A 72,089-nucleotide genomic window follows, 5' to 3' on the forward strand; every position below is an offset into this window, starting at 1 on the left:
GCTATTGAATGACCTGATACTTAAATGGAACACAACCTGCAGAAGGTAGTTCTTTTCTCCTTTTTACCTTATACCAAGATGGTATTTAGTCAAATGTATTTCCTTTAAATACACATTTTTTTTTTCTAATTTTGGGGGCCAGTGGAATCAAACCACAGGACAACTAATTATGATGTCCATGCACCTGGATAACTGCAACTGCCCTCTAAGTAGTTTATCTCTAGTTCTCTCAACACTGACTACATTGTCAGTTTAACTTCCTTGGTTATTACATTTTGTGAGTGTGAGTGTGTGTATAAAAATGTGAAGAGCTCAACCTTGTTCCTCAGATGCCATTCACTGTCTTTTGTTTTTATTGTTTTGTTTTGAGACAGGATCTATTCCTTCCCTGGAACTTATCCATTATGCAGCTTGGCTGGCCAATGAGCCTCAGAGATTCCCATCTCCGCCTCCCTGATGCTGGGATTACAAGCACTAGGAGTTTCATGTGGAATCTAAGGAACAAACTCAGTTCACGCTTGCATGTCAAACACTGATGGGCTATTGTCTTCAGCTCTGGACACTTGCTTTCTGGTATTTAGAATACAAGTTCTTTGTTGTCCTCAATTTTAAATACATCATGACCTACCAAATAGGAGTTCTACCACATCTATTAAACTCAATTTCCTGTTTTTCTTTAGTCCAGTAAGACTATTTATTTCCTTTTATACATAGTATTTTTTCTTTCTCATATAGTATCTTTATCATATCAAGTCCATGTCAGGTCATAAAAAAGTATCTGGTACAAAAACAAAAACTCTAGATTTTTAAAGTATATATGAATTATACAAATGAATTGCATTATGACATTTTCATCTGTGGCTATAGTGTGCTTTGATCATAGTCTCTCTCTCTCTCTCTCTCTCTCTCTCTCTCTCTCTCTCTCTCTCTCTCTCACACACACACACACACACACACACACACACACCTAATTATCCTGTCTTGAAAAACTCTAACTTTTAAAAAATGGATTTCTATTCATGACTATTTAGTTTCATATGTATTCAAAGAATGTCATATAACTGTAAAACTACATTTTAAACTAGAATTCCTTTTCATCTTTTAACCAGTTACTGAAGGTTTAGATTTTTTAAAAGTATATAGTCTGGGTCTGGATAGATGGTACAGAGGTTAAGAGCACTGGCTGCTTTTCCAGAGGACCTGGGTTCAATTCCCAGCACTCACACAGAGGCTCACAACCATCTGTAACTCCAGTCCCAGGGAAACTTGGCACCTTCTTCTGACTTTTGCAGGCACCAGACATAGTATACATAGTGACATATGTCAGCAAACATTCATACAAAATAAATAAGTAGATGTTTTGAAACATATAGTCTAATGTAGTCTTAAAGTCTATCATTAGTTAGATCAGCCTCCTGAAGTCTTTGGAAAGGCTTAATTCAATAAGCTGTGACATGCTGTGAATATTCTGAAGAAGTTAGACAGACCTTCACTCTAACTTTGTTTTGCATGTTGAGAATGATGATTCCACATGCACGCATCAAGATATAGCAAGAAACAATTTTCTGCTCATATAACAAGGATTTCTGGGGGTTGGGGTTTGGAGTGCAAGCTTGAGATGTCTTGAAAATGGCTTTAGAAAAGCATGAGTTTTAAATAATGACTAGGAGTGAGGGTTACCATTAAAGGTTTTTTGAACTTCCTGTTGGCAGCAAGAAGAAACCAAGCGAGTTTTCTCTGCAGTTTGATCACATGTAGGGAAAAAGTGAAGGCTTAAAAATCTGTAAGCATCCCAGCACTCGGGAGGCAGAGCCAGGCGGATCTCTGTGAGTTCGAGGCCAGCCTGGGCTACCAAGTGAGTTCCAGGAAAGGCGCAAAGCTACACAGAGAAACCCTGTCTCGAAAAACCTAAAAAAAAAAAAAAAAAAAAAAAAAAAAAAAAAAAAAAATCTGTAAGCAATTACACATCAAAACACAGTCACACTCTTTATTACTTCACAACTCAATTTAAAGGCACACAGAGAGATATTTAAGCAATGTATATCATTTCATCAAATTTAAATATCTTAATTTAATCTATGTCTAATTGAAAAATATCGAACATAAAATACAAACATGAAATACAAATATGAAACAAAGTATAAATACAAAAACTAAAAATGTTAATATGAAATGTTCCTTGTTGAAGATGGAAAACAAAAATTTTTTTATTCTTCAAAAAAGGTTTAATCAAAACCAGGACAACCAGAGATATAACAATACAATTTTCAGATATTAGTCTTTCTTTCACTTCTCACTTTCTTTAAGACATAGTAACATAATTAACAAAATTAGAATTTTACTGTTGTTGCATTTAGAAGAGAATAACATAAACCTTTACTGTCACTGACATGAATTTTTAAAAAATTACTATCAGAATTCCATTCTGCATCCTGCAATAATGAAGCCTAAATAAAACCCAGTGATTCCAAGACTTTTAATTGCTAAAGTATGAATTCTGCACAGCTACCATTACAAGGTCTTCTGATCGTTTGAAGGCATTTTTGTTATTATCAAAATAACTAAAATACTCCAGACTAAAACTCAAATTCCAGAGAGAAATGGACTTAATATTATACAAAAATTAATGAAAAAGTATTGACGTCTCTAAGATAGAAGGACTGTCTGATATGGCTTACAAAGTCAAAGTAAAAATCAAAATAAATAATGATTAACTAATGTCACAAATAAAAATGAAACATTCAGTACTTAAATAACTTCAATCAAGTAACTCAACTGTAGTAACCAATTACTACTTTAATTGACAAAAATGTATCTTCAGGCATTCAGTGATAATACAGATTTTTTCTAGATTATTATAGAGCAATAATAGTTCAAAAATAATAATTCAAAAAAACATAAATTGGGTTTTATTTTGTGAGGATGAAAAATCTTTTGAAGAGGAAGGCATTGTATTTTGATCCTGTTCAAAAGAAAATGGAAAACTAAAGTCATCTTTTCCAGCTCCAAATGTATGAGTTGAAGAGTCTGAGGGAAAAGAAAATGGGAAGGTATCTTCTCCTTCTGATTTCCCAAATAAGTTTCCTGAAGAATATAAATATTAAAATATCATTGTATTCATGTTATATGAAACTTAAATCTACTAGAGTACAGAGTACTGTACACAAAAATAGATGAACATTAAATCACTTACCTAACAGATATTTAAAATGTATTCTTCATATACACAAAGCATTGCCTTTGGTACTATGGAAAGGTACACTCCAACTTAAGCCCTACTTACAAATACTTTGAACTCAAGTGTGCAAAGAACTTGTATACATAGCAGGAAGTAGGGTAAGACATTTCAAGTAGAGAGAATAGCACATAGACCCAGAAACAGGTGTGCATAGGAAATAGTAGCGTAACATAAATCCATTCAACTTAGCAGGATGCTGAATAAAATAACAAAGATATATTAAACAAGAATTAATGAAGATTGAGTTTGCAAAGACTACTGAATGTCTCACTAATGTAGACTTAAATAGATAACGGGAAAATATTAAGTATTTCTGAGCAAAGATATAACTTAAACTGCTTTATTAGGTTACTTTGGAAAACATGAATAGAATGGGTGGAAAGGAACATCTAGAAATAGTGTAACTAAAAGGGGAAAATACATTATCCAGCTATTAATTATTGAGTAATTACAAAATATGCTTATAGCAGTGTTCAAAATCTTTGACAAATCTGTGAAGTTTTCCACCGTTTTGAAAGAAAATTTATAAATCAACTTCACGTGTAGATTTGCTTTATGTCAATTCTCATTCATTATTCATTATTTAAAACCGAAAGCTGAAATATTTTTCAATATCTTTAAAACCAACTATTACTCAACAATTTAAAATCTACAGCAACACAAAGGCTTATTTGAAACAAGTGGCATAAAGCAACCAATATCAAATGAGCTCACCAGCAGGATGAACTGATTAGCAGATGTTTGTGATCCCCTACTCCCCTTTTTTTATTTTGTTCTTTACTAATTTCATTTCATAAGACTTAGACAAGAATATACAAACTCAGAAAAAAATAAAGCCTTGAATTTCTCTTCACATAAATGAGTTTTACTTTCTTTTTAAGAAGTTCCTATGAAGTTTTATAAAATTCCTAAGCATTCTATAAATGAAAGTCTATCACTGGGTAAGGCAGTATTTTAGGTGCTCTGAGAAATTCAAAGGTAAATATAAAACAAGTCCTTGCCTTCAAAGTTCCAAAGGATGTTTTATATGTATTCATAAATACTTAGTGATATTATATAGAATATAAACATTATTTTAAAAAGAAGAGGTTCAGAAAAATAGAGATTCTTTTGGGGGGATGGAAGGTAAAAGTTGAAATAGAGGTTTTATGGAAGAGAAGTTAGTCTTTAAAGATAAAGATGGAAGTTGGAGGTTGTAAGAAACAAGCAGGTAAAAATGTCTGGGTATATTTGAGATATGCTGAACTCCTCAGTCTGATCAAAGCACAGGTAATTTAAAAAGAGCTTCAGTGTTATATTGAGGAAGATGATAAATAAATGACAGTCAAGTTTTAGCAACCACCAGTTTCCACTTGAATTATTTTAATCATGCTAATTATTTAATGCATGCTAATCATCTCCCTGTATTTACCCTTGTTTTTATACAGTGTTTTCTCCACACAGCAACCCACAGTAATCCTTAAAACAAAACAGAAACCAACCAAACAAAAACCTGTCAGAGCATTTCAGTCATTTGCTCAAAACCCTGCAGTAGCTTCTTCCTGTTTCACTGAGAAGAAATTCCAAAGATTTCAGCGACTGAAAGGTTGCACATGATCTGTCCCTTCTCACACTTCTGCTTTACTGTGCTGCACTAGTCCCCTTTCTCTCTCCTGCTCTTCACTGAACACCCAATCCCGTTACCATGTCAACACCTTTTCACTCCTGGCCTAGAATACTTTTTAAGCACCTACTACCTCCGCCTCCTCAGGTCTGTGCTCGAATGTCTTTCACTGATGTGTTCCTGAATGCCCTGTGGCACAGCAACCACTTTCCCAAAGCAGGAATTTCCTGGTCGTCTTATTCTGGTTCATTTTCCTTCCTCGTATTTATGATCAACAATAAGGTTTAACTCAAGTCAGGGCTGAATCAGGCCCACATAGAAAGATGACTTGAGAGTTTTACTTCTCATAATACCATTTTTTTAAGAAAACACAGGATTGCTGGGCACTGGTGGCTCACGCTTTTAATCCCAGCACTCAGGGAGGCAGAGGCAGGCAGATCTCTCAGTTTGAGGCCAGCCTGGTCTACAGAATGAGTTCCAGGACAGCCACGGCAGTTACACAGTGAAACCCTGTCTCAAACAAAAACAAACGATTAAAAGGGACTAAATATGATAACCATTGTAAGATACCCATAATGTTTGATAATTGAGAAGTCAGTAGTACAGGAGGAAACAGCGTTGGCAAGTTGTGAAAGACGTTTCCGTGCTGAAAGAATGGAGAAGGAAGAGTGGAATGGTCAGGAGGATGGGAAAGGAGAACAGATCAGTTACGGACTGCTTTCTGTGTGAGGAGATTGCAGCACTGTCTCCTTAGTTAACACTGAGGGCCTAAAAGATCAACTGGAGATAAACCAAGTACCACAGAGGAGAATTAACATGTTTTATATGTAGAAAACTTCAAATCACTTACCAATTTCTTGTTGTGATGAAGAAGGATTTAGGTTTTCTTCAGAGTAATGTTCATTAAACTGGAAAATATTTCCATTAACTATTACTTGTGAAATCAAAAGAACAGTTTATATAGTAGCATTTATATTTGACACTAGAGTCTGGACTTTTTTAGCATATAATATTAGAATAGACATGACAGTAACTTTCTACATAGATATCACAAAACTTAAAAAAATCTCTTTCTTTGGGCTCGGGATGTAGCTCAGTGGTAGAATCCTTGCTAAGCATACTGAGGTTCTTGGGTCAATCTCTTAGCACCAGATGGATATCATTTACTTATATTAAAACAAGGATTGGTCTGGAGGGTGTGACTCAGTGGTAGAGTGCTTGTCTATAGCATTCCTGAGGCCTAGGGTTGGGTTCCCAGCACTGTAACAAATAAATAAATGAAGCCTTTAATAACTTGATTATAGCAATATATAAAATATTTACACTTAGAGAATCATCCTAATATTTCTTCTGAATATTTTATGGTTAGTATTTTTTAAATTTAAAACTTAAACTGTTAAGTTTTATTGGTGTAATGTATAAGTCCTTAATTTATTCTTACAACTAATGGTCCCACCTTTATCACATTCTAAATTATTTTGTTTCAAGACTTTCTAGCCTATACCACTGACTATTGGATCAATCCTTATTCCTTTATCATACCATTTTGGTTACATGTAAGTTTACACAGTTTTATGCATTTAGTTATGTGTGTATATGTGTAGGGGCACATGAGCCATGCTATATATGTGGAGGTCAGAGAACAACTTGTGGGATCAGTTCTCTCCTTCCACCATATGGGTCCCAGGTAAAAAATCATGAGGCTTGAACCCATTCTTGAGCCATTTTACCCACTGTTTTAATGTGTAGAATGAGTTATATATATTCTCTTAATTTCTAATAGAGGTAAGTGATCTTTTTTCTTTCCTTTTGACAATCTAGCTAGGAGTTGGTCAGTCCTCTTAATCATTTTCAAAGAATCAACTTTGGCTTTCTAATTTTCTGGGTTTTTTTTCCTAGCTCATTGATTTCTAGTGTTTCTTATTTCTTCATTCACTTTGGATTTGCTTTGGTTTGTTGTTCTTTTTATATCTTTTCAAAAGAAAACCAATGATCATTAATTTTAGACTGTTCTTTTCTATTAATATTTGTTTTATTAACTAAATTATCTAACTACCATCTTTGTTCTGGCTGTGTTATCATTCTACAATTTTGAAATGCTGAATTTTCATAGTATGTAATTCCAAAATCTTTTCTGATACCTCTCATGACTATTTTCTTGCCTCACAGCCTCAAAGTTTAGGATTTTTCTAGGTATCTTATTAAGTTCCAACTTAATTGCACTGTGGTCAGAGAACACACTCTGATTCCAATACTTCTATATTTATCAAGATTCATTTAATGAACCAAAATACAGCCTATCTTGTAATTATACCATCAGTGACTGAAAACTTAAGAGTTGTTGGATATGGTGTTCATCAAGATCAGCGAGACCAAAGAGACTGATTATAGCATTCAGATCTTACAAGACACGTTTACTATGTTATCTAATTTTAACAACTGTTGAGAAAAGGGAGTATATTGAGAAAAGGGAGTATAAAACACACATAGTTAGGTATCTATTTACCTCTTATGTAAATCTGACTAATTATCCAATTAACTCATTAATTTCATTTCTTGCAATTGAACCCACAGCATTGTAAACACTAGGCAAACACTCCACCACTAAGCTCAATATATAGCTTTATATTACATGTTTTAAAGCTGTCCCTAGACATAAACCATATTTGTGAGTGGTGTATCTTCCTTATGAGTTGAACTTTTTATTTTTATAAATTATCTCTCATTTCTAGCAATGTCTTTATCATGAAGGGTACCCCAAGTGATCATGCAGCCTTCTTAGACTTAGAATTTTTATAAAATATAATTTCACACCTATTAATTTTCAACCTATCATCAGCTTTATATTGGAACAGGCATGTGTGTGTCTCTCTCTCTCTGTCTTTTTTTTTTTGTTTTTGTTTTTGTTTTTGAGAGAGGGTTTCTCTGTGTAGCCCTGGCTGTCCTGGAACTCATTTCCTGGCCCAGGCTAGCCTCCATCTCAGAGATCTGCCTGCCTCTGCTTCTGAGTGCTGGGATTAAAGGCTTGTGCCAACACCACTGCCTTTATGCTTTCTTACTCAATTTCTTCTTTATTGTCTGTCTTCTTCTGGGCTAAATACTTGTTTAGAATTTCATTCTATTACCAGTTTTACTTTTGAGCATTCTCTTGATAATTCATCATGATTTGTCCTAAGAAATGTATTAATTGGAGGGTCTCCTTCCCCAACTCACCACAACAAAACAAAATGAAACAAAAATTAAAAATACAGTTTTCCGGGATTTCTTTTTGTTGCTGTTGGTTTGTTTTTATTTTTAGAGACACGGTTTTTCTGTGCACCCTTGGATGTCCTGGAAACTCACTCTGTAGACCAGGCTGGCCTCAACTCAGAGATTCACCTGCCTTGGTCTCCCAAGTGCCAGGATTAAGGTGTGTGCCACCACTGCCCAGCTAATTTTCTAAGATTTCAATTATACTAAGATTAGATTACATTTAAATTACACTGAAAGGAAATAAATTTCCATAATGTTCCCTTCCTATGTAAATACCTCATGTATTTATGCTTTCAATAATTTTTCAGTGGTTTTATAGTTTTCTTTATGCAAAATGTATATGCTTCCTGCTGAAGTTATACATATTTAAATTCATGTTACTATTGTAAAAAACAATTTAGTTCTTGTGGTCTGTTTTTTTCATGTCTAGACATTCCTTTTACAAATTGCTTATGAAATAAGTGTATAAATAACAACAAAAGCTAAACATATTAAATACTATAAAATGTATAATACCATATCTTCTATCAATAAATTTGTAATTTTTTCAATTTAATATATTGTAACAAAAACTTAAGCCACATAAAATGCTAGGTATGATTATTTAAATGAGCAATAGCAAGAAAATATTTACATTTGTACAACATAGCATTAGTGAGTGGTACTTTTGAAAATCCTCTATGTGTATAAATTCATTTAATATTCATAAACTCTATGGCAGCCACTGTCATTATTTCTATTGTATAGATAAGGAATTTGAATTATTCTCACCAATTTCATACTCTACATGTCCAAGTACTGAACAAGTTAATATTGAGTTTAATTGCTAAATTCAGAAGTAAACAATTTATAGTGATTTGCATCACTGAAAAGTAGCAACACTGGTACAAGTTCTTCAGGTCTTTTAAAATTAATGAATGAAGTGTTGCCATATACATACATAACTGAAAACACTAATATAACACAATAGCATTATGAATTAAATGAGAATATGTAGTTTATTTTTACACTTAAAATATGTAACACATTAGTTATAAAACCAAATTCATTTTAATCTGCCTTTAACTACAATTGAGATCATCCCTATCTTAAGGTTTTTCTTTTATTTGATTTGGGTGCTGGAAATCAAGCTCAGGACCTCATGAACAGTAGGCAAGCACTCTACCACTATGTGAGCCATATCCCAGGCAGAGATTTTCTAGATTTACTTTTATTTCTGTGTATTCCTGTGTAGATGTATGTGTGCCGTGTATGTACAGACGCCCTTGGAGGCTGGAAGAGGCTGTTGGCTCCCCTGGAACTGGAGTTTCAGGAGGTTGTGAATCCTGACATAGGTGCTAGAAACTGAACTCGGGTCCTCTGAAGGGCAGCAAGTGATCTGAACTGCTGAATCATCTCTCTGGCCTCAAGATTTTCTTTTAATAAATAAATATGAATCTGGCTTGTCTGAAGTTAAGAATGAAAAAGCAGTAGGGAATTTTTCTATACTCTCAATACTCAGAACGTTTTTCCATGCTGGAGGTGTCCCCCAGCCTCAAGGACACTAGTCAAGCACTATCCCACTGAGTTATATCTATAGCATTTTTAAAAAAGTTGCCTCTGTAAATATTCTGTCCCAAGAAAGCTTGGTACTAAAGGACTAAAACTGCCTAAAGCTCCGATGTACAGTTTTTAGAAATAAATCACACTACCTGATCTGATGAGATTTCTGAATCAGATACAGAAGAATCAAATAAATTTAGTCCAGGTGATCTAGAAGAATAACTCATAAGAAATGAGAATCCAGGAGAATCCTTTTGTTTTTGCCCTTCAGGTCCTACATTTCTAGTTCTGTTACAGAAAGATTTAAAAAAATCATCAAAATGTTAAAAATGTATTAGTAAACAATGCAGACTGGGAATCACTATAAGCAATGGCATACAGGTAAGAATTTGTAAACAAAGGTTGGAGGTGGGTTTCAAAGTGACAAACTTATGGAGAAAGGATGGTTTGAGTAGGGAATATAAAAATCAATCTGGGGGTAATAACTGTCAATTCTTACCAAGAAATGTTGTCAGCACTATTCTAGATATTTACATACATGTAATTTACTTCTGCAACAATCCATCAAAACAAAGTATTGCTGTTATCACTTTTCATTTTACAGCAAGTAATTTTGAAGTTTAGAAATGTTAAGTGATTTGCTTAAAAAAATAGTGAGTGCCTAAGTTGAAATTTAGATGCAGCCATTCACATTCAAAATGTAAGCTCTCATCTCTGACACTGTCTTCAAGATCTTGAAAACTAGACATGAGACACATTTTAATGAGAAGTCAGACATCACAGAATGTTAGATAAGAGAAGATAAACTATAATGACCTGGAAAAATAATTAAACAAGACAGTATAAAATACAGATCCAGAAAGGTCTAAGTTTAAAATCTCAACTTTAAGCCAGGTGGTGGTGGTTCATGCCTTTGATTCCTGGCTGTCCTTGAACTCATTCTGTAGAACAGGCTGGCCACCAACTCAGATCTGCCTGCCTCTGACTTCCAAGTGCTGGGATTAGAGGTGTGGAATGTACCTCTGGTCAGTGTTTACTTAGCATGAGTGAGGCCTTAGGTTCACTCCCCAGCATCCCCAACCATATAAATAAATCAATGTATAGTTATATATTATATATAAGTCTGACAATACTGCCACAGCAATCTCTATGATCATAATTGAATCACATACCTTTACAGACCATAATTTTCTCACCCACAGAGTTTTAGCATATAATACAACACTCATTCACAATTTTAGGATTTGATGGTAAGTTCTGTTTTGAGTACATTTTGCTTGAGTCAAATGCATGACACTCATACATAAAATTCTTACTAACAATTTAAGACACATGAGTAGAACACAGGTGAGTAATACCTGATGAAGCACAATCCGACTTAGGTCTAAGAGGGACTTAGGGTTCCATGTTAAGGGACAGTCTGAACAGAAGCCAAAGGCTAAATTCAGCATTGCTTTCTTGGCTGCAAACCCTCAATCAGCGTTTCCAAGGCTGTATATTTATATTAGAGACACTTAGTCTTAAGAAAATGGGAACTCATGCTTCAGACATGACATAATGGAAACTGACTTGAAGCATTACTCAATAAGTAGTCCACAACTCCTTTATGTATCAGTAGTTCTTGAGCTTGACACTAAAATTTTTCCACGTATTTATCCTTTGTAAAATCTGAAACCTACATACTGTCACAGTGGCTACTCAGTATCTGTATCCTCTTCACTTTACCATCAAACCCCAAACAAACAAACTAAAAACAGGGAGTAGAGTCTATGACACAACAACGGTAGAACACTAATAGCTGTACAAATAGGTAGATGGGTACATGGTCTCTCCCTTGTTTTTATGACTGAAATACTAAAATCTTTTCAAGTTCTAACTAAGTAGGTATTTTACTACTCCTATAAATTACTTATATAACTCAATGTATAAATAATTCAATTAGAATTATTAATAAAAATCCTACATTTCAAAGAAGGGGCTTTTAGGGAACTGTATTTTCTCCACAGATTCAGGTGTCTTCATAGTTTCCGGAGTTCTTGGAAATAAAGAAGTTTCAGGAGTTTGTGGGAAATTCTCAGTCCTTTCTTCTTCACCACTATTATTTTCTATTGGCTTTCCAAAGTGTTCTATGTACACGGCCTGCAGATGGAAGGTAACACACCACTTTCACAATGACTGTTACTACTTAATAAAAAACACTCATATAATGCATAAGGTAGGATGCACATTAGCCTGTTATCACTAAAGTAAGAACTGGTGAAGTAACATATATACTCAAAAAATAGAAAAATAAAAAAATATAAAAGTTATTTTGTCAGTAAAGTCTTTTCTTTCCAGCCCCATCTCTCTTACCTCTACATGAAAAGAGTAAATGATAACCAAAACATACTGAAATTGATGGGAAATACTGAGGAGTGGTTTTTCTTTTAAATTTCCACATTATACTCTGCTAACTCCTTGAAAAGGAAATTTATTTTTAAGCAATTTTTGTTTATTGCTTTATGCTATAATCTGGATCTGTGTTGAAAGCTTAAGCCCCAGCATGGTATTACTGGGAGGTAGGATCTGAGAGTTCTTTTTCTTTTTTTTAAAGATTTATTTATTATGTATACAGTGCTCTGCTGCATGTACCCCTGTAGGCCAGAAGAGGGCACCAGATCTCATTATAGATGGTTGTGATCCAACATGTGGTTGCTAGGAATTGAATCAGGACCTCTGGAAGAGCTGCCAGTGTTCTTAACCTCTGAGCCATCTCTCCAGGCCCCAGATCTGAGAGTTCTTTAGATCATGGTGGGTGGCATGCTCTGAAAGGGACTGTGAGACCTCTTCAAAAAAATTCCTGGCCATAGATGAGGGCTTGACTCTATTATGTACTCTGTCATGATATGTGTATGATAGTGGCCGAAACAATGGGACCAACTACTCATGAGCTCTTAGACTACAAACTGTAATAAACCTGTCCTCATAAGTTATCCAAGGTAACTGTGTTTTAATGTGAATATTAACAGACAATTGCCTACTTGGTTTTTTTTTTAAATTTTTTGCCATTCTAATTTTATGCTACTTTATCACTAAAGATTGAGAACCTGAATACTAACTTTTTTTAATCTCATTTTTGTACAAACACACACACACACACACACACACACACACACACACACACACGCACACACGAGAGAGAGAGAGAGAGAGAGAGAGAGAGAGAGAGAGAGAGAGAATGAGAATTATCATATATGATTATACCAAATCCTATTACAGAAACAATATGGGTCTGTGTAAAAAAAATTATAATTGCTCATTACCTGTATTTCCTTTACAGTAGATTACTACTTCATCATTTCTCATTTTAATCCTTGGTACCTTAGTCTGCATCTGTCATCATTAAAGCTTTCCACTACACTATATCATCAAGATACTTTCATGGTAACCACTGGTCTTGAATTGCCATAACAAATCATTCAATCATGTCAAAATTATTTTCTTCAATCATGAATTGGTTTCTATCTCAATATGTATCATCACTTATGAGTAACAATTTCTTGGTATTTGCTCATATAAATTTTTGTGTATTCTTTTTTTAATCTGGAAAATAAATTTCTAACTTCCTAGAACCTGACTTCCAAGCTAATAAATAATCTTAATTGTAATAAATCTAAAATTTAAATGGTCACAGAATATCTTTTAAATTAGGATGCTATGCTTAAAAACTAAAAACCTAAGATTTGACTTACCTGTGGAGTACTTTTTGATTCTCTTAGTTGTCTTCCTGTCTCTTTATTTCCACACTCAGCATCTATTTGTTATACAAGAATGAACTACTTCATTTATGCAATTTCATTATGAAATTAAACAATTTACTCGTCTGCTTTAAAATGTCATGCTACATTATACATATATCTTATGTCTTTCTTTTGTTTAGCATATGTGTGTACAATTCTCCATATCACTGCATGTAGACATAGTTTTCTTATTACTAGTACAAATATTCCATATATTGATGCATTCTACAACAAATGGCATTTTTTATGTGCATTCCATATTTATATTTCTCTAAATATATCTAAGGTATAATTATGAGACAAAGAGTATGCGTATCTCCCAATATCATGTGTCAAACTTTTCCAAAATGACTGTATCAACTTTGGCTGTGATAACTAGCCATTGTAAAAATCATGAGGTCTCAGAAAATGAGTACTATCTTAGTGGTTTCAATATACAGTGATCTATTAATTACGGTTCATATCACTAGCTTATGAGAGTCCCTACTGTTCAACACTCTTATGAATATGAATATGAATATGGGTAGACTTTTTAGATTTGCTAATCTGGTAGATGTGTAACAGTATTTCACTGTAGCATTACACTTCCATGATTTGCTAATCATCATTTCATGTTCATCTGCCAGAAAAGTTTCTTTTGAAGTATCAATTCACATATTTCTATTTTCTAAGTTTTAAATTTTTTATCTTTGCATGTCTGTGTAAATATTCACATGCACATGAGAGTGTGTGTGCGCACATGTGGAAGTCAGAAGACAGTGTTGACTGTCAATCACTGCCTTTAATCTTGCTTGAGACAGGCTTTCTTGTTTGTGGCTACACATGCCAGGCTATCGGGCCTACAAATTTCCAGGGACTGTCCTGTCACCACCTTCCAGCTAACCACAGCACCACTGAAATCACAGACACATGCATCCAGTTTTCTTCGAGTTCTAGGGATCCAAACTGAGGGCCTCACCTCACACTTGCACACCAGTGCTTCCTTTACCTACTAAGCCACCTGAGCCTCAATCCTGACATACTCTAATTAATTGTCTGCTTTTATCTGTTTGGTTTGTAAAAGTCCTTTATACTTTGTGGAACTACTCTCTGGGCAGTTTTATGTATTACAAATATATCCTTTGGCTTCATGACTCATTTTCTTCCTTTTTATTGTATCCCTTTTTTAGATTTTAGATTTTATTTTTATTTTACAGTGCACACAAGAGGTCAGGAGAGGGTGTTGGATCCTCTGGAACTGAGTTATAGATGGCTATCAGTGGCCATATGGGTGCTGGGAACCAAACTCAGATCTCCTCTGCAAGAGCAACAAGTTCTCTTAACCTCTGAACTATCTCTACAGCCTCCTTTTTATTGTATCTTTGGATAAACAGTTTTTTATTTTAATGTAACAAATGAACAGTTCTTTATTAATTAAGCTCTTAATTATTCTTTAAGAAATCTTTTTCTTGAGACTGGAAAGATGGCTTAGTGGTTAAGAGTGAGTACTACTCTTACAGAGGACTTGAATTTGGTTCCCAGTACAGGGCAGCTCACAACTGCCTGTAACTATAGCTCCAGAGGATCCAACACCTTCTTCTGGCCTCTGTGAGCACCTGCACTCATGTGCACACATCTACACTCTGACACACACATATACATAATTAAAAATAAAAGGTAAATAAATCTTTAACGATTGGAAATGCCTTTCTTGAAGTCACGATTGAATCTACCTATCTTCTGTAAGCTTTGTACCTTTTGCCTCTTGCATTTAAATCACAACTATTACTTTTACCACATATTAATTTTCTCAAATTATAGGTTTAGGGACTGTTGGGAGTCTTTTTCTCTAAAATAATTACATGTCTTCTTGAGTATGAAGCCTCATTACACATGCTTAACACAGGTAGGACTGTGCCAATTATATCTATATTTCCCAACATCTCTTTGTCAAAGGTGCATTGTTCTTAAAGGATTAGCTATTCCTTCTTGTCTAATGCAATCAGCTTAGCTTATGAAGAGGATTATAAACAGCTGGAGCAGATCACAAGCACAGGAATGGCTAATGGTTTTTTTCTCTTAAAAGAAAGCAAAGAGAGTATTTAGCTGTCTAGGATGCACATGTTGTTTCAGTTGAACCATATAAGAGAAGTGAGAAAAATAGGCTGACAGAATATGACTATTCAGAAAATATATGCATCTACAAATATTTTAGAGATTTATTTTTATTTATATTTATGAGTATGTATCTAAGTGAATGTATGCCATATGTGTGCCAGCCTAAGGAAACCAGAAGAGGCCAACGATCCCCTGGAACTGGAATTACAGGTGGTTTTAAGTTGTCATTGTGGGTACCAGGAACTGAACTTGAGTCCTCTGGAAGAACTGATGTACCCCTCTTAACCACCGAGCCATTTCTCCACCCCCAATTGACAAAATTGTATAGTGTCAAAATGACTCATTGTAAAACTTCAAAAAAGTAAAAAAGTGATGATTTCTATATAAGCATGATACAGGGAATAGTGTTACTCATTAATAGGTTACTAAAAGCCAGGTGGTGGTGGCTCATGCCTTTAATCCCAGCACCCGGGAGGCAGAGGCAGGCAGATCTCTGTGAGTTCGAGGCCAGCCTGGGCTACCAAGTGAGTCCCAGGAAAGGCGCAAAGCTACACAGAGAAACCCTGTCTCGAAAAACCAAAAAAAAAAAAAAAAAGGTTACTAAAATATATATGTACATGCATAAGGTATACAATATACAAACATATAATCATACGTGTATACTTTTGTAACTACACATCCATGCATATACACCCATATATAGATATTGGGAAAAGATAAATACTCTCCATTGTATGCTACAGTTCTAGCAGTTAAGTTGATCTTGGAGAAATAAACTGTATATATATATATATATATATATATATATATATATATATATCCTGTGACCTTTCTATGATGTTCAGCCCAAAGCAGCAAAAATTAATATAAAATATAGAAGATATTATTTACAGTAGCAAAAAAACCTGGAAACAAGAAGATATTCAATGTGTGAGAATAGCTGAAATCCACTATTCAATGGAATAGTATGTAGTCATTACAAATAAAATTAATGTTATGAAGAATAACCTCATGTCATCTTTTGTTTGTAAAGACTGTATATTGTTGAGTAGGGAAATGGGATATAAATTACATATATTGTATAATTCAAATTTTGGGGGATAGAGAACAAAATATACCTGTGTATTAAAAAAAGACAAGACTATACATCAGGATGTATTATGTCAGTTATGTCTGGTTAGTGATATTTTGTTTCCTTTATATTTTTCTGTTTTCCAAATTTTCTACAAGGCAATGTATCCATTTTATTTTCTGATTAAAATATATTTTTTAAAAGATGTATTATGTATACAGTGTTCTGTCTGCATATATGCCTGCAGGCCAAAAGAGGGCGCCAGATCTCATTACAGATGGTTGTGAGCCACCATGTGGTTGCTGGGAATTGAACTTAGGACCTCTGGAAGAACAGTCAGTGCTTTTAACCTCTGAGCCATCTCTCTAGCCCTAAAATATATATATATTTATATTGGTTTTTCAAGACAGGGTTTCTCTGTGTAGCTTTGCGCCTTTCCTGGATCTCGCTCTGTAGACCAGGCTGGCCTTGAACTCATAAAGATCCGCCTGGCTCTGCCTCCCAAGTGCTAGGATTAAAGGCATGCACCACCACCGCCTGGCCTAAAATATATTCTTAAACCACATACGTATCTATTAATCAGAGACGAAAACATTCAGATAATTTATTTAATATAAAAACTGGCAAATTCTGTTGTTTAAGAAAAATATAAACAGGAAATACCTATATGTCCTTTTTCAATCCATTGACTGTAATTTGATTGATTCAATCTAAAATGCAACAAATATAATTTTTATTATTTCAGAGTCAATATTTTCAAGTTACCTCAGAGACTATAATGTTTCTTTTCCTTGAGAGAGGCAGTTCTAGGAACTGAAAGCAGACAAATACACTAGCACTGAACCATACCCCAACCCTTTGGGCATTTTCTTATTTTTAAAAATTACCTGAATTGCATAAAACCTTGTGAATTTTTAACAGCTGTAACATGTGAACATTTTGAACTACTATCCATATCAGAGTAATTAAATATCTGAAAGAAAAAATTAAGCATTAGATTTCCTATATAAATAATAATCATGTATCATAGCTACATTGAGGCCTCTAATTACATTAGTATTTCATTCTCATAATCATCACCATTATCAATATCTACAACTACATACATGAATTGAAATAACTACATAGGAAACATAAAGGCATATATACTGAGAAACAAAAAGGTTTAGGATTCTTAAATAATTTGATGTTTTTGACAAGTATGCTAACTATTTGTGGGCTTTCCACACTTAAAGTAGACTTTTAAAATTTATCCATATTCATTAATTAAATATTAGAATATTATTGTTTTCTTTATTGACTACTCCATTTCTATGTCCTTTTAAAAACATTTATGAGGTGATACAAATGTTCTGGGATCAGTGGTGACAGTTGTACAACCTGTATGCTAAAAATCATTGAACTCAAACTTTTAAATAATAAATTTTATGGATGTGAATTATGCTTCAAAGAAACACATTTTACTTTGTAAGCAAAAAGCGAATTAATTTTTTTGATGGCTGGCAGTCTTTGTAGGATCCTCTTATGGTTCTTTAAAAATCTCTCTCAGCTGGGCCGTGGTGGTGTATGCCTTTAATCCCACCACTCAGGAGGCAGAGGCAGGTAGATCTCTTGAGTTCAAGGCCAGCCTGGTCTACAGTGCGAGTTCCAGGACAGCCAAGGCTACACAGAGAACCTTGTCTCAAAAAACCAAATAATAATAATAAAAAAGAGGGAGGAGAAGGAGAAGTCAGTAGCACCAAGGCTGAGCAGTCTGACACACTCCTGAAAGCTTTGCTGGAGTTCCCCTGAGAACCCGATTCTAGGTCTGCATGCTGAGAGGAATAAGGGAGAAGGATAACAATCGCTATTAGAGATTGCACTTGTTCACCTGGGAGACTATACACCTGTGTTTTCCTTTATTTACTTTTCAGCCTGTTTATAACTTATATTGCCTTACAGAAATATCCATCTTACCCTAAATTTAGTGGTAAAAAGTCTTACATAGCATTCTCTCAGTATTTTTAAAAAATTATCTTCCACATTTAGGATGATCTTCTGTTTATCCAGAAGATAAACAAACTTATCTTTCCTTTTGTCTTGACTATTTTAGGGGGAGGAGGGTTAAACTGCTGGCATCTTATTGATAGTTAAAGTATGTTAGCTTTGATCAGATTTATCAACCCAACCTTTTAATATCACTAATTTTTGCTTTTCTGTTCACTAATCTTTATTGTGAGCATTTTGAAGTAGAAATACTTGATATTTAAATTTTTTCACTTTCTAATGTTTGTTTTTAATATACATCTTGCTCTGAGAACCAGTCTGTTTCATGTTTTAAAGTATTTTGTTAAATCTTATAAATTCTATTTTGATTTCTTCTATAATTCCCCTAAATAATTTGAAAGTATGTAAATTTCTTTTCCCTTGGCGGCCTAGCTTTCCCAGGAAGGGGCTCTTTTTCTTTCCCTCCTGAGACAGGGTCTTACTATGTAGCCCTGGCTGCCCTAGGACTTGCTATGTAAACCAGGCTGACCTCAAACTCACAAAGACCTGTTTGCCTCTGTTTCTTTTGAGTGTTGCAATTAAAAATTATCTACCACTACAGTGAAATGGTTCTTTTTGTTTGACTTCTATCTTTCATTATGACAAGACAGCAATTATTAACCAATTATTTAGAATTAGTTAAGTGGTGTGTGTGTGTGTGTGTGTGTGTGTGTGTATGTGTGTGTGTGTGTGTGTGTGTATGTGTGTGTGTGCGCTAGAGAGAGAGAGAAAATTGAGTTTGAGACCAGTCTACACTATATCTCAAGACCCCATCTCTCTCTCTGTTTCTCTCCATATATGTGTGTGTGTGTGTGTATGTATGTATGTATGTATGTATGTATGTATGTATGTATGTATTTGGGGGGAGTAGGGAAACGGCTTTTGGTAAGTGCACTTGGAGGACCTGGGTTTGAATTCTCAGCACTCACATAAAAGTTGGGCATGGGAGGATGAGACAGGCAGGTCCCAGGAGCTCAATGGCCAGTTAAGTTTATTTGAACCATCAAGCTTCAGATTCAGTGAGAGACCTTGTCTCAATGGAATAAAGCAGAGAGTGAGAAACACCCCACTGCTGTGGTTCACAGGCCTTATTGTTAGGTAGGAATATTATTTGCTTTTCTCCGTTGCCAGCTTAAATATCATCTTTGAATACTAAGAGAACTTGTTTTCAGCAGGGAGACACCCAGGCCAGACCCAGCTCAATCCTTCCAAGTCCTGTATGGAAATGCATGGTGTCTTCAGCAACAGGGTCTTGAACCTTTAAGCTCCAGGAGTCAACCAAGAGCAACAGCAACAACCTATTTCACTCTAGGAGTCACATTTTTTTCTCTTTGTAAATTCATGTCACCAGGCCTGGTTGTGCACGACTTTGATCCCAGCACTTAGGAAGTAGAGGCAGTCAGATCTGTATGAGTTCAAGGCCAGCCTGACCTACAAAGAGAGTTTCAGGATAGCAGGGGCTGTTACACAGAGAAACCCTGTCTCAAAATAACCAAGAAAAAAATGTTAACTGTCTCTGATATTTTTTTAGTGACAGAAATCCCTATGAAACAGTGCTGTTGGTACAGCCTGTGCAATCAGTACTGTAACGAAGGGTTTAGCAGATATTTCTCAAAAGTTCTGGTCTACTAACTATCAGGCCTGGTATTTTTAAAAAATATTTTATATGATATTTAGTCACAAGGGGGAAGTTTATATTGAATGCCGTACTGAAACTCTTGAACATTTTAGACCATGAGGTAATAGCAGTGGCTAACTTATTTTGTACATGCATGTATACACAAGCACACACATACATCCTTGTATCCTACCTACATTTATTATCTCATTCAATGTAAACATTTATGCTATTAAAAACAGAAAGGCATACCTGTGAGTCATTTTCTTGTCTCAAATCACTACTAGCAAACTTTGACTGACTGACTGAATTTTCTTCTTTTTTATCTAGATTAAATATATTACTTCAAATTAATTCTGAAGACAAAACCAATCATGATCTCAAACTCATTGCCTCCTATATGCTAAGCTCACACTCTGCCACTGAACTACATACCCAGCCCCAGCCCTCATCTCTCTAACGTTTAATCACAATTTATACTTTGGCAAATCAAGTTTATAAGAGTATTTAGCTTAAAATATGAAATTACTTCAAACCTTTCATTCACTTCTACATACTAGTTATTACAATAATCATGAATGTGAAATGACAAAATGGACATGTGACAAAACTATTCTCTTAAAATTGATTACTAAAGGCAGAGTAGTGACATTAATGAAGAAAAAATTAAAACAGTGTAGTCAAAGTAATACAATGTGATTACTCCGCAGACCCTTGAATGAAGCCTGACTTCAACATTTCAGCGACTAGCACTAGATCACAACAGCTATCCCTTTACTGTAGAGCTGGTCATCCTCTTCTGACATTCCTGCTACCAGACTATGACACTTGGAAAAAAACATTACACAAATGATTTCTTTCTCAAAAATGAAAAAGAAAAGCTATGTGTACAAGTCATATCCTGTTTGCACTCAGAAGACTTAAAATGGAACTTTCCCAGGCCTACAGGTCTTCAGTATTGTTTATCACTGCTTACACCAAGTGATAACTAAAATAATGTTATTTCCTCGCTGTCAAGAAAAAACGAGGTTTCTGAATGATAAATTCTGTACCTGTAACTCTTGGTTCTGAAGAATGCATCTTTATTCGTCTTACAAATTTCTGAGACTCACAAGGTGGTAGTAACTGGCTACTTTGAGAGGATCTGTTCAATACATGCTCATCTTTTTCAAAAATTCTGAAGAGAAGAGTTGACATTTACTATTAGCTAAGTAAAAATTAAATTTAAACCCAGAAAAGATATTTAGGAACTACACAGTTAAAACTCTTCACTTTTGCAGATCATGATACTAGGTCTGCAGAGCATTTAACAGACTTTATCACTAGTATTAAATGACTTGGTAATAGGGAGTGCCAGTATTGTCTGATTAAGTCCAATGCTCTTCTCAGTATACTATACTCTTCCTTTTAAACACAATCATTTTAAAGAAGATCAAAACTATTTTATACACTTTCACTATAAATAACATGTTTTAGATTTCAGAGTACTTCAAATTTTAAAAAGATTTATTTAGAAACAAATCAACTATCATAAATACAGAAATTATTAAAGCAATAAAATGTTATAGTCATAAATGTGTCTTTTAATCTTTTTACTGTAAGAATAACTTCACTGAGTTTTTTTCTGAATCAAATGAGTATAAAACACTATCAAAAATACATTATTCTCCTTTTCTGAAGAGAAGATACACTCTGTGACCCCAGCCTTCAATGGCTGCCTAAACCACAGCTAGTACCAAAGTCTACATATATTATACCTTTTCCTATACATAAAAACATACATACACATACTCAATGTCTTTTCCATCTTAACTAAGAAATCATTACACACTGTAGCTATAACTTCTGCATTAAGGTATGAGAGTAATAGTAGTATTTATTTCTTCCTTCTTCAGAGTTTCACAGATAAATTTGGTATCATAAATCTTAACAAGCAAAGTGTATTCTTGTTTTCTTTCCTTAAGTTGAAAGTTATCACTTAAAAAAAACCACTTTACAGCCTCTCTCCGACATATCACAATTGCCAGCATTGCTACTCTTATATGCAGGAGCCATTTTAAAAATAAGGGTGACTCTGGGCATAAATGCTAGGATATCACCACATTGATCTGATAACTAAGAAGGATACTAAACAACCAACAAGCAGGTAGTGTAGCTAACACGGACTCCCTGGACAAAGCCATGATTCGCATCTTATATGGAAAGGAACAGAATGGCATGAGACTTCATCATACTATTCAGAATAGTATTCAATATTTCTGGAATTTTCCATTTAATATTTTCAAATCATGACTGGATATGAGTAACTGAAACAATAGAAAGCAAAAACATGAGTAGTAAAATAGCATATACTGAGTAAAAACGGCTACGTGGTTATATCAGTTCCTCTTAATAGATCACATTTTTATAATATTCAAGTGTCCATAAAATAAAATTCTACATATTTGCAAATTTCCCAATAAATTTCATCACAAAATTAATGACAAACTCTCAGGAAGTAATATGTAGGAGTGAAGGCATCAATAAAACAGTTCCAAAGTAGGATCAGGGAAATTAACTCGGGGGGGGGGGGGCGGGGGGAGTATGTTGGGGATAAATAATAAAGTCTGAGGAGTAAAAATAGGTTATATGCAGAAGCCAAAAAGAAGAAAGTTGATCAGAAACAGCGACAGTAGTTCACATATTTTCCCCTCCTACAGTAACAGGTAAAATCAAGGTGTCTTTAATGCCTCCCTGATGCCTTGTATCATCTCCACAAGTATCAGTGAAAATATACAACACTACAGACTCAGAAGAATGTGGGGTCTAATCTTCACTTCCTTCACTGAGGTAAAGGAAGAACTAGTCACGCTGGTGAATAGTCAAGTGAAAAAAAAAGGGTAAAAACAGTGTTTCTCTACTGTTTAACTCTTGCGTCCTACCACAGGAACTGGATACATTTTTTGAACACTGACAAGTTATAGAATAGATGAATTAGGGAGGCAGAGGCAGGTGGATCTCTGTGAGTTCGAGGCCAGTCTGATCTACAAAGCAAATCCCAGGATAGCCAGAGCTGTTACATAGAGAAACCCTGTCTCAAATAACAACAACAAAAGGAACAGATGAGCTGCTCTTACCCTATTTCTTGTTGTATGATATCTTTGGTCTTCTTAAACAACAACTAAGGATATTAGTTCATAACATTTAAATAATAATATTTTAATAAAATTAATAGAAAAATAGCTTGCATAAAATTTTATCAGATACAGACTCAAAATTTTAGCTGCAGAATATCTATTCACATTAAATTCATTTTTAAAGTTTACCTATACCTTTCTTTAAATTCTTTTCTCTTTTCTGTATTTTTATTCTTTTCTTCTAGAGCTTCTGAAAAATTCTTTCTTTCAAAAAGTCTTGCAATCTGCTAAAAAGAAAAATGAGATAAACAAAATAATTAACTTCATGTCGGCTCACACTTGCACCCACATACAAGCTAGGTATAAGGGTGTGAGCCTGTAATCCCAGTACTGGAGAGGTGAAGACAGTCGGATCTCTCAAGCTCACTGGCCAGTCAGTCAAGCCAAACGGATGTACTTCGGTTTCAGGTGGAGAGGATTTGAGGAAAATACCCAATATTGACCTCTGGCCTCTATGTATGCACACACACACACACACACACACACACACACACACACACACACAGAGACAGAGAGACAGAGGCAGAGACAGACAGACAGAGAGACAGAGACAGACAGAGAGATAGAGAGAGACAGAGACAGAGAGAGATATCGTTCAGAACAGTCAGACATATATACTTTTCTTAACTAATATCGTTTTTTTTCTAGAACCTCAAATTTGTATTTTTGGTAGTATTAGTGAAAACTGCTATGCCATGGTTGGAGAGAGGGCTAATAGTTAAGAACACCTGCAGCTCTTACAGGGGACCCAGGTTCAGTTCCCAGCATTTATATGATGGCTCACAACCACGCATACTCCAGTTCTAGGGAATCTGATGCCTTTTTTCACCTCCACAGGCACCAGGCATGCATGTAGTGTACATATATGTAGAAAAAAACCCACTCATACAAATAAAATAAATAAATCTAAATTAATTAAGAAAACTCACAACTCAAGGGATGATACTAAAATGTATTCTAGAAAAATCTTAAAAACTAAACTATTTTTATCCTAGCTCTCTAAATATTATAAACTATAGTTGTAAGTCTTTCCAAATCCCTAAACTATTTACTATTTTGTTCCCTCTTTCAAAGACACAGTTGTTCTTTAAATTCTGGCTGAGGGCGCACCCGGTAATACAGTTGCCTAACAAGCCCTGGTGCCTAGGTTTGACCCTTTATCGAAATCAATTCTTATGACTAAGTTACATCCTGTTCCTTCTTTGTCTTTCCTCGTACCTCAAAGAAAATCCAAACTATTCCCCAAAACTAAGAGTTAAATATATTCAAAATCTGAAATACATTTTGGCTTCACTAAGGCACATAAATTGGCCTCTCTCCATATTTAAGCTGTCTTAAAAATAGCTCTTTTAAGACTGTAGACTAACATTACCATCATATTTATACATTAACGATGTATTAAAATATAATATATATGTATATACCTTATTTAAAGAATTAATTTCTATTTCCATGTCATCTGCTTCTTTTTCCAATTCAAGTGATCTCTTGGTAAAATTGTTGGCACATTTAAGAATGTCTTGTGTTTTATATCTCAAATTAACTCTTTTTATGTTAAGGAACAGGCACGAAATAAATTTTACATTTATTATATAATGAATATATACTATTGACATTTATTTTCTACAAAAGTAATATTGATAATTGGTAACTGAAAAGACATAATGCTAATATAAATAGTTTACCTATAGTATATTAATGAACTTAAAATTAACATTCTATTGAGAATACTCATTGGGACTTTTTCTTTCAATAAAGTATTTTTATAAGGTAGAATTCTGATCTTTTTCTATGCAAGTCCATTGTGTCATTTGGCATAACTAATAAAACATAATCAATTCAACTACAAACTTAAGTTTCTATCACTTATTTATTCCAAAATCAACATTAAAAATACACTCAATTTCCCTTTTCTTTATCCAAATGTTCATCAATGTATCCTGTATAACTGAAAAGAGCTCCCACCTGGGCTTCCTGCTTGAAATAGTTTATATTTATAGAGTATTTCTCAGTTATTAACAGACATCTTGTGAGGTTACTAAATAATATAATTTCTTAAGTTACTGTACAATCCATTTAGGAGAACTAAGAACTGATTAGAATAATTAACCATGAATAAAACTCTTAGGAAACCTTTTTTAGTCCTTTCCTATCTTGCCTTATAACGTACATCATTTGTATGCTACAAACAAAACTTCAAGTGAATGTTCTATCGTGTTATTACTAAAAGTGTCTATTTAAAATTGTACATATAAATACTTAAACCCTAACTTTCAATTCTTTCTACCTCCATCCATCTCTCTTTGTCATTCAAACTTTGCATGCCATCCCAAGTTATAGCCAACCCTTTAAACTCTGGTTGTGTCTTAAATCACCTACTAATCTCTGACCCTTCGCACGGAGAATTTACTGCACAGCAAATAAAAAACTAAAAAAAGTTGAAAACCAAAACATGGAGAAAGCAAGGAGTAGAGGCATTAAAACAACAGTTTTGGAATGGGAACAAAACAGAATGCATGGATGAAGACGGCACAAACAGTAGAATTCTAATCCGATAAGAAAGCATATAAAAGATTCTAAAGGTTTAAAGAAGATTAAAGTTTTAAGTTCATAATTAGGGAAGATCTCTCTGACAAACAGGTGACACTTATACTATTTAAAATTACTTAACTATCTATTATAGTGGTCCTTATCAGATTTATTTATGATCTATTTCCCATACTAAACTCGAGTTCTTTCCAAGAGAGGTCTGTAATTGCAGCATTTCCCAGCACAAGACAGGTACCCAATACACTTCAAAATGAATGATTATAACTCACTTTCTTACTACCTTCTCTTCTAAAGAGTAATTAATAATCAATTTATTTGGAACTTCTTTTTTTTTTGGTTTTTTTTTTTTTTTTTTTTTGAGACAGAGTTTCTCTGTGTAGCTTTGCGCCTTTTCCTGGAACTCACTTGGTAGCCCAGGCTGGCCTCGAACTCACAGAGATCCGCCTGCCTCTGCCTCCCGAGTGCTGGGATTAAAGGCGTGCGCCACCACCGCCCGGCTATTAGGAACTTCTTAAAAGACAGAGAAAGATAAAATTCTTCATTTGGTTGTCACTTTAAAGACAGATGCACATACCATTTTATTTTCTCTTAAGTTACTTGCTTTTGATCACATGGGCATATATGGAAACTAACCCTTGGAGACTTTTAAAGTGATCTTTAAAATCTGACTTAAACTGAAAAGCAAATCATTGAGATTCTCAACAGGAAAACATATTAACAATTAAAAACAGAAATTATACTTATCTAATAATATTATAAGTGAAATCTGTTGTGGATACATGTGTAATGTCCATTTAGTAAGTGATGGGAATGGAGCAGGAACTGTAAAACAAATTTTCAATTGAGAATGATTATACTCTTTCCATTGTAAACATGCTGTAACTAGAGCAGTATATAATAAATTGTCAATACCTAGAAGTTCCATAAGAATAGTTTCATTCTTTTTTAGTTGTTCAGTACATGCCAACACTCTGTTTTGAATTTCTTCATGTTCTCTTTTCTTCTCATAATATTTACATGAAAAACGTGTTTCTGAGTATTTTTGTTGGTATTGTTTCAAAACATTTTCATACTGACATATATAACCATGGTACATTTTTCTGTTAAAATTAAAAGAAATTATGTAGAAATTTACAAACTTAGCAAATATCATTTATTCAAGTCTATTCCATTAAGCATAAATGGCAATTATTTACTAATCTTTACTTCCTTGAATAGTCTGTCTTTCAAACTCTCTAACTCTCCCACCATACCTCTGTTTTATTACCTGAGCTATTCATGCACTCCTTAGTCCCCTTCAATTATCATCCATTCTCATCACTTTAATGACGACATTGTTTGAGAATTCATGCAATGCATTTTCATCAGATCCATCCCTACCTTCCCACTACCCCCAATGTTGGGTCTTCTTTTTGTTAATTATTAACCCATCAACTCTAATTTGTACTGTCCATATATTTCTGGGTGTGGGGCCATCCACTAGAGCATGGTCCACCTACCAGAAGCCACACACTTAAAACTGACTCTCTATACACACCAAAGTCATCAATTCTCCGTAACTCCTCAGTTGTGGTTGGGGCTCATGAACCTCCTTCCCATTCCATGCTAGAATGTTGACTGTCTTGATGGTGTGCAGGCAACCACAGATGTTGTTCATAACTGTGGCAGCTCTGCCATGTCCAGAAGACCCTATTACTAAACTCTGTCCTCTTTAACAAGATATGGGAGTTGAACCCCTAAATAAGCTCTTTTTCAAACTCAGAGTATTTGCTAATTAATCACTTATCACTTGGAGTAACTAGGGAAAATAGTATAAGCAAATAAATACCTTTAAGAAAGCTAACATACTGTATGAAATTAGCAAACATCCATCTTGTTCACAACATATATTTATGATCTAACATACTTCTCACATACTCCATATTGCAATTCCGGCACACCACATAACTTCCCTAAGTGATGATCCAAGAAGAGTTATTATCTCACCTATTAGGAGCAATACTCGTTTTCATGAATGCCTTAGGCAGGAATAGATTAGAAGTAAGCAACAGGTAGAGTGAGACTAGAGAATTTAAATTTTGAAGCAAGTGTGGGCTATAGAACAAGTTGAAAGCTAGTTGAGGGTACATAGTGAAATCATATCTGGAAAGTGAAGTGGAAAACGAAGGCAAAATGGCTGGTGCATTATTTCATTTCTTTTTTAAAATGTCTGATATTGAGTCATCAATTCAAATTATCTATATGGCTGGTTTAGAAAACAAACAACTGTTCGCTTAAGTACCTCTGTTAAGCTTGAAAGGTTATCTAGAATAAACACTATTTTAAAAAGACACATATTTGGATTGATTTGCTTTAGCTTCTCTTTGAAACATTTTTCTTTAAAAATTATATATATATATATATGTACATACATATATGTATACACTATATGTATATATAATGGGGGCCAGAGTGATGGCTTAGCAGTTAAGAGCACTAGCTGTTCTTCCAAAGAATCCAGGTTCAATCCCCAGGACTCACATGGCACTTCATAATTCTCTGTAATTCCAACTCCAAGTGATCTGACCCCCTCTTTTGGCCTCCAGATACACCAGATACACTTGCAGTGCACAGACATACATGCAGGCAAAAAAAAATCACACACATTAAATAAATAAATCTCTTTTATATATCTTAAATGACCATGAATTACATTTAAATGATACAAGCACACACACATAATTCTAATCACTCCATTCTCCATTTCCTTCTTTTGAAGACCCAGGAAAGAAATTTCCTTGAAGCTTCAGGAAAATCTACTCATCTTAGGCAAATGAACTGCTTTTTAAATGAATAGTCTGAGTCCCAACCTGATGACATTTCTATAATGCCTTGACTGTTAGTAATTTCAAAGTCTAATCTGCACCTATACTCAGTAATATATGTAGGACCACCTGTGTGAATTTCTAACTCAGTCAAAGGTTTCCTACATTATTCTTTGTTGTAGACTATTATTTTAAAGTGTGTTATATTTGTTTATGCTGTGGAACATGGGTTTAATGACGCAAAGATGTGCTGCATTCTTTTATGTTGCATTTGTTTAACTCTGTAAAGCTGTGTAACTCTGTCTGTCTAAAACACCTGATTGGTCTAATAAAAAGATGAATGGCCAATAGCAAGGCAGGAGAAAAGATAGGCAGAGCTGGCAGGCAGAGAGAATGACTAGAAGGAGAAAAAGAGAGAAGATCAAGAAGCAAGAGAAGAAGGAAGAGGATACCAGGGGCCAGCCACCCAGCTACACAGCAAGCCACGGAGTAAGAAGAATGATATACAGAAATAGAGAAAGATAAAAACCTAGAGGCAAAAGGTAGACAGGATAATTTAAGAAAAGCTGGCTACAAATAAGCCAAGCTAAGACTGGGCATTTATAACTAAGAATAAGCCTCCATGTGTATTTATTTGGGAGTTGGGTGGCAGGCACCCCAAAAGAGCAAGGAGCAAAAGAGCCAAAGTAAGAAACAACTAACAACAATTCTTATTCCCTGAAGCCTTGATTTTTTTTTTTTTGGGGGGGGGAGGGGTTTGAGACAGGGTTTCTCTGTGTAGCTTTGCGCCTTTCCTGGAACTCACTCTGTAGCCCAGGCTGGCCTTGAACTCACAGACATCCACCTGCCTTTGCCTCCCGAGTGCTGGGATTAAAGGCATGCGCCACCACTGCCTGAAGAAGCCTTGATTTTAAAAGCCATGTATTGTTATATAAATCATTACAAATTCTTTGGGGAATAAAGCATCATCTATAAAGAATAGCCTAACAGTCTCCTTTTCCTTTTCCATTTTCTACCTTCAGATGGTATACTCTAGCTTCTTTCTTGTCTTAGTTACTTTTCTATTGCTGTGAATATGCAACATAACCAAGGCAATTTCTAGAAGAGTTTATAGTGGAATGAGAGTTCCAGAGGGTTAGAGTAGAGGACCATCATGGGAGCAGCCAGCAGAGAGAGAGATAGAGATAGAGATAGAGATAGAGATAGACATAGACATAGACATAGACATAGACATAGACATAGACATAGACATAGACATAGAGATAGAGATGAGAGAGAGAGAGAGAGAGAGAGAGAGAGAGAGAGAGAGAGAGAGAGAGAGAATAAGGAACGGCATGGGCTTTTGAAATCTCAAAGCCTACCCCTAGTGACACACCTCCTCCAACAAGGCCACAGCTCTCAATCATTCCCAAACAGTCCACTAAATATTCAAACATATTAGCCCGTGGAGCCATTCTCATTTAAACCATCATGCTCCTGGTTTTGCTCCAGACATGATTTCTAATGACAGTAACTCCAAATCTGTAACTTTCATCCCTACCTCTTTTAGGGCTCATCTCTGAAAAGAAAGGATTACAGGTTTTTTATACATAGAACCTAGGTTTAATCTGTATGTGTTTCTATATATAGGTGTGTGTGTGTGTGTGTGTGTGTGTGAGACTAACAAAACTAGAAAAGGGAGGAAGAGGTGAAGAAAAGGAAGAGGTCTTAAGAGGTAGGAAATAGTAATGTTTTAAGAAAGCAGGAGAGGGCATACCTAGTGGAACGGTGGACATCAGCTTGAGGTGGGGAGGGAGTGTTAGGGGAGAGTAGTGAGAGAAGGAAGCAAATGAGAGCAAGGTATGACACACGTGTTTACATGCCATGATGAATACATCAAAGACAGGGTTTCTCTGTGTAGCTCTGGCTGTCCAGGAACTCACTCTGTAGACCAGGCTGGCCTTGAACTCACAGATATACACACCTGCCTCCGCCTCCTGGGTGCAGGGATTAAAGTCAATACCCCCAAATTTTCATGAGCTAGTTTTACATGTAAGTATTCCTTTACATGGTTTCCTATAAGGATCATTGAACAATTCTGCTACAATAGCTGCTGATGAGAAATAGTTTATATCTGAACACACATGAAGTTAAATGAAGATTTACAATAAACAAACAGACCTACAGCATCTGTTTACTTAAAATTCTCTCAGAATACAAACTTGCTACATTTTTCAATTACCATTCTTACACAGCATGCCCTGATAAAACTAACTCATGGAACTGGGACTTAATATACTCTCTCTATATATACATATATATACATATATACTGTACTTGTCTTTTTCATTGTTTTCTTGGTAAACAGTGAGTTGATCTTGCATATAATCTTCATGTTTATGAAAAACATCACATGTTGGCTTCCAGCTATGAAAAAAATTACAGTTATGATTACCAATTTGAATGTGATTACCATCTCAAAGTGATAAATGAATACAGTGGGATGGGTATAGAAACAAAAAAGAATGTAATCATTTAAAGAACAATAAATCTTTCTCTTGCTAGCAAAAATAACTTCACATTAAAAAAAGGTCATATCCTATCACCATCACTACCAGCATTCATGTTCTTATATAACCAATTATTAATATTACATTTTACATAAAACTTCCTTTCATTACTAGAGAAGTACAGGTCAGATTATGTATTGCTGTGACATTTCTATTACATATTCTATTAATGTTCTTGTATTAACACCCCAACATTAGTCATCCTTTCTCATCACAGTTTTGCAATTTTGGCAAAGAAATTCTTCAGTAGTAAGTTTTTTGTTTTGGTTTTGTTTTTTTTAGTTTTTTGAGACAGAGTTTCTCTGTGCAGCTCTGGCTGTCCAGGAACTCACTCTGTAGACCAGGCTGGCCTGGAACTCACAAATATCCACCTGTCTCTGCCTCTTGGGTGCAGGGATTAAAGGAATGTGCCACCACTGCCCAGCTCAGGAATAAATATTTAAAGAGCTAGGAAAGGGTCTAAAGAGAAGCTTTTTTCCTTTGACTCTTAGGTTTTATGTCCTTTTGAGATTAAAGAAACTAGGCCAAAATGACTTTCAAAATCAGACAGCATGAATAAAGTGAATATCTAACTTATACTTTCCATTTTATTGTACAACTTGAAAAATATTTCCAAAATGAAAAAAATCTAAAATTACTGTATACCATGGCACCTCTGTTCTAAGTAGTATGTGAATATTTTGTTTTCTAATATTTTTTCAAATTCGAAAATTAAGTATGCCCATTCTGTAAGTACAGAAAAGTATATATAGAAAAATTACTATCCACATTTTTTCCTTTTTTTAAAAAACTTTTTCTGATATAGGGTTTCTCTGTGTAACAGCCCTGGCTGTCCTGGAACTTGCTCTGTAGACCAGGCTGCCCTCAACTAAAGAGGTTCACCTGCCTCTGCCTCCCGAGTGCTGGGATTAAAGGCCTGCACCACCACTACCCACATTCTTAAGTATCTAGTATTATTACTTTAATAAGTTATCTCCAGATTTTACTACTATTATAACAATATTGAGATCATAATCACACATAACTTACCCTCTTTTGTCACTTGCTGAGCAGAAATTATTCTTAAACATTTGTCTAAATTTCTGATCAATTCTTAGAAAATACTCTCCAAAACAGAATTAGAGGTTCAAAGATTACATATACATATATTCTGTGCATTTAAAAATGCTCACAGTGGCCAGGCAGTGGCAGTACATGCCTTTAATCTAAGCACTTGGGAGGCAGAGGCAGGCAGATCTCTATGCGGTCGAGGCCAGCCTGGTCTACAGAGCGAGTTCCAGGACAGCCTGGGCTACACAGAGGAACCCTGTCTCAAAAAGTGCTGCCTGGCGGTGGTGGCGCATGCCTTTAATCCCAGCACTTAGGAGGCAGAGGCAGGCGGATCTCTGTGAGTTCCAGGCCAGCCTGGGCTACAGAGCGAGTTCCAGGACAGGCACCAAAACTACACAGAGAAACCCTGTCTCAAGAAAAACACCAACAAACAAAACAACAACGACAAAACAACAAAAAGGTGCTCACAGTGATCACTAAGGAAATATTCACTACAAGCATTTTGATATACAACCAATTTTCCTAATTTGGGAAATCCAGATATATAATTGGAAACATATTATTAGTTGGATTCATACTATAAATGATGTTTTATTATCTGCTTGTTCAATTTGTAATGTACTGTTAACTTCTTTCCATACCAAACATACATGTCATAATTTCATTGACTGTTGAATGTTCAGTGATAAGTATATAACTAAATTAATGAAACCTCTAATGTTGGATATTAAGAGTTATGCACAGTGTTTTCCTACAGTTAAAATGTTGAACAAGAAACTCAATTCAATTGCAACCAAGTAAGATGAATGAATAAATCCAAAGACATATTTCTTAAGTCTTTATCTTGAAATTTTTTAGGTTTTTTTTTTTTTAATGTGTATGGGTGTTTTGTCTTCATGATAGTCTGTGCATCAAATGTGTTCTGTGCCCATGGAGGCCAGAAAAGGAATTGGAACCCCTGGGACTGGAATTACAGCCTGTTGTGTGCCACCATGTGAGTGCTGGGAACTAACCCTTGGGCATCTGCAGGAGCAGTGAGTGATTTTAACTGTGGGACCATCTCTTCAGTCCCTAGGTTAAATTCTTACAGAAATCTAAGACCTTGAAAAGTCGAAGATCAACAGCAAATTTACATCCCAAGCTTATACACAAAATCAGGATCTTATATATCTCAACCTGGCCTGGACCTCTATGTAGCTGAGGACAATGCTGAATTCCTGATTCTTCTGCCTCTCTCTCCTAAGTGCTAGAATACAAGCATGTGCCGACACTCTCAGTTTACAAAAGTCTGTTTAGACTAAGTAGGTCTGAATTAGTGAGCTCTTACAACCCCTATCTCTGCTTTTCTGTGGAATCTTCTGTAAGTCCTTCTGCAGTTACATATAACCAGGCAATGTGATGTAATTATTTTGTGAATACAGATGCTAACTTGGGAGTTGGGATTTAGTTCAGTGGGAGGGAAGAGTGCACAAGGCCTTGGCTTCAATTACCAGCAGGGAAGAGGAGGAAGAGGAAGACAGGGAAGGAAGACAGAGAGAACATTGTTACTTTAAAATAAGATTTTTGTTTGTCTGCGGTAATCATAAAAAGGGCCCTGCAAATGTTAGGCAAGTGCCCTACCATTGAACTACATTTCCAACTCAACATTTTCTACTAACAACTCTGAAACCTTGAGTAAAATTATCAAATGATAAGAAACGGAAGTTCATTTCTGTCAAATACTTACTTATTATAGCAGTCTTTGATTTCTTTACTATGTTTATAGTAATAAGCAATTTCCTCATCTGTTTTCTTTATAGCTTCACATATCTTAGAAACATTTGCTTTCTTTTCTTTAATGCATTCAAGGCATTCTGAAAAAGGAAATGTTTGTTTTATTTACCTAGAAATCATAAACTCAAAACATACCAGAAAAATAAAAGTATATGGCAGCTGACCATATAAGGCGGAGAATCAGAGAATGGAAAGGCAGCGAGGCCTGAGAGAGACGGGCATTTACACTAAAAATCAAGAGAACCAAAGCTAGGCCTATTACTAGGTCCAGAAGTTTAAGAAAAACATAAGACCAAAGAAGAACAAATGTCCCTGCCCCCCATCTTTTACAACAGAGGGCTAGATCACATGGCATGTAAAGCTAATGCACCTTGTGATGCTGTAAATTCACACACTTATTCATTAATGATACTACCAAAGGCTTTTATTTTTGACAAATGTGAAACTGCACTCACTGCACATCAATTATTAAATATACCAATACACTTACAACTTGTGGTTAAATAAATAATAAAAAAATAAAATTGCTTTGAAAAATTGGGATTTTTTTTTTCTGAGACAGGGTTTCTCTGTGTAGTTTTGGTGCCTTTCCTGTAATTCACTCTATAGCCCAGGCTGGCCTGGAACTCACAGAGATCCGCCTGCCTCTGCCTCCCAAGTGCTGGGATTAAAGGCATGCCCACCACCACCACCACCACCACCACCTGGCTAAAAATTGGGATTTTAAATTTATGTGTATGGGTATTTTGCCTGACTGTATACACATGTACTATGTGTGTGTCTAGTGTCCAGTGAAGATTGGAAGAGGTCATAAAGATTCCCTGAAACTAAAATTACAGAAGTTGTGAATCACAATGTGGGTGCTAGGAACCAAACCTGGGTCCTTTACAAGAGCAACAAGTACTTTTAACTACTGAACCATCTCTCTAGCCCTGAAATAATTAATTAATATTCTATTTTCTTTTTGATTGCAGAAAAGATAATAAAATTCTTTTAGAATACTAAGAAGTTAACAGTTATGTTTCAAAACTGAAATTAGAACTAAATCATTTTAAGAATTCAAAACATTACCCTGATATTTTACTTCTTATTTTTCAGAATCATTCTTCCTGAAAGCATGCCACTTACTAACCTTTTTGGTTATTTCTAGAGAAAAAAAATTCAAGTATTTGAAATGATCTTGTTATTTGAAGGGTGAAAAAAAACCTGTATAGAAGGGATTGTTTCTGAGAAATTCTTCACAAATGATGTTGAATACAAACATTTATCATTGCAACACTAGGTAAGTTACAACTGTTACCCCTAAGAAAAACAGCTCACTGTTACTAAAAGAAAGATTCGTCTCACACACACAACTGTAGGTTGCCCTAAGCAGTGCAATTATAAAATTAAAATAAAAAAACTAAAATATTTATTTCATGCAAAACTACTTACTATTAATTCTTTGAATCATATCTTCTTTAGCACTTTTGTCTTGCTCATACTGGAAAACTAAAATAAACATTTCTTTTGTAATTTTTACTTCATGGTTAAATGTCAAGTGTTAATACAAAATTGCTGCGTATTTCTTTATTTTCATTTTAAACCTACCAAATTCCAACAAAAGCCTGTCCAAACTGACAAACAGGTTGTCATTCATCTTGGATCCTGTGTAAAATAAACAATAAAATTTCTGAAACCATATATAAAACAGCACATAGAGAGTAAGAACCTTTCAAATATAGCACTCTGTAGCCCAGGCTGGCTTTGAACTCACAGAGATCCGCCTGGCTCTGCCTCCCAAGTGCTGGGATTAAAGGCGTGCGCCACCACCGCCTGGCAAATACAGCATTCTTACAAAAGAAAAACACAGATGGCTGAAGACACGAGCGGGGAGAACCTCTCCAGCCAACGGCTGGATTCCGGGCCAGCGCTCCCAGGGCCCTGATAAGCAACTGAACAGGCACTCGAAGGGGAAGGCGGAATGTTCTGGAAAATTCCCTTCGACTGTTAACACTGGGTATTGCAAGAAGCCTCTGAATGACTAGAACCCACAGACGTTCGGACCTCTTGGTTTACATTTGAAAACTTCTGGATCAACTGTAGGGGGATTCTTAAAGAACGTCCCGTCACTGGCCTGGACCATGGACAATCGGTGAGATTGGACGTGTATGAATTTTTTATTTTTTGGTTTCTCGAGACAGGGTTTCTCTGGGTAGCCCTGGCTGTCCTGGATCTCGCTCTGTAGCCCAGGCTGGCCTCGAACTCACGGCCGCCTGGCGACGTTTTCCCTTTTTTTAAAGCCTTTCCACAGCTTCCGGTCCTAGACCGGCCCAGGCTGGCCTCGCCTTCCCGGCTCGGCAGGCATTCACTCACGGGCGACCCCGCCCCCCACAGTGGCTCCCCTCGGTCCAGGCCGAGGTGGCGCGTCCCGTCCCGGCATGCTGTGCAGAAGCGTGGCCTCCCGTCCGCAACAACGGACCCCAGGGCCACCCCACCCCGGCTCGCCCCGGCCCCCTGCGGCCCCGACCCGCGCCAGCCCACCTAACGGGTCCCCACGGACCCCCGAAGGAACGTCAGCGCTCGCTCTTCCCCTTGTTCCTCAGACACGACCTAACCAACCTGCCGAAGTCCTGTGGCGCTGGGCTTGGGAGACCCGCCCCCTGCGGATCACGTGGTCAGCGGCATATCTCGCGAGATCGCGGGCTGGGCTGCGGGGATCACGCCTTCCTGCCTTCCCGAGGTGGAGGCGTAAAAACTCGAGGAATTGGGGGGTGGGGGGTGGGGGCGTGTGTCCTTCAAACACCACCCAGCCCTGGAGTCACAAAAAAAGGATTGGGAATCAGCAGTAAAAATGAACGTTAAGCCAAGGAGCGACGTGAATTCAAAGTTCAGCTTGAATTCAGAATTTCTCGAAACTGCTTGAAAAGCACGTTTTAAAGACTGTTTCGCTTGCTTTTTATTTATTTATTTATTTATTTACTTATTTATTTACTTATTTACTTATTTATTTTTGGAGCTGAGGATCGAACCCAGGGCCTTGCGCTTGCTAGGCAAGCGCTCTACCACCGAGCTAAATCCCCAACCCCTCATTTGCTTTTTAAAACATTAACCCAAAGTTGTTTTTTTTGTTTTGTTTTGTTTTTTAACTTACTGTTCCTAGATGTAGGGTAAAAGGGCCAAGGAAAGGCACCCTAACTTAACCCCAAGACCAGGACCAAAGGAAAAACACCCTGACCCTAACTTGACCCCAAACCCCAAACCAGAAACAGAATCCCACCAATCCATCAGCTTGCCTCGAGATCAGGCCACCAAAATCCCACCAATCCCAGGCCACCTCCGCCCCCAAGAAACTATACAAACCCTGCCTTCTCCTCAGTTCCCAGCTGCTTCTCCCCCAAGCTCAGGCAGCCATCCTCCTGTTTTGTTTATCCCCTCCCAATAAATCTCTTGTGTGAGGTTTATTGTGTGGTGTGACTTTGTGGTATTCCTTGGCTCTGGATTGCCAGGATACCTTTCCCTTCAGAGCTGCCACACAGGAGCAAAGCTGTAGCACTTCTGTTGGGGAAGCCTTTCCCCTCAGAGCTGAAACCTACTAGATTATTTATGCTTTTGAATTTGTGTGTCTAAAGTGAACATACAGGGGAAAAAATAGAAAATCTCCTAAATTGCTTCTATTTTATTTTATTATTTTATTTTGATTTTTCGAGACATAGATTCTTTATGCAACATCCCTAGCTGTCCTGGAACTTACTCTGTAGACCAGGCTGGCCTCGAACTCACTGAGATCTGCCTGCCTCTGCCTCCTAAATGCTGGGATTAAAGACATGCACATCACTGCCCTGCAGCATTATAAAACTGTATATACTTCAAAGGCATTATTGTATCATAATGTAGTACAATAACTAACATTTATAATTATTAATAACGAACGAGAAGGCTTTTCCGTTGAGTTCCCTTGAGTTGGTAGATATTGATAATTGGAAGGAAAGATAATAGAAAATGAGATTAGAACTTAAAGAATTGTTTGGAGTAGGGCTGTGATAACTGGCCATTCCTAATCTTGTAAATGAACCAAACATGATGCTTGAGAAATAGCCATTAATGAAACTAAGTGATTATCATGGAAAGATATAGGTCTCCCAAGATGGAAAGTTTTTGCTTACTCTGTAAGGCAAATTGCTAAATGGTCTTATTAATAAAAAAGCTGGAACCAGACATTGAGGTTAAAACCCAGATTTCAGAAAAGCAGAAAGAAGCCAGCCACATTCTCACCACTTGGAGATCCTCAACCAAAGAGACCTACTTCCTATATGCCTTTCTGTTCTGCCATCTCACTTCCTCTCTCCGCCCAGCTACATCACTTCTTCCTGCCCAGCTCTGTCACTTCCTGTCTGTCTGTACAGACCTCCAGACCTTTATGGTTAGTGCTGGGATTAAAATTATGTACCACCACGCCTGGCTCTGTTCCCAGTGTGGGCTTGAACTCACAGAGATCCAGACAGATCTCTGCCTTCTGAGTGATAGGATTAAAAGCATATGCTACCATTGCCTGACCTCTATGTTTAATATAGTGGCCAGCTTTTTCCTCTGATCCTCAGATAAACATTATTAGGGCGCACAATATTTTGGGGGACAATGCATCACCACAACTCTGGGCCTAGAAATTATGTTTGCTCACCCAACAATAAGTAAGAAGCCAAAGGGTTTTGACAATATGGTAACAAACACAGAATTCTTCTATATGGGGGGGGGGGAGAAATGCAATTAGAAACTCCAGGGAAAATAAAATATATATAATAAGTTAAGGATAAAAGTGGAAAAAACTGAAGGTCAAGGTGATGGTCCAGTGGATTAGTGCTTCTGCACAAGCATGAGGACCTGAGTTTGGATCCCTGGTACCCACACATTGACATGTGCCTGTAATCCCAAGGCTGGGGGTTGGAGACAGAGAATTCTGGGAGGTTACTGGCCAACCAGTCTAAACAGTTGATGAGTTCCAGGTCCAGTGAGAGATTCTGTCTTAAAAATCAAGGTGAAAAGCAGTAGAGGAAGACACTAAACATTAACCTCTGACTTCCACAAGTGCAAACGTGAATGCTGGAATGCACATCTCACACACACACACACACACACACACACACACACACACACGTTCAATTTTATTATAACATGTCATATTACTCATTGATATTAATGATAGCAAGCCATCAAGGCTAAGTTTTAATGATATAAGAATTTAGTTAATTTGTTCTTTTTTGTGTATGAGACTCTTTTAGTTTTCCAGGTTTATCAAAGTATAACTCACAAAAAGTTGTATTTATTTACAGAGAATAACATATAAAGTTGAATACATTAGTGTATTTGCTGTCTATTGCTAATAACACAATACTGCAGACTAGTAAGTTTGCCTTGATGGTGTGTATTTTGGCTCAGACTTCCTGAGGCCCATGGCTGAGGGGCCATATCTACTGGTGGCCCTCTTGGCAATAGCACTCCAAAGCAATGCAAGGCATCACACCCCAAGACATCAATCAACCATGCGTACTGTGTCTCTTCTGGTCCCTCACCTTCTTTATATATAGCGATCAGGATTCAATTATGACTTTTCCATTCTAGTGGCTATGTCTAATCCTAATTTGATCCCCAAATCCCCACTTTTAAGTACTAGAGTCAGGTTAAATGTCTACCACCTTAATATCTCAAAATGGGGATTAAATTTCAACACATGAAGCCTTGAGGGAAACACACTCAACCCATACACAAGCCATAGCAGTTATGAAATGAAATCAAATTAACTTATGTAGCATATCCGCCACCTCATTGAATTACTATTTGTGGGGGTGGTGAGGTCATTTAAGATCTACCCTCTTGCCATATATCAAGTACAGAATGCAGTATTATTGGCTCTAGTCACCATGATGTACACTAGTTTTCCAGAATTCATTCATCCTGCCTAGCTGAAATTATGTGCTGCTCTTTGACTAAAAATTCCCTGCTTATATCTCCCATCTCTCCTAACCCTCAGCTTCTATGAGTGCAAGTTTTTGAAACATTTTTTGAGATTATAATATAGTTACATAATTTCTCCCTTCCCTTTCCTCCCAACCCTCCCAAATACTTCTCCTTGCTCTCTTTCAAATTCATGCCCCCCACTCATGATTATTCCATTCATATATACATATATATATGTGTATATATATATATATATATTATCACTTGTATGTATGTTTTCAGGGCTGACCATTTGATATTGGATAACCAGTGTTGTGTCGTCCCTGAGAAGACTATCCTCTTCTTCTCAGCATTCCTCAGTTGTAGTTCTCTGTGTACTGCCCCCATCACCACCACCCTGTGTCTACTTGGGCATGTCTCTTGGTGCCATCTTTGTTCAGCTCATGTTTGGGCACTAAGAGACACAGTCTCGCAGCCAACTCCCTGATCCTCTGACTCTTACAGTCTTCCACAATCTTCCCCAAGCCTTGGGTGTGGGAGTGTTTTGTAGATGTATTCACTGGGATTGAGATTCTGATTAGTTGTAATTTTCTATAATGATCTCTGTCTGCTGCAAAAAAGAAGTTTCCTTGATGAAGAGTAAGACTGCACTTACCTGTGGGTTCAAGGACAAATGTCTAGATTGTTGCTAGGGATATTATGCTGGCTTAGTAAAGTCGTGGTTGTAGGTTCCCCTCAGTATCAATGGCTTCTCTGTCCCTGAGTAGTTAGCTAGGTTTCCAGGACCAATTTTTTTTAAACATTATCTATCTATCTATATATGTATGTATGTATGTATGTATGTATGTATGTATGTGTATGTGAGTGTCTATCTGCATATACAACTGCATGCCAGAAGAAGGCATCAGATCCCATTATAGATGGTTATGAGCCACCACGTGGTTGCTTGGAATTGAATTCACGACTTCTGGAAGAGCAGCCAGTGCTCTTAATGACTGAGCCATCTCTCCAGCCCCAAGTGTTGAGCAGGTCTTAAGTCCAATTAGAGAGTTGCTGGTTCCAAGGTATACATGCCAGTACTGCGCCTTTAGAGGTACGTGCCACTCTGTTCATTGCTATGGTTCATAGGTGTCACAGCTGAGTAGGACTTTTGGCTGCCTCCTTCCTCGGAAGCTTTCGTGGAACCTTCTGGTGCCATGAAAGCTAGTCCTCAGGGAGGAGATGTTCAGGTTAGTTGCAGCTCAGGGGTCTCTGGGCCTTGTTTCTGAAGTGCATGGTGTCTTCAGCAATAGGGATTTCCTGGCCACCTCTGGGGGCAACCAGGGCAGTGGCAATAGACAGTATGTTTTAGGAATCTCTTGGACAGCCCTGGCCCCCAACTCAAAAGGGAGCTTTGTGTGTCTAGTATTTGGACTTTTTTTTAGGTAGTTATTGGCTCTTGAGGGGAGCATCGACACCCCAGATGAGAAAGGTTCGTTGAAACTATAAATGTAGAGTCAGGCAGTGGTGGCGCACACTTTTAATCCCAGCACTTAAGAGGCAGAGGCAGGTGGATCTCTGAGTCTGAGACCAGCTTGGTCTATAGAGTGAGTTCCAGGACAGCCAGGGCTACATGGAGAAACCCCGTCTCAAGGAAAAAAACAAAAACAAAACAACAAAAACCCTATGTGTGTATATCTATACACAGAATTGCATGTAATATAGGGCTTTTTTTTTTTTAGGTGAGTAGTTAATAGTATGATTCCTCATGGCTTTTTCAGACTCCCTTAATGTTATTTACTCCCCTCCCCTCTTGTTCTGGCTCATCTCCCCCCTCTCTCCCTAAAGAGCCCCTCCTTTTGCATTTCCCCAATCAGGTCACGTGTACCCTTCTATTTTCTTCCCTGTTGCTCCCTAACCTCCCTGTTCTGGCAGTGGTTCTGGTTTACTTTTCTGGTTTCCGAAGTTATTTCAAACTATGCACTTACATCTGAAGATCTGCAGCTAGGAGCCTCCAAAGAGAGAGAATGTATGACATTTGTCTTTCTGGGTCTGAGTTACCTCACTCAACATGATCTTTTCTCGTTCCATCCATTTGCCTGCAAAGTTCATGATTTCATTTTTATTTACAGCTGAACAGTATTCCACAGTGTATGTGATGTACATAGTGTACATGTACCATATTTTCATTACTTATTCATTGGTTGAAGAACCAGTGAATTTAGGTTGTTTCCATTTCCTAGTTATTGCAAAGAGAGCAGCAATGAGCCTGACTGAGCAAGCATCTGTGGAGAAGGATGTGGTATCCTTAGAGCATATGCCAAGGAGTGGACTAGCTGGGTTGTATGGCAGATTTGTTTTTATCTTTTTTGAAAATTCTCTACACTGATTTCCACAGAGGCTGCAATCACACCGGCAGTGAATGAGGGCTCCTCGCCTCCCCTCCCGTGTTTGTTGGTCATGGTTTTGTTGCTCTTTGCCGTTCTGACTGGGGTGAAATGAAATGTCAAAGTTGTTTTGATTTGCGTTTCCCCAACTTCTAGGGACAAATTCGACTTTTATAGATCCCACAGACAAGTGAAGCTATGCCATACTTGTCTTTCTGTGCCTTGCTTATTTTCTTAGCATAATATCCTACTGCTTCATGCCCACTGTCCCAAATTACAGGACTTTCTTCTTTTCAAAACCAAATAGTATTATATTGTCTGTGTGTGTATATTACATTTTCTTTATCCCTTCACCGGTCGGTGAACACTTAGGTTGATGCCACACATCTGGCTATTGTGAAAAATGCTGCAGTGTGTACAGAAATGCAGCTACTTCCTTGCCATATGATAGATATTCAGAAGAAGGATTGCCGGATCCAGTATATATGTATGCATTTATACATACATGCATGCATGCATGCATGGGTGGCTGGGTGGGTGGATGGATTTGAGACAAGGTTTTGCTAGGCATCCCAGGCTGGTATAGAACTGGAGAGCCTTTAGCCTTAGCCTCTGGAGTACTGTACAATCATGCCAGGCTCCTCCTTTTCAACTTTTTTGGAAAAAAAAAACCTTCTTATTTTTTCTATCATGGCTATACTAACTTATATTTCCACCAGTAGTATACTACAACTTTTCATTTTCTACACATCACCACCAACACCTGTTATCTTTTCTTTCAAAATTGTAACTATTGTAACAGGTGTGAGGCGATATCTCAGGGGTTTGATTTTTTTTTTACTTGGTGATTAGTGATGCTGGACATTTCTTCATTCACCTGTTGTGATTTGTATGTCTTTTCAAAAAATACTTACCTAGGTCCTTTGCTCATCTTGAAATCAGATTATTTGTTTTTCTGTTACTGAGTTCTTCCTCCTATTTTAGAAAATTAACCCATTTTTGTTCTTATTATGCTTGCTGTGTTATGTTTATTAACTGTACCCTCCTAGGAAAGTTTATGAAAGTAACTATGAAGGGTAGAGGCATTGAGTTTTGTTGGCACCATGTTGCTATAGCTACCAAGAAAATTTAATAGGAGTTGACTCACTTCAACTCAATACTAGACTTTCTAACGAAAATTTGTAGAAATCTAGAAACATCACCTTACTGTGATATAAAAAAAATCAATTTATTTGTATTTAAATTCACATCTGCAGAAAATTTCTTAATAAAAAAAAATGAAAAAATTCACATCTGTGCATATCTTAGTTACTGTCACACACACATGCACACATGTTCCCAAGCTGTACCACTACCGCCATCACCTGTCTCATGTGTGAGTAATAAAAATTTATTAAAAATTATTCAGTAGGCAGAGCATCTTCCTTGCCAGAGCAAATTCAAAAGAGAATTTTGGAATGGGACAGGTACAGGTCAAGACCAGAGGCTCCATCGTGGGTACTAACCTGGGATTAGTATCTGTCACTGTATCTGTCAGATGCTGCATTTACTAGCCTGATACTTAATTCCAAGACAATATCCCGCACTGACTTTCCTGCAGTATTACCCAGCAGATGGAGTCTCTCTGTGTGTTGTCTGACTTTGGGAGGAGAAGACAGTCCTTTGGTCATAAGCCTATCATGGCCCCAGAGGCTCCATTCACAAGGCTCTGGTCTGAGGACAAGCGCCACAGAACTCTGCTCAATGCAGGGTTTTCCTCTACCTGATTCTACCTCTCTGGCTTAGACTTAACTCCCTCAGTCCTTCTCCCCAACACAGTCTCTCTCCAGGCTAGCCCTCTTGAAATTAAGGAAGGGTTACAATCAGCTACTCTTTCCTTCTTGACTTTTTCAACATGTTGTGCTAAAACCTCGTCCTTACACCCCTAAAGGACTTTTCTGCACAAATCACTGTTCAAGTTGATTGCTGGAGACTCTTTCTCCACAGCCAATTTGCTCGACCTCCAGCCAACACATTTTCAAACAGTTGTTCAAGCTTACATGGTCTCCCTCCTAGCTTATTTCTCAGCTGACTCCAGTCTGCCTTCCAGTTCCAATGCATCATAAACTTTGTCCTTACTGAACATTAAAAATGATATTCTATCATTGTCTTAGTTCAGGTTTCTATTGCTATAATAAGACACCATGACCAAAAGTAACTTGGGGAAGGAATGGTTTGTTTGGCTTACATATCTAAATCACAGTCAGTTGAGGGAAACCAAGGCAGGGACTCAAACAGGGCAGGAACCGGAAGCAAGAGCTGATGCAGAGGCCATAGAGGACTGCTGCTTACTGGCTTGCTCAGCCTGCTTTCTTATAGAACCCAGGACCACCAGCCCAGGGATAGCACCACCCACAATGGGCTGGGCCCTCCTCTATCAATCACTAATTAAGAAAGTACCCTACGGGCTTGTCTGCAGCCTGATCTTCTGGAGGCATTTTCTCAATTGAGTTCTCTTCTCTCAGATGATTACAGTTTGTGTCAAGCTGACATAAAACTAGCCAGCACAGTCATTAAATTCATTAAATACATTTTAGTCCTTATGTGACCTGACCTCTCCACAGCATTTCAGCACATGCTTGGTTTTTTTCTTCCTCCCAAATTGCTATAGTGGGAATTCTCCAAACATAAGAAGTAGAATTAAATGAGCAGTCATATAGAGTAGCAACTTTTCCATGTTACCTGTCTCCTGGGTTCCATACTCATATACGTAGTTGCCAACATGGCACGCTGTCTTATCTCATTTTTACTGTCATAATATAACAACACACACACATACACACACACACACACACACACACACACACACACACACACACCAAATGGCTTCCTTTTGTTCCTGTAATAAATAACAAAACTCTTACCATGGTTTATAGGCTCCTTTATAGAACTCTTTATCTACATCTTCATAGTATATTAACTCCATCCATCCTTTTGCAATGCATCCATATTACAAATCTTTCTGTTCTTAACATACTCTTTTTCACCACAAATCCAGTTTCTGGTTAGGTCCTCAGCTTAGAAATCTCCATCTTCATTGAATAATCTATATGCTCTCCAAGTCTCAGATCCATCAGATCCCATTATAGACGGTTGTGAGCCACCATGTGGTTGTTGAGAATTGAGCTCAGGATCTCTGGAAGAGCAGCCAGAGAGTATTACAGCCCTAGCAATGCCCATTATAAACTCTTACTTTACATCCTTGTCCTTCACAGTTGTTAGCATAGCTTCAGTTCTGCATTATTTTCTGTCTTCCACTGTACTGTAGGCTCCTAAAGAACAGGCCAACCTCCACAACTCTCCACACACACACCACATACACCTTGGTAGCCACAATCAATGGGGTATAGCAATAGTTTATCATAATGGCTACCATCTCAATTTACAAGCTTTTCCAAGGAGAGAAATGGACATGATTCTCCTAAGAATTGTCCTTACAGGAAAAAGAGGCATGGAAGAAGTAAATAATGTGAGCCTGCTAAGACTAATTTATTTACATACCTTGAAGTCAAGTCAATGGAGGAAAATGGGTTTAAAAATGTACCAGGGTTTCATATGTATGAAAGAATTGGCACTTAAATATTAAAACAAAATTGTTTTCTTTATTTGATTCCCTGTCGCTGGAGCAGTACAGTGTCTTTCTCAGCCAAACATCACTTACACTATACCACTTACACTACACACATGTTAACTCCGTGTAGGTTAACCTAACCCATCTCAGGTAAACACCACTTAATGTCAACCTAATCCATCCATTTTTTCACTGTTCATGTGCCTTTGTTTCTGTTCTAGGTACTCGTCTGTTTCTCCTGAAATGTGTCCATTTACTTGTAAAGTCATATTAAACGATATTCAAAATCTCAATGTGATAGCTTTAATTGTCAACTCAACACCACCTGGAATAACCCGAGAAATGAGGTTTGGTCTTGTCTTTACATTGGATTGACCTATAGGCAGGTCTATGAGGGGTTGTCTTAATTAAATTAATTGATAGGGGAAGACCCAGCCCACTATGGGAAGCACCATTCCCTAGGCAGAGGGATTGTAGCTGTAGAAGAATGGAGACATGGAGCTGAGCACAAACAGAGCGACCAAGTAAGCATGCATGCGCCCATTTCCCTCTGCTCCTAACTGTGGGTGGAGATGACCAGCTAGCTCCAGCTCCTAATGCTGTCACGTGACCCGGGTGTGTAAACCAGGTGTGGTGGCACACACCTTTAATCCCAGCACTTGGGAGGCAGAGCCAGGTGGATCTCTGCATTTGAGGCCAGCCTGGGCTACAGAGTGAGTTCTAGGAGAGCCAGGGATACACAGAGAAACCTTGTCTCAAAAAATTGAAAAAAAAAAAAAAAAGGACTGTAATGTAACCTGGAATTGTGAACCAAAATAGACTCCCTTTCCTTTAAGTTGCTTTTTATTGGGGGCATTTTATCACAGCCACCAAAACTAAACTAGGACATTCAGTCCTAACTTATTCCTCACTATTCTATTCTTATGTCACACAGGTCTCTAGCTTTACTTGTCTTTGTTTGCCCACCACTGCATCTCCAGCAGCCAGCAGAGGGTGAACACTGTCATGGAGTGGAGATAGGCTCTTCCTCTTTGATCTGCCCTATTCTTTCATTCTGTTCAATAACATAACTGATTTTTTTTAATGTATGAGTGCTCTGCTGCATGTACGCCTGCATGCCGAAAGAGGGCACCAGATCTCATTAGAGATGGTTGTGAACCAACAGGTGGTTGTTGAGAATTGAACTCAGGACCTCTGGGAAAGCAGCCAGTGCTCTTAACCTCTGAGCCATCTCTTCAGCCTCAATACTGATTTTTTTTTCTTACACCTATTCCATCGTATTATTTACCTGATTCAAAATAAATTAATTAACCTGGGCAGAGTGGCACACACCTGTAATCCCAGCACTCAGGAGGTGAAGGCAGGAGAAACGGGTTCAAGGTCATCCTTGGCTACATAGGGAGTTCAAGGTCAGCATGAGCTACGTGAGATTGTCTCCAAAAATATAGCTATTTAATTAATTATTTCCTGCATTTCCCTCTGCTTCAGATTGAAATGCTTCTTCCATGTCTTAAACGTTTCCCAGTTTGGGCCCAATAGAGACACTGTGCTGTACATACCCTTTCCTTCCCAGCATTCATCTCGGACCCTGCTGTGCTGTTGATGCCTAAGAACCGGATTGCCATCTATGAACGCCTTTTTAAGGAAGGAGTGCCGGTTGCCAAGAAAGATGTCCATACGCCCAAACACCCCAAGCTAGCAGACAAGAATGTGTGCCCAGCCTTCACGTACCGAAGGCGGTGCGGTCTCTGAAGACTAAAGGCTATGGGAAGGAACAGTTTGTCTGGAGACGTTTCTATTGGTACCTTACAAACGAGGGCATCCAGTATCTCCCAGATGACCTCCACCTACCCCCGGAGAAAGTGCCTGCACCCTGTGATGTAGCCATCCTCAACTGGCAGGCCTCGGACCAAAGATTCAGAGAGTGACCCACCTGCAAGATTCCAAGAGGGGAGGCAGACCGAGACACATGCAAAAGGACTGCTGTGCCCTCTGGTGCTGACCAGAAAGCTGAGGCTGGGGCTGGCTTTGGTCGTGGATGCAGTCAGCCACCTCAGTGAAGTTGGAGACTGTGTTGTATTGAATAAACTTTAAAGAAAAATGCGAACAAAAATGTTCCCAATTTGATCTCAACTTCGTTTCCCAGCAAAAAAAAATCTCTCTGCTTTAATCAAACTGGCTTCCTCAGTGACCCATGAAGACATTTTGATTATTTAAGCTTCTATAGCTTTGTGTTCATGTTATTCCTTTCAACTGGAGAAAAATGTCTCTATTCTTCAGTTCTCAATTCCTAATCTCCTCCCTGGAAGCTCCAATGTAACATCATAGCCCTTTTCTCTGAGGCCCGTGTGCTTTCTAGAACACTGTATATAGTTAAATGAAGAGATCGCAAAGATAATCAACCTCACCACTTAACCATGAGGACAATGATGATGGTGAACACTAACTGGGATGCTGATGGGGGATGTGAAGTCGATGATCTCAATGACCTTCAGTTCTAAGTCAGCAGGCAGCTCAAAGTCTCAGCAGGGGACACAGTTCTCATCTGATAATTCAAATCACAATGAGGAACCTGCTAGATGGTCACTGGGTAAAGGTGTCTGTCACCAAGCCTGATAATCTGAGTCCAGTCCCCGGGGACCCACCTGGTCAAAGAAAAGAACCATCGCTGTGGATTGTCCTCTGATGCCATAAGCACACAGTGGCACGTGTGTCAATACCACCATCAACACACATGCACAAACCATATCATGACGAAAAATCAAACATGAATTAATAGAGAGACTATCTAAAGATCCATAGGCAGAGATAAAGTGTGTGGTGTTTCACAGTTGAATGTGGATGTTGAGAAATCCAGATACTAGCAATGAATGCCTGCTCTATACGCTAAAGGCCAGTTGCACACCAGCACATACCCCAGCAGATCAGAAAAGAGCCAAAGAGCATCAAATACATCCAAGGCCCTGCCTACCTACCACAAGTTCATGTCTGTCTCATGTAAAGATGCCAGTTTAGAGAGGCAGAGGGATTTTTAAAACTGCATTTAATAAAAACAAACAAATAAACAAAAAAACCCCACTTGATTTATCTAAAAAAAAAAAATAGCTTTAAGCCATCTTTAACTGAGAAGTTTAAAGATGCCTCCCCTCACTGCTCCTGGTATACTTCAGGGAAGAGGCTAAAGAGGAAGCTGAGATCAGTTATAGAAAAACAAAGGTTCATGACATTCAAAAGTCACCCTTAGGTAACAGAGCTGCTCATTCTTAACAAGAAATAAATCAGGACTCGGTATGGTGGCACGTGCCTTTAATCTCAGTAGGCAGGAGGTAAAGGCAAGTGAATTCCAGGCCAGCCAAAGCTACACAATGAGATCTGTCTCAGAAAGGAAAAAAAGGAAGAAAAGAAGAGAGGGGAGAAAGGGGAGGGAGGGAAGGAAGGAGGAAGGAAGAGAGGCAAGGGGTAAAAGAAAAGGAAATCAAACCTTTGAGCCGCAGGACCTGACCTTAGGGATAGACATGTGAGTTGACCTGGTTACTTAAAGCCATCTGTCCTTGGGGCAGATTTTCTTAAATGATAATGTACAGAACAGTAGAAGAAAAATGTCCTTTTAGGTTGGTGACCTCCAAAATCATTGTAAACCTGCAGCTACTAGTTCGTATCTTTCACATTGGATTTAAAAAAACAAAAAAAAAAAGCTTGCAGGATGGAGGTTGTTGAGATGGCTCAGTGGTTAAGGAACACTTGCCATGCAAACAGGAGGACAAGGGTTTGAATTCCAGCACCCGTTCAACCAGCTTTGTGTGGTCTCTAAGCATCTGGCAGGAGCGTCATCTAGGGCTGGCTCGCTATCAGCTTAACCAAAGAAAATTTTTTTTTTAATTTAAAAATGGAAAGTCAAGTTTAGCAAGAGAGCCTGCCTTAAGGGAATAAAGCAGAGGATTATAGAATTTCAAGAGATGATATACTATGTCTTCTTTTGCCTTCACACTCGTGCACACGTGCACACACATGTGCACACACACACCACACACACACACACACACACACATACACACACACACGCACACACACACACACACAACTTTGCACTGTATCAGCTATTTTGGTTCCATAACTCATTAGGTCCCATAACTCATTAGGTCCCAATTTTTGTTCAAGGTTGCCTAGGTATGCACCTAAAGAATGCTACTAATGCAAAACAAAAATACAGATGATAAACTTTTATACTATTACACATTTCACTTGAATCAATTTTCCAAGCAAAATCAACTAAAATTTCCTCTGTTTATTTTCCATAAATTGATTACAAATATGCCATGGTTTAGATGTTTCATTTTGTGTGTGTGTGTGTGTGTGTGTGTGTGTGTGTGTGTGTGTGTGTGTATGTCTGTGTGTGTGGTGTGCATTCCAGCATTCATGTTTGCACTTGTGGAGGCCAGAGGTTAATGCTTGGTGTCTTCCTCTACTGCTTTTCACCTTGATTTTTAAGACAGAATCTCTCACTGGACCTGGAACTCTTCAGCTGTTTAGACCTGTTGGCCAGTAACCTCCCAGAATTCTCTGTCCCCAACCCCCAGCCCTAGGATTACAGGCACATGCCAACATGTGGGTACCAGGGATCCAAACTCAGGTCCTTATGCTTGTGCAGAAGCACTAATCCATTGGACCATCACCTTGACCCTCAGTTTTCCCACTTTTATCCTTAACTTATTATATATATTTTATTTTCCCTGGAGTTTCTAATTGCATTTCTTCTCCCCTGCCCTTATAGAAGAATTCTGTGTTTGTCACCATATTGTCAAAACCCTTTGGCTTCTTACTTATTTTTGCTTGGGCAAACATAATGTTTAGGCCCAGAGTAAGCAAAAAATTTCCATCTTGAGAGACCTATACCTTTTCATGGCAATCACTTACTTTCATTAATGGCTATTTCTCAAGCATCATGTTTGGTTCATTTACAAGATTAGGAATGGCTAGTTATCACAGCCCTACTCCAAACAATTCTTTAAATTCTAATCTCATTTTCTATTATCTTTCCTTCCAATTATCAATATCCACCAACTCAAGGGAACTCAACGGAAAAGCCTTCTCGTTCATTATTAGTAATTCTAAATGTTAGTTATTGTACTACATTATGATATAACAATGCCTTTAAAGTATATAAAGTTCTATAATGCTACAGGGTGGTGGTGGCGCATGCCTTTAATCCCAGCACTTGGGAGGCAGAGGCAGGTGGACCTCAGTGAGTTCGAGGCCAGCCTGGTCTACAAAGCAAGTTCCAGGACAGCCAGGACTGCCACACAGAGAAACCTTGTCTCAAAAATCCAAAATAAATAAATAAATAAATAGTTCTATGGTACCTAAGACCTTAATCGTCACCATCACCACCACCACCATTATCATCATCATCACCATCCTGGTTTGCTTTCTACTGCTATGATAAAGGTTATGATGCAAAGCAACGTGGGGAGAAAAGGGTTTATATCATCTCACAGCTTACAGTACATCATGAAGGGAAGTCAGAGCAGGAGCTCAAGGCAGGAACCTGAAGGCAGAACTGAAGCAAAGGGTGGAGGCCATGGAGAAATGCTGCTTACTGGCTTGCTCCTCGGGGCTTGTTCAGCCAACTTTCTTTTACAACCCAGGACCACCTGCCTAAGGGTAGCACGTCCCATAGCAGGCCACATCTGTCCACATGAATCCTTACTCAAGAAAATGCCCCCACAGACTTACCTATAGACTGTTCACATGAATCCTTAATCAAGAAAATGCCCTTATAGATGTGCCTACAGACCAATCATATAGAGGCATTTCTTAAATTGAGAGTTACTGTTCATAGATGATCTGAGCTCGTATCAAGTTGACACAAAACAGCAACAACAAAACGCTGTGGGATGTTCTTTATGTTAAATGTGTTGCTCTGATTGGTTAATAAATAAAGCACTGATTGGCCAGTAGCCAGGCAGGAAGTATAGGCGGGACAAGGAGAGAGGAGAATTCTGGGAAGTGGAAGGCTGAGGCAGAGAGCTGCTGCCAGCTGCTGCCATGACAAGCAAGATGTAAGGTATGAGCAATGTGGCAACTTATAGACTAATAGAAATGGGTTAATTTAAGATATAAGAATAGCTAGCAAGATGCCTGAGCCATTAGGCCAAACAGTTTAAATAAAATATGCATCTGTATGTTTATTTTATAAGTGGGCTGTCAGGCTGCTAGGGTTTGGTGGGACCCAGAGAGAAAACTAGATAGCAAGAAGCCTGCCACGGCCATACAGTTTGTAAGCAATATAAGTCTCTGTGTGTTTACTCAGTTGGGTCTAAGTGGCTGTGGGACTGGCGGGTGAGAGAGATTTGTCCTGACCGTGGGCCAGGCAGGACTGGAGAAAACTCCAGCTACAACAAAAAATTCACCAGCACAATTGATCTTCTGTCAGCTTGGCATACAAACATATCGCTATTAAACCATAACCTTTCCTTTATTGTTTTTTTTTCTCATGATATCATATTAATATCACAGTCTAAAACGTAGTATAAATTTTAAAGTTCTACAGTCTTTAAATACATTCAACACTTTAAAAGTCCAAGTTCTCTTTAAAAAATCCAACATCATTGTGGGCTACTTTGAAACCTAAAATACTTACATACTTTCTAATTCCAAGAGGAAAGAATCAGCAAAGGCCTACATTTAAATCAAATCAAAGCCAACATCCAGCAGTACAATCAAATCCTAAAAGTCGATGTCCAGCATCTGGAGTTCATCTACTATCTCCTGGGCTCTGAAGGGGTTGGGTTCTGCTTCTCTAGCTCTGACATCCAAAACACATGTAGCTCGTCTCATAGGCTCTGGCTGATTCCACTCCACACCTGTCACTGTCCCTGTGGTCATCCTATAGTCCTGGTATCTCCAATATTGTGGAGTCTCCAGGGCAACTGTAGCTGTGTCTTTACTAACGACCTCTTCTGGTCTCTCACAGTGCCAAGCTTCAGCTGCCCTCTATGATCCCGCTAATCTTGTACCTTCATGGCCCCAAACACAGTTCCACATGGAAGACTCTCACATGAACATTACCAAGTTCAGCTACCAGCTTGAGATACAGACTTTGTCTTCTCTGGCACACAGCTTCTCTGTGATATTCCCGAGTAAACACTTCCTTGCAGAAGTGATGCTGACCATCCATGAAGCATGGCCTCCATGATGCTGGCCTCTTATTAATCAACCTATTTTTCTGCCTCAGCTAACCAGTATTGATGGTCCCAGTAAACGTTTCACTTCTACGGATTCTTATCCCCAAATGTCCCATAAACGATCTTGATAGTGTCTTGGCTTCCCTCCGAAACTTCATGAGCCAGGTTTCCATCATCTGCATTGCTCTCAACCATTCTTATCTTCCACGCTCCCACAGGACAGCCTGTTAAGATTTGAGTCATGTCCATAAGCATCTCGAGGGGAAAGAGGGGAGGGGGCTTATTTCATCTCACAGCTTACAGTTCATCATAAAGGGGAATCAGGGCAGAAACTCAAGTCAGAAACCTGGAGGCAGGAGTCAAGGCACAAGCTATGGAGGAGCGCTGCTTACTGGCTCGCTCAGCCTGTTTTCTTATCCAACTCAGGACCACCTTCCTAGAAGTGGCACTGGCCATCGTGATCTAGGTCTGCTCACATCAGCCACTAGTCCAGAAGATCTCGCACAGACTTGCCTGTAGGCCCATCTGATGGACACGCTCTCTCAGTTGAGGTCTCCTCCTCTAAGATGACCCCAACTTGTGTCAAGTTGGCACAAAACCAACCAGCACAACACCAAATCATGACGTATTTCAATTCTCATCTCTGCTTTTCCCTATTCAAGGAAATTCCAAAATTTTACTGATGCGCATAAAAGAATACTTGAACAGGGCATGAAGATGGCCCAGAGGTGAAGGGCACTTGCTGCTCTTGCAGAGGCCTGGGGTTTGGTCCCAGCACCCACAAGAGGTGGCTCGCAACCACTTCTAACTCTAGTTCCGGAGGATCTCTCATCCTCTTCCGGCCTCTGCAGACACCTGCACACATGCACTGCATACACAGACAAGCAGGCACACACATATACGTGGCAGGGGAAGTAAAGGAGAAAAGGATTTAACCATTTGAGCCATGCCCAGGGGCACTCTTCTGATTCAAGTCCACAGTTTTGAGACATGCATTTTTCTGACATCTAGTTGTTTTCCGTATGGTGAGATCTTAACAGGAGAGTTCTAGCTTGAGTAATAGTTTTCACCTCTCTGATAAGAGGGGAAAGGAAAGGCTGAGTAACCTAAAAGAGTTACAGCTGATAGGGGACGTCACCAAACCCAAAGAAGCAGCTCACTGCTACATATTAAATGGCACAAGTTATATTGAATGGCTAACTCAAAATTATGTCATAAGATTCTTCTGACTCCTCAGTGATATTTTAACAGAGATCAATTACCTATATTATCATTTTTAAAAAACATTAGAGTTACTTAAACATTCCACATTTGAATAGAAAATACAAAGAGATGTGGAATCTTCTCTCGTTTGTTTAATCCCAAGACATAAATCTAATACTTTAGTTATTTTTTCATGCCTATTATTGTCCTAAGGAAAATTGAACAATTTCAAATAAAATGAAGAAATTAATGAAAATCCATCTTTGATTGGGCTCTTTCCAATCTTGATATGGAATAATTTGAAATGAAGTAAATAACTTATTTAAAACATAATAAAGCCAGGGCTGGAGAGATGGCTCAACAGTTAAGAGCAGGGGCTGCTCTTCCAGAGGACCAGGGTTCAATTCCCAGCACCCACATGGCAGCTCACAACTGTCTGTAATTCCAGTTCCAAGCGACAACCATGGCAAAACACGGATGAACATAAAATAAAAATAAATACAAATTTGAAAAAATAAATAAATAAAAATAATAAAGCCAAAAATGGTTTTCCTATTTCTAGATCAATCAATTGCAATATTCTGTCTTTCCATTTACAAAAGCACTTGAGACTGGCATGAACATCAGGTAACTGGTGTGTATGCTGGAAGGAAGAAGATTGCAAAGATAAATTCACTTCCTAATCCCCAGAATCTGTGAATCTGACTTTATGTGCTAAGACAAGTGATTAAGTCAAAGATCTTATAAGGAGAAACACCCTAGATTACCCAGATGGTCCCTAATACAATCTTCTGGATCCTTATGAATTATGGACAGAGTTCACACACACACACACACACACACACACACACACACACACACACACACACACAATGACTGTGATGTGAAGTTCAGAGCACAGACTAGAGAGAAGCAGTTAGAAAAGAAGAAGGAGCAGCAGCCTAGACTCGAGAAGAGGCATTCTTCTGAGCCTCTGGAAAGACCATGACTCTGCCAACACTTTATTCACATGTGTGGCCCCCCAGACCTGGGAGAGGATACATTTCTGGGTTTTGGTACCATTCAGCTTTGAGACACGTTGTTACACCAACCACAGGAAACAAGCACAGTAAAGATCTGAGGAAATTCATGTAAGGCACTTGGACTATTTTAGATTAGTTTATCGCAACGACAAGGACTGGGAAAGCCTACCTCAGAAGAACCTATTGTTTTCAACGTTTCCAGGGGCTGAGAAGACGGCTCAATGGTTAAGAGCATTTGTTGCATCAGACCTGTGTTCAATTCTCAGCACTCACACGGTGACCCAAAACCATCAGTAACTCCAGTTCCAGAGGATCCAACACCCTCCTCTGAAACTCTGTAGACACCAGGCATGCATGTGGTACACATGCTTACATGTAGGCCAAGTACTTATATACATAAATAAAGTAAATCAGTCTTTAAAACAAAAAACCAAAGGACGTTTCTAGGGACCCAAAGATGACACCAAAGGATGGCGAAATCAAGAACCAAGTGGAAAGTGGAGACATCATGTAGACAATACTTGAGGCCTAGTTGCTAGATTAAGTCAATGGTTGGTCACAAAAGGGAAACTAATTCTTGTTGAAATGCATTGTGTACGGCACTGAGCAAAGGCTAGTCATTCATCTCTCTTTTAATCCTTGCAGTTCCCATCTAAGGAGTACTGCACTTGTTAGGTGAGAAAACTGGGGCCCCAAAACATGTGGGTAATGCAATGATATAAACTTCAAATATCTAAAGTCCCCCTGCATCTACTATTTCATGACTTCCGTGAATTTAGTCTAAGAAGCATCACTGTCCTGAGACATCACTGTAGTGACTCTATTCCTCCTCTCTGAGACCCACTCCTTCGTCCCAGCTTCTTTCAGGAGTGAGCATTTTGTGCTTGTCTACCTTACAACTTAAGCTTAGCCTACTGAGGTACTCAGCAATGGAGGCTAGGGGACAGACAGATGGAAGGAGGCACAGATCAGACCAAGTAGAAAAGAGAGAAAGCAGGGCATTATTAAAAATAGTTAGCACTCATTAAGGAATAAGATAACAGAGAAGCACCAAAAAGGTTGATTTAGGGTTTTTTTAAAAACAACAACAAAAAAAACCCTAAAGAAACAGAAAAGATACAGAAGAAAATTTACTAAAGGAAGAATAAAAATAAATATGAGAAATTTCTGAAATTCAGTTCAACCCCAGTGTTAATAACTGTTCTAAGAAATTTTCTTATTTTTTTAAAACAGAAAAAAAGGAGAGCTTAAAATCTTGCAGTCTGAAGGGTCCAAAGGAGAAAAAAAATCTGCTGTTAAAGAAACACACACACACACACACACACACACACACACATTTCTCCGCCTCTTATTTTTTGCAATTCTGTTCTCCCTGTCTGCCTGTATAATTCCCTGCTAGAGCTTTGCAGCTGGTCCTAGCGAGGCTTAAGCAGCCTCCTCTCTGGGTTTCCATTTAAAAATCTTTATTTCAATAGGTGGGCCTGAAGCATCTGCACTTCCAAAATTACCACACAACTGATCCAAAATGATTGAAACAAAATTGGTTTCAAAAATTGCCCCTAGGCTGAAAAGAAGATGAAGGCTAACATTTCAGACCTAAAGAAACATTTATCACAATTCTGAGGTCTGTAATCGACTTCTGTAGACGTAATAGAAAATGTTGACAGCTTGTTAATTATAGAAATGCTTGTGAGCATCACTGTTATTCTTTTGAAAGACCTGACAAAAGAGTTGAGAGTTTTTTCACTTAAACCCAGCCTTACAACACCTCAAGTCCAATCGCCTCTCCCCCTGAGGCCACATTCAGTTCCGTTTTCCTGTCAGCCAACAGTGTACTGACTCAGGAAAGGCTCCTCAATGGTGCCAGCCCAAACTCCAGCAGTTTCCAGTCTCCAAAGAAGACAATGGAGACCCAACGCCACATTTTGATTCAGGGACCCTTTGGGGTTTGCAAGTTACATCCAAGACAATTTAAATCTCCCTGAGCTCTTTGAACTAGAGGGTTCCAAATGCTGAAGTCATAGCCACAGGAAATAGTACAGACCTTTACATGTGGAAGGTCAGTAAATACCCCTGTGTGGTTCAGATCTTCTGCCCCCAACTCTGCTAGAATTAAACCATCTCCCTTGAGTGAGAAGAGTAAGGTGTGCAATGGATAGAAATTTGAATATGTTTTATTCCCCCATCTGCCACTAATTAGATGCATAACGTGGGTAGTCCTTGGTCTCTGTAAAATGAAGAGAGATTGATGACTATTGATGTCTGTCCTAACAATTGCCCAAAGACCACAACTCCATCATGTCAAAAAGAAAAACACCATCCTGTTCTCAGGTTCGTGGCTTACCAGTATAACTACTGGTACCAACTACAGTAAATTTTAAGAAAAGAAAAATAGGTCCTAAGAACTGATTTTATTAACGTAGCCCTACAAACACAATAAAATTAGAAGTATACTGAGTCCAAGCTTGGAGAGACGGCTCAGTGGTTAAGAGGACTCGTAGCTCTTGCAGAGGACCCAGGTTCAGCTTCCAGCACCCACATGACAGCCTATAACCATGAGTAACTCCAGGTGCAGGGACTCCAACATCCTTTCCTGACATCTTCAGGCACCAGGCGCACACTTGGTGCACAGACATACCCGTAGGCAGAACACTCATACCATAAATAAAATAAATAAATCTAAAAAACAAAACAAAACAAAACTGAACTGATTCCTTTGCAAAGGACTCACCTCTGGGTAAACAGAATTCTAGCCAGGCTTCATGCCTTCTTTATGTTGAAATCCTTTGGTGCTGGAGTTCTTAGCAACAAGGCCATTGGTGTTTATTGTCAGGGGCTGCTCTGCTCAAATATTAAGATGTTGGCACCTCTGGCTCAGTCCCTAGATGGCATTTTTGACAATTGAAAAGGTCTTTGGGTGTTGACAAATGTCTCCTGCAAGTAAGGGAAGGGTATGGTAAGATTGCCCTCGGCGGAGAACGGCTGCTTTGAAGGTAGGATGACGTGTAAGTGTATTTTTTATAATGCAAGTTTTAAAAAAGTGTTTTCTGCTAACCAAGGAGACTAACTCAGAGGAGGTAAGGTATTTATTAATGGTGTGTGTGTGTGTGTGTGTGTGTGTGTGTGTGTGTGTGTGTGTTTCAGAGGTCAGAGGACAACTTGTAGGAATTGGTTCTCTCCTTTCACTATGTGGAATCTGGACATCTAACTCAGGTTGTCAGGCTGGGTGGCAAAAACTTTATCTAATGAGCCACTTTGATTTCCCATTATGAGTATTTTAGAAGGATATTGATCTTGGTTTTGAAAATGGCGAGAACAAGAAAGAAATAATGTTAGTGATGGTGGGGAGAATGTTAACTATAGTGTTAAATTATAACAGGAGGAGGAAGAAATAATGTTCCAGTAGCGAACTACGAATTAACGATTCTTTTAGTCAATCAATTAACGTTTTAGTACCGATAATAATGTGTTTATAAGTCATAGGCCAGTCACATAGCTAAGTATTAATCCTTCAGATCTGTTGGTGCATAGTCCTAAATAAGCAATGAGATTGTGTGGTTAGCCCTGTACACTTTGAGGCCTGCCCTAAAGAAGCAGGAGAGAGATGTGTGCGCCTAAGATCATAGTTCATATTAGGGGGACTATAGCTCACAGTGTACTCTCTCCTTAGATCCAAATTTTCATGCGAAGATCCTGAGTCCACCACAGATGAGAACTTAAAGTGCAGTTGGATGGGCAGCACAATTTTTAAAAAGATCGCTACTCACTGCATTTATACATATATTGTTCTCTACTTAAAATCACAAGCAATTTTGCATCATTTAAAACACCATTTAAACACCAGCTGGTGAATAATAACAACAAGATAATAATAAACACCCATCTCTGAAAATTAGATCAATAGTTTCATGGCAACATTTCTCTTGCATCCAGTTAAGTTTGCAATGCTAGGGCAGCTCCCAACCATTTCAAAGACAGCATTTGTTTGTTCTCAGGAGGAGGCAGTAAAGGGCTCTCTCTTTGTTACAAGGTGTGTCCTTAGAGAAGAAATGCCAAAATGTGTGGGAAATAACAGCAGCAACCTACCTTGGGAGGTGTTTGTTTTGCTTTGTCTTAGGACAGTGTGTATTTTAAAGTAGGATCTAGAATTCATTCCACAGTCTGAAGATCTGGACCACCAAAGACATCAACAGACACGCACCTCTATGTGGACAGTCTCACTGGGAAATCAGAACTAAGTTAAGGAGTAAATGAAAGTTTTTAAATTCTCATACTGCCATTTAAAAGACTACGAAATATCTTTGGACACTTTGTAGTTTTTTTTTTTTTTTTTGCTATAAATGAGATATTTTTAAGTAATTATTTTTAAGTAAAAATATAAATTAGAGGTATGAACGATTAAAAGACAAAACAAACAAACAAAAAACCCAACAGCTTTTATTGTCAACATCAGGCTTTGAAAGGGAAAAGGAAGACAAGACTCTCCAAAAGTCCAAACGGACACACAAAAGACTGGAGGCTCATTGTCTTCCAGCCTGACTCTCTCACACACAGCACAACGCCTTTATTAAGGAATTCAGATAGGTTCAATTACTACATTCTTAAAGCCCCTGGCTATTCAGATGTGGCGAGGTGAGGGGGAAATACGCCATTATTCTTTCAGGCATTGCAGCTAGAAACAGTTAGGAGCAGGCAATGAAAAGCTAAGGTTGGAACTCAATAAAAGTGTATTGACTTCTAAGCTCTGAGCTCCTCAGTCAGTGTGAGCTACTGTGAGCATCCGTCTTTCTACCCTAGAAGGAAAAACAAAAACAAAAACAAAAACCGTAAGTGCAGAGCCTTGGCAATCCCTACGTACACAGAAGTGTGGTACTCTCTAAATCTGAAGTTATAATCTGCCCTGGAGCATTACCTCTACACATTTTTCTCCACACCCCGCCTCCAAACTAAAACTGACAGCAAGCAGAATCCACATCTCTGGATTCTTGGCCAGAATTGAGCTCTGGCGGGTCTCCCTTGTGAAGCGTGGGGGCAGAAAGCACCCCAACAGTGTCGAGGCCCTGGCGGCGTGCTGAAAAAAAAAATAAAATTAAATAATGAAGTGGGGAGTGAAGGGGGCGTCACGAGAGGGCTGTCACAACGCCCCCACGTTGGTTCATTTGTTAATCTTTCTTTCCTTAAAATTAAGAAAAACCACCCCGAAGGTACAGCTTTCTGCCTGGCAAACGTGAGCTGAGCTGTGAGAGCTTGCGGGTGGGGTGAAGGCTGCATTTTGCACAACTGAGTCATTTCTAAGAAGCCCACGAAGCGTCCCCCCCCCCTTTTCTTTTGGATGGAGACTTAGCCCACTCATCTCTTCCAGTTTTTCTCCAGGTGAAGCTGATGAACAAAGGCGATTCCAAGGGACCATTTGTTTCTTTTGAGTTAACAAAATTAAGTCCCTGACGATGGCCTAAGAACTATCTCCCACCCCAGAGCTTAACCTCCAGGGCCCTCCCGTTGGGTTACCAGGCACCTGCCAAGCACTGACTGCACCTCCTGGGAGTCTTTCCGCTGCCAGCTCAGATGCTGAGCCCCAACTTCCCGCTGGGACCCCAAACACGCAAAGGCCAAAGTGTCCTTTTATCTCATATTTATGGAACTGCTGTTCAAGAAGTGGGCAATGGGATAAATATTAGCATTTCCCGGATGGGGCGTCTTGACTCGGAAAATTAAAACCGATTGCTTACAAAGGTTAAAGGCAAAAGGTGAGTGAGTCCGCGTGGTCCCTGCCCCACAACCTGCAGCTTTTAAACTTTGTGCACTGACTCAGAGTGCTGGGCGAGAGGCTGTGGCCTGCGGCCCCGCCGGCCTGCACTGGGCCTGGGAAAGCAGCTGTAGGTCCCGGGAGAACCTCAGCCTAGATTCCAAGATCCAGGACAGAGGTGAAGCCATTCTGCCACGGTGTGAAAAGAGAAAAGGCCACGCACACCCGAGCTCCGGCACGCTTTCCTTCCCTGGCCAGAGGGGAAACCTCTGTTCTTCCGCAGCCCTGCTGGATCTCTGCTTTGTCTTCGAAGGTCCCCGGGGCGTTTTTCTGCGCCACGGTTTCACCTCCTCAAGGGTTCTAGGACCTCTGTACGCGACATTTCTCACTAAAATTTGTCCCTGGAGCTGATTCAGAAGTCGCTCCCAGGCAGAGAAGGTCTGTGCTTTGTCACTAGCCCCATCGGCCCCTTTATTTTGCCCCTGCTCTGTCTCACTTCCAGAAAATGAGCTCTTCCGATAGGCAGCCTCACGGTTGAGGCGGCTGGCCATCTCACAGAAATGATGTAAACGGTTGCGGGGGCTTTTCCCGCCCCTTCCCCTCTGCTGCTCCCCCCCCCCCCCAGTGAACTGTGAAGATCTGTGAAAATAATATCAGGGGTTTCCGTCAGAACGAGCTTTACCCTGCACTGAGGCGTGTGTGATCAGACCCGACACATCCAACCATCTGTGCTATCTATCTGCCTTCTGATGTACTCAGGGCTGGACAAGCCGCACACAAAGTGTGTTTGATACTAAAGCAAAGACAGCCAGGCCCAGTCCAGTTCGGTGGTGAACCTTGTCGCCCTGGTTTCGTGGGACGCCTTTACCCAGTATCTCCTTTCTACCGGAGAAGCCTCATCAATGGCCCACATGAGATCGTGGTTCCCTTGACGGAAGCCACAGAAAGCGGTATGATGTGGATGTCAATTGGGAATCAATAAATGTTGCCAATTCAATCTATTGGCCAGAAGGCAGGGTGCCAAAAGGGCCCATGCTCTCTGCGGGAGGGGTCAGTGCCCCGCAGCTCTGACCACTCTACCTTGCCACCTTAACACACGGTATAGTGGAACACACCGCCCTCCTCCCCACCCCTACCCCCACCCCCATTTTGCTGTCACTGAACTGCTTCTGATCTAAAAAGCCAAGATTTCTGCCTCTACCCCAGGAATTGTATGTTCTAACGCTGGGCAGAGGCAAAACCAGCCTGCCATAAGAGAACGAAATACCTACGTTTAAAAAAAAAAAAAAAAGATCTTTGCAAGCAGGCTTTTAAGTTGCTGTCCTGACCCATGGATGACTTCTCACTCTAGATATGGCTGGTGCACATTTGTTCAAGATCGCTGAACTGGAGAGGGGGAATTATGAAGTATGACTTTATTTGGGTCAGAAGCCCCTCCAGCCCTCCTAGAATTCTTGCTGTTAGACTCCGTGGTTAGCACCTAGTCATCAAGTGTGTGTCCTTGCCGCTGCCGTCTGAAACAGTTTCAGAAGTCTCTGAAGGGAGTGGAAGTTAGAGTCCAAACTGACCTCTTCTACAGATCCCTGGTCCTGTTCCTTCTGTTCCAGGCCTGCTTCCCACGCAGCTGGAACGGGGTAAGCAGGAGACAGACAGGAATGGGTGCCTGGGGGGGGGGGGAATAAAATAAAATAAAATAAAAGCATGATACACTTCCCTCCCTGTCCCCTTTGGTGCGCACGCTCCCCGCGGGGTTTGCCGCTTCGCTACGATTAAACTTGCGAGGTCTCGGAGGGTTTGTCTTTCCCCAGTCGTCTTTGTCCTCTGAAGTCCTTTCGACCCAGGCATTGCGTGGGCCCCCAAAGTGAATTCCTGCAGCGTCCTGCCTCCCGGGTGGGAAGACAGGAGGGCGGAGCCGGGGAGGAGGAGCTGGGAGGGTGAAACGCTGCGGTTTCCGTGTGTTCCAGCCACTCCTACCTCTTTTTCATCCTTGGGTTTCGGTAAAACCTTCCACAGTCTCCGGGCAAACCGCGGGCGCTGTCGAGTCTGGGGAGGTGCTGAAATGGCCGGGGCGCGCTAGTGGCTGCCTTGATTGGCAGAGCTGCCCGGTGACTGACAGGGGGTCTCCATGGCGCCGGCGTCTCCAATCCGCCCACCCCAGTAGCGGCGCGGGCTAGCTCACTGGCGTGCCCAAGCGGAGCAAGCGCAGCCGAACTCAACCCACAGCTCTTTCCCGGCGGGAAGGCTCCCCCCCACTCCCGACTCTGTAGCCCCCAGACGCGCCCCGATCGGCCTGCGGGCATCTGCCGCGCATCCTGCTCCGGGCGTCCGCACAGCCTCGATGTTCCAGCTGCCCATCTTGAATTTCAGCCCCCAGCAAGTGGCCGGGGTATGCGAGACCCTGGAGGAGAGCGGCGATGTGGAGCGCCTGGGTCGCTTCCTGTGGTCGCTGCCCGTGGCCCCGGCGGCCTGTGAGGCCCTCAACAAGAACGAGTCGGTGCTGCGCGCCAGAGCCATAGTGGCCTTCCACGGCGGCAACTACCGCGAGCTCTACCATATCCTGGAAAACCATAAGTTTACGAAGGAATCGCACGCCAAGCTGCAGGCGCTGTGGCTGGAGGCGCATTACCAGGAGGCGGAGAAGCTGCGTGGACGGCCCCTGGGGCCGGTAGACAAGTACCGGGTAAGGAAGAAGTTCCCGCTGCCGAGGACCATTTGGGATGGCGAACAGAAGACGCACTGCTTCAAGGAGCGCACGCGGCACCTGCTTCGAGAGTGGTACCTTCAGGACCCGTATCCCAACCCCAGCAAAAAGCGCGAGCTCGCCCAGGCGACTGGACTGACCCCCACGCAGGTGGGCAACTGGTTCAAAAACCGCCGACAAAGAGATCGGGCGGCGGCAGCCAAAAACAGGTCAGTAGTACCTAGAGGCCTCCGGGCTTGGTGCCCACCGGGATGGGCAGGACGAGGCATTCCGGGCGGGCGGCGCCCTTACCTGGTGCCTGGATTCAGCGGGAGTTGGGGTTGCCCTCTGTCTTGGGTTTAGGAGACCACTCTGTTCCGGACTCCAGTGCCGGCTTCTGGCTCCCCACTATCTCTCTGGTTTTTGGGGATTTGGGGTCACTGTGGCAGCTGGTGTGGGTCACCAAACCAAGGTGTCACTGGAGTTGGGGGAAGGGGGGAGAGAGAAAGATTACAAGTCTAGAATCAATTATAAATCCAAAGGCCCAAAGCTAATTCTTGCTAGCGTGGACCCAGATTCTGATCAAGTGAAGCCTATTTAGTTAGCTTTATTTATTTATTTTTTTTTAAAGCCCGGCTGCATCCTCCCCTGGTGCTCTGAAAAGGTTTCAGTTTTCGAGGGTCTCAGATTCTAAGAAGCAGAAAGACGGGTATCCCCATCTCAAACCGACCATCCTTGCCTCAAACCGAGCAAGCTAGTCGGCCCATGCTTTCCATTCTCCAGCGCGTGGATCTTGCATCCCAGGCCCAAACTCTCCGGGCAACCTCCAGGCGGTGATTTTTTACTTTAGCTGGAATAGATCAGATTCTGGGGGTACCATCTATGTACTACTAGGAAAGGAATCCCAGGTCCCGGAGCCTTTATCTGTCCCGCTTTGCTTTTTCTGACAGTCCTCCAGTAAATCTCCCAACGGTGGGTGACAGCTGAGAAAAAAATCAGGGAGGCTAAGGAGGAATTCATGGTGAGCCAAGAAAGGGCACGAGGCAACTGGAGGGTTCTCCAGAAGGGCGGCTGAGCATGGTCCAAATTCCGTAGCCTCACCTTCCCCACCTAGTCAAGGTCTGAGAAAGAGTAGTCTTGACGCGGAGCTGGGGGGAGGCGGGTCAGAGAAAAGGGGAACGACGTAGCCGCTTGGTTTCTTGCTGTGACCCTGTCCTTTCCTTCCTCTGTAGACTCCAGCAGCAGGTTCTGTCGCAGGGCTCCGGGCGGGTGCTACGTTCGGAGGCTGAGGGCACGCCAGAGGTGTTGGGCGTCGCCTCCAGCCCGGCTGCTAGTCTGTCCAGCAAGGCGGCCACTTCGGCCATCTCCATCACGTCCAGCGACAGCGAATGCGACATCTGAGCTGCCCACTCATCATGCTTAGAAACAGAATCCAGTGTAAAAACGAGATACACAAAATAAAAGGAGAGAGGATGAGACCAGCAAACGTAGCGCTCGCTGGTAGGAGCCCGGTGGCCAGGGACCGGCGGGCCTAGGTGGCCCGGTCTGCTCCACTGCCAGCCGGCTCTGCTAGCGCGCTCTTCCATCGCGACTCAGGGGCCCGCAGTAAGGCCTGACCCAACGCCACTTCTCTTCGCTTTGCTTTTTTTCTGAAGGATCTGGCTGCAAAGACCTCTTTGGGACGGAACTGCACGCTGAGCGTTTGCCCGCGAGTCTCCATGGGTATTTCATGTCGAAAGGACACTGTTATATATGTATAACTTTTGCTTTGAAGGTTTTTTTTAAAAAACAAAACAAAACATATATATGCTGTTTATTTACTTATTTAAAAAGACTTCCACGATAGGTTTCTCTGTAGCTTGGGGAACTTGCTGTTCGAAACGAGCAAACTCAACGCATTCTGTGTGGAGAAGCCAAATAATAAAACAACTTGGTGGGTAACCTTTCTTAATTAAGGGAGCAGCTATCTCAGATTTTTAAAAAATCACTCATTGCCTTTACCAGGTATGGAGGGTGTAATCTTATCCAAACAGTCTCACCAACTTCTCTATAGCCTTTGATATCTCTCAGTATGTATTTTTAAACAGCCATTGATAGATTGCTAACCACCTGCTACATTGTATATATGCATGTATATGTGTACATGTATGTATACATAAACGCATACACATTACCACATTAAACCTAGAATTTGCAACAGGAGCATGCCGTCTATGGCAGCGCTTTACATTCACCACTTAGGAAGTGGCAGCGATTTTCAAGAGAAATTTGGGAAGACAAATTCTAGACACGGGCAATGAGTCCTATTTTACAAAAATGCAAACACAGGAGAACTTTATAATAAAAAAAAGTATTTCCATTTCTTTTGAGGCTCTCTCCCATTCAGAAGCAGTGGGAACTCATGATCATTCACGGTAAGCATATAGTGCATGTAGAATTGAGCTTTTATTAAGAAAAAAAATTAGGAGAGGTTGTCAGTAACTACACTAGGAACTTCTTGCCTCAGAAGTGGGTTTTAGCCAACTAAATTATTTTCAACAAAAGAAATACTAAGATAGGAGACAGTATGCAAAGGTTATATATTGACCATAAAGCAAGGCCACAGAGAAATGACGGGTATTTCCTAAGTCAATGCTCTACATTAATATGCAACAATTTATCAAGAACGTCATTGTCTTGGGAAGAGCCTCAGTTAAAATATAAAATACACTTAGCATGTAATTGTTCTTCCTGCATACAGACATATAACACACACACACACACACACACACACACACACAAAATCTACCACCTTTTTGCTAAGAAAGTAAATGATATCCAGATTGTCTAAGATTTTGTTTTTCCTAGTGAGATGGATTTCATATTACAAAATCTGATGTTTATCTTTAAATCACTTGGACTGGACTTCTCACCCAGTTGGGGTCCTCTTAATTCACCCCTCTGTTCTTAGAAGGTGCTCCGTGGGTCAGATGCCTGCTAACATTTCTGAAGACAAAACATGCCAGAGTACCAAACACATGAAGACTGGAGTCCAGGAAGACAATAGGCGGGCGGCCAAATGGCAATTGGAAGCCCAGGACACGAGTAAGGGTTGATTTTGGTTTGTTTCTATGTCACTTAAACTGCTTTGGCTACTTTGGGCTTTATGAATAGGTCATCTCTGTGTGCAATGCTCCTTATCCAGAAAATTCTTGAAAATTGAAACTCTCATAGCGAAAGAACACTAGATGGACAGATACAGAGAGCTTTTGTGATCAAATAGGTAATTCCCAAATCAAACAATCGTCCTTCTGTGGCCCGTGAAAGATTTCCGTGGTAAAGCTCTCTCTTTTGATTCCTAAAGCTTCTGGTAGTTCTTTGGATGACAAGGGGGCGGTCTGGGGCTCCAGAGACAGAAAAAAGAAAAAAAGGCACCAAGAGTGAAAATTTTAAGAACGTGTTCACGTTCTAGGTCATGTCAGTGACAAGTGCTAGGGACCTGAAATTGTCTCCTTAATTTGGCAGCCTTGGTTGTTGGCAGTGGTGTGCCAGCACTCCCGAGGCAGAGGCTGGCAGAGCTCTGTATGTTTTAGGTACTCCTGGTCTACATAGTGAGTTCCAGGCTAGGCATGGCTACACAGTGAGCCTCTTTCAAAAACGACAACAAATTGCACTCTAGCTTCCTTTGCCTCACCCGAGTCTAGAATCAACCCAACAGGATTGCACTTCAATCTTATGATCCAGCTCCACCTCATTTCAGCGATGGGGTGATCCAGAATCAACACTTGGAGAAATGGATCGGCAAATTTTAGCTTTCATTTTTATGAGCTCAGGTCGGGGTGAGGGTGGCAGAGAACTAGTTAGTGAAATGATGTAGAAGAATTTAAGATTCTAAAAATACCAACCAACTTGCCAGTACAAACGATGCCTGAAAACATCCGCTCAGTGCTCTCCAGAAAACAGTGTAACACTTGGAGGAACTAAGCTTTCTCTGTACAAAATAATTTTTAATGGTAGTTGCAGAAAATTAGAAGGCCTAACCCTGAAGGATTTCTTTTTCTTTTTTCTTTTTCCCATCTGCCTTGGTGAAGGCTTTTAAAGAAGATATACTGTTTACCTAAATTAACAAGCTGCCCAAGAATTACATTTAAAGTAGCTACACGCTTCAGTGCCGTGGAGATTTATTCATTTAATTTTATGTTGGAATCTTAGGGTGGTAACATTGTTTGGAAGGATGTTTTTGTGTGTTTACCTGAAATCTGGTGACACTTAATTGCTTTGTGATTAATCAGTTCTTCAGATGACCCTAGATTGGAAATTAGCCCAGATCTTCACACAGCGACTTATTCAATCACTCGAATCCGCTCATAAACGTGTATTATAAGGATTTTCCATAACATTTTTTTTAAATCAATTTCATCCTGGCCTAGAGAGTGTTAACCTCCCGGCAGCAGGAAGGCTCCACAAGGTTCTGAGTTGAGGGCACTGTCCACACATACAGCATGTTTCCTTTCTTCAATTCCTCTGTCAAGATTTCCTCAAAAGCAATTAGTCCAGCACGGACGAAAAAAGCCTTTTTACATTTCCACAGACCTGACCAAAGCCAGGATTTTTACCTCAGCCTCAACTCGGCTCTCCCTGGGCTTCTCCAACCACCCCGAGTCCCATCCAAAAAGCTCCCCACGGGCCTCTGCGCCCCATGTCTCCCCCTATAGCCACTTGTCCCGGGCCACCCCAGCGCTCCCCCCTCACTCCCCACACCGGTGTGTTTATAAAAATCCGGAGGGAGGAGGGGAGGGGAGCCCAGGCTGGGGGTGGGGTGGGGGAGGGCTTGCTCTTTGTTTACATTAAACAAATGACAGGCGAAGAGCTCCTGCAAAGTCTTCCTTGACCTCGTTCTCTCCCTCCAATTTTCACAAAAAGGAAAGAAAATACTGTATCCGAAGCGGCGCTGAATGGGGCGGGCGGGCGGAGGGGAGCCACAGCTTCTGCCTCTATTCAGCCGGGGACCCCAGCGCGGCCGATTTCCGCTCCCATTGTGCGGCGGGCGCCGGGGACCGGGGGTCCGCGGGGTGGCCCGCGGGGCTGTCAGGCGGCTCAGCGTAATCAGGGCTAATGACAGCGGCCGGGGCCCCGCGGGACAAAGCGCCGGGCCGCCGGGCTTTGTCGGCCTGAATGGCTAATGGCTTTGCCCGCGGGCTGCGAGGGGGCGGCGGCGAGGGGAGACCGGGTCATTGTCCCCGCGCTGGCCCGGGCGCGTCCCCCGGAGCTCGGCGCGCCGCCGTGAGGCCCCCCGCAGGCCTGCTGCACCTCGGGTGGCGGGCGCCTGGGTTCCCGAGACGGGGCGGCCCGGTCCTTCCTCCCGTCTCGGCCTGCAGATCTGTGCGGAGACTCCACGCCGCGCGCACCCACCTTTTGCGCAAGGCGCCCCGCGCGGGGGATCGCCCGGACGGCGGCCTCGATCGGCTTCTGCAGCGCTCGGCGAGCTCGGGGACAGAACCCTCCCCAAACTTGGGGGCCGAGTGAAACGAAACCCAGGTGAGAGCCGAGGCTCGAAGGCCCGCCGCAGCCCGCGAAAGGAGCGTGTCCTCCCGAGGGTCCCTGCCCGTGCTGCGCTTCCGGGGTGCGGACGCGGGACCTTCCTGCAAATCTGGGCCTCTCCGGAGGCTGCAGCGAGTGAGGCCTGAGCCGAGCTGGTCGAGCCTGGGCCTCTGGACGCCATGGTCCGGGACTCACGGGAGTCGGGTTGGCAGATGCTAGGGCTGGGGAAGGGCTCTGCTCAGGGCGCAGGGAGAGGGAGCGGGTGCGATCACCCAAAGTGCGGGATAACCCAAGGTTACGTCTAGCAGACTATGGGACACATGCCCTTCTTTAGGAACCTGCTGTTCCCTCAGGCTGGATCCTGCCTTGCATTTCATCCCCAGACATTTTAGGGGTACTCTACCTTGAGACAACCAACTGGTTTCGTTTTTCCATTCCCCTCCATTTCCCAAACCAAAGGGTTGTGAGCCACATACCAGAGTGGCACAAGTAGTTGAGAGACCGCTTACCCCATCACACCGTCCCTAAGGTTAGGCGGTTTGTCTGCCCCGATGCTACCCCATACCTGGACTGCTAATCAGTCAACCAGGCTCGCAGGACCCCCTCCTAATCTTTCGAGTCAGCTGGAGCTTTCGTGCTTATAATGTTTTTAAGCATTCATTTCATTTATTTGTGTAATTCCTTTCCCTTTTCAGAGGAGAATGGAAGCCCCTTAAGGGCAAGGCTTGACTCTTAGTCCTCTTTGTTCTCCCAGAGTCTACCCTGAGCAATAGGTGTTCAGTAAATATTAAAAAAACACCTCACGAACTACTGTATCTTCCTTGAAACCAGCCTGTTCTACACGGTTCTCCATAGGAATGCATTTGAACAAGCAGAGGTGACTGGAACGAGCTGGACCCCAAGCTCATCTAATTCTCTGGGCTTGGATGTTGGCTATTACTTCTCGGGTCCCTGGAATGACTTTGAGTGGTCTCTTCATCCACTTTTTCGGAATTTTATGGCTTGGGGCTCATAACATGAAACACCATCTTCACACACAACACATTTTCCCAAGCAGTAAGAAGACTTGGGTTCCAAAATTTCTTAGCCGTTACACTTTCTAAACCTGCCAAGAAATTTTCTGATATTTTTGTATATACTAGGATGTCAGAACCCCACTATCTGGTAACTGCTGTGCTTTGAATGTTGTGTCCCTCCGCTTTGAGACTTAATCGCCAGCGCGACGGTACTGATGAGTAGGACCTTTAGGAAGCGCTGCTTGAGTACATGGGTGCTCCAGGGCTTTTGTTTAAGGGAGAGATCTGTCTCCTGCGCCAGCGATCAGAAGTTCTGCTTCCGCTCCAATGCCATGACTGCTCGTAGTCAGGCTCCCCGCCATGATGCACTGTAACCCTCTGGAACTGTTCCTGTCTAAATCGGCAATGGGAACTTTGGGGGGTGTGTATTCTGAATTCGAAAGACCACTACTGTCTTGCGTGTGGGAAAGAGAGAAAGACTCATGAAAGTGAAATGTGAGTATATTTTCCCGGATTTTTCTTTTTGGAGGCCTGAATCTGTAAGGACCACAGCTTGGTCTGGAGCTCCCCAAAGATGAAGGCCAGTCCAGCACTGGTCCTCTACCACACACGCTGTGCCTTTAACCACCGGGCAGAGGTGGAGAGGGTAAAGATGAAGTGGGAGAGAGGCTGATAAGCAGCTCACCACTTTTCACCAGAAGCTCTGGCAACAGGAAAGTGGCCTGGGCCGGCTCTTGAGGTGGTTAGCCCATGGCTTCCCCATTATTAATCATTCTCCCTGGAACAGATTTCTCTTTGGCTCCTCAGCAGGGCTACCGTTAGCCCACACAGGACCGTTGTTCAAATGATGAAAAGAATTACTTTGTCAAGGCATGTTGCTAATATCTGTTGTACAGCTGTAATAAATACATAAATAAAAAACAAAACACCAAAAACTAAACAACAAAAGAACTTGAGTGAAAGGACCTCTCCTGCCGTAGATACCAGGAAGATACCATTTTTCCAGTTCAAGACAGGCAGCCCTCTCCAGACCCAGAATCTGCTCAGCCTTGATCTTGGATGCCCATTCTCCAACACTGTGAAACATAAAGTTCTACTACGGATTGCCTTCCTAGGCTAAGGTAATTTCTATTTCTGTTATAGCAGGAGGGCACGCTCCCTCCCTTCCCTCTCTCTTTTCTGCCTCCACCCTCTCCTCCACCTTCCTCTTTTAGCCTCCCACTCGTCTTGATCCACCAATTTAAAAAGTAATGAACACACAAATAAATCACAGACTCAGCGTCCAATTTCGAGATAGGGGGTGATACCTCACTTCCATGCTCAGCCTCATTTAAGCGGAAGACAAACAGAGCCTTCACTGAAATCTGAGATCACAAAGTCCTTATGAAAATCCACCTGATAACTAACTCATCTCAACTTTAAATTTTAATGAGCAGAAGCCAGTGAACTGTAAAATTTCAAATTCTTATAAAAAATATATAAGGCTGTCTCGTGGAAAATAATTTTAGCCTGACTCTGTTAACTTGCAGCTCTGTTAACTGAGAATACTGATTGGGATGTTTGTTTTTCCTCAATGAATAGATTAGACTTGAGTTTTCATTCTTTTTCTTTCTTTCTTTCTTTCTTTCTTTCTTTCTTTCTTTCTTTCTTTCTTTCTTCTTTCTTTCTTTTTAAGATTTG

General features: G+C 40.0%; 2 protein-coding genes and 1 pseudogene across 5 annotated transcripts; 2 read left to right on the top strand and 1 right to left on the bottom strand.

Moving 5' to 3' along the window:
• Window positions 1-1,960: 1,960 nt before the first annotated feature.
• C14H14orf39 (chromosome 14 C14orf39 homolog) lies at window positions 1,961-36,557 on the bottom strand. 4 transcript variants are annotated; one of them, XM_059279198.1, is made up of 17 exons: window positions 35,719-35,833; window positions 35,563-35,619; window positions 34,082-34,208; window positions 31,073-31,162; window positions 26,865-27,052; window positions 26,732-26,774; window positions 24,827-24,947; window positions 23,538-23,626; window positions 21,279-21,403; window positions 20,479-20,552; window positions 17,471-17,556; window positions 17,247-17,293; window positions 13,367-13,428; window positions 11,599-11,774; window positions 9,785-9,923; window positions 5,692-5,749; window positions 1,961-3,084 (listed from the first exon to the last, which is right to left on the bottom strand). In XM_059279198.1, the coding sequence occupies exons 1-17, from the start codon at window positions 35,765-35,767 to the stop codon at window positions 2,888-2,890; spliced, it is 1,728 nt and encodes a 575-aa protein (XP_059135181.1). In that variant the 5' UTR covers window positions 35,768-35,833; the 3' UTR covers window positions 1,961-2,887. The 4 variants fall into 4 exon arrangements, with proteins under 4 accessions (XP_059135181.1, XP_059135180.1, XP_059135184.1 ...); XM_059279197.1 differs by having other exon boundaries at window positions 23,538-23,629; XM_059279201.1 differs by lacking the exons at window positions 35,563-35,619; window positions 35,719-35,833 and adding an exon at window positions 35,840-36,557 and having other exon boundaries at window positions 23,538-23,629.
• Window positions 36,549-48,098, top strand: LOC131923992 (small ribosomal subunit protein eS10-like; annotated as a pseudogene).
• A 15,430-nt stretch (window positions 48,099-63,528) lies between these two features.
• On the top strand, window positions 63,529-65,274 carry Six6 (SIX homeobox 6). The gene is made up of 2 exons (XM_059279886.1): window positions 63,529-64,103; window positions 65,106-65,274. The coding sequence occupies exons 1-2, from the start codon at window positions 63,532-63,534 to the stop codon at window positions 65,272-65,274; spliced, it is 741 nt and encodes a 246-aa protein (XP_059135869.1). The 5' UTR covers window positions 63,529-63,531.
• Window positions 65,275-72,089: the final 6,815 nt, after the last annotated feature.

The sequence above is a fragment of the Peromyscus eremicus genome, chromosome 14, assembly GCF_949786415.1.
Source record: "Peromyscus eremicus chromosome 14, PerEre_H2_v1, whole genome shotgun sequence".
NCBI classification, from domain to species: Eukaryota; Metazoa; Chordata; class Mammalia; order Rodentia; family Cricetidae; genus Peromyscus; species Peromyscus eremicus.

Bases quoted from the DNA above. Each gene is read 5' to 3' on its own strand.
- C14H14orf39 (XM_059279197.1), bottom strand. From the start codon at position 35,767: ATGAATGACAACCTGTTTGTCAGTTTGGACAGGCTTTTGTTGGAATTT. The intron at 35,620-35,718 runs GTAGGTTTAAAA...TGTTTATTTTAG, and splicing joins CAGGCTTTTGTTGGAATTTG to TTTTCCAGTATGAGCAAGAC. The intron at 23,630-24,826 runs GTATATACATAT...TTTTCTTTTTAG, and splicing joins AAATTAATTCTTTAAATAAG to CAGATTGCAAGACTTTTTGA.
- Six6 (XM_059279886.1), top strand. From the start codon at position 63,532: ATGTTCCAGCTGCCCATCTTGAATTTCAGCCCCCAGCAAGTGGCCGGG. The intron at 64,104-65,105 runs GTCAGTAGTACC...CTTCCTCTGTAG, and splicing joins GCGGCGGCAGCCAAAAACAG to ACTCCAGCAGCAGGTTCTGT.